This window comes from Oryx dammah, unplaced genomic scaffold (assembly GCF_014754425.2).
Source record: "Oryx dammah isolate SB20612 unplaced genomic scaffold, SCBI_Odam_1.1 HiC_scaffold_3, whole genome shotgun sequence".
Lineage (NCBI taxonomy): Eukaryota > Metazoa > Chordata > Mammalia > Artiodactyla > Bovidae > Oryx > Oryx dammah.
Genome location: NW_024070187.1, coordinates 85,964,526 through 86,036,614, shown reverse-complemented (window position 1 = coordinate 86,036,614; position 72,089 = coordinate 85,964,526). Strand labels below are relative to the sequence as shown.

General features: G+C 38.3%; 1 protein-coding gene across 1 annotated transcript; it reads left to right on the top strand.

Moving 5' to 3' along the window:
- Positions 1 to 19,730: 19,730 nt before the first annotated feature.
- Positions 19,731 to 64,612, top strand: GC (GC vitamin D binding protein). Its single transcript, XM_040237037.1, has 13 exons — positions 19,731 to 19,965; positions 38,433 to 38,502; positions 39,077 to 39,209; positions 41,225 to 41,436; positions 45,329 to 45,461; positions 45,760 to 45,854; positions 48,036 to 48,165; positions 49,557 to 49,759; positions 50,478 to 50,607; positions 52,870 to 52,967; positions 54,842 to 54,974; positions 59,470 to 59,521; positions 64,421 to 64,612. The coding sequence occupies exons 1-12, from the start codon at positions 19,908 to 19,910 to the stop codon at positions 59,500 to 59,502; spliced, it is 1,428 nt and encodes a 475-aa protein (XP_040092971.1). The 5' UTR covers positions 19,731 to 19,907; the 3' UTR covers positions 59,503 to 59,521; positions 64,421 to 64,612.
- Positions 64,613 to 72,089: the final 7,477 nt, after the last annotated feature.

The following is a 72,089-nucleotide window of genomic DNA, read 5'->3' as shown; positions in this document are numbered from 1 at the left end:
GTTAACTCAAAATGTACTAAAGACTCCCCCCTCAAAAGAAAAAAAAAAAAAAGGACAAAAGCCTCCCAATCCTTTTCTGACAAAGGTCTGTATAGTCAAAGCTAGGGTTTTTTCCAGTAGTCATGTACAGCTGTGACAGTTGGACCAGAAAGAAGGCTGAGTGCTGAAGAACTGATGCTTTCAAACTGTGGTCTTGGAGAAGACCCTTGAGAGTCCCTTGGACTGCAAGGAGATCAAACCTGTCAATCCTAAAGGAAATCAGTCCTGAATATTCACTGGAAGGACTGATGCTGAAGCTAAAGCTCTAATACTTTGGCTACCTGAGGAGAATAGCCAACTCACTGTAAAAGACCCTGATGATGGGAAAGATTGAGGGCAGGAGGAGAAGGGGATGTTGAAAGGTGAGACAGTTAGACAGCATCACCAACTCAATGGACATGAGTTTGAGCAAACTCTGGGAGATAGTGAAGGACAGGGAAATCTAGCATGCTGCAGTCTATGGGGTTGCAAAGTCAGACACAACTTAGCGATGGAAAAAAGACCCTTTTTACTAACCAAAATTTTGTCTACATATTTTACCCAAATACTATTCTTAATTTAGTTCTTTTAAATAAAATTGCATTTCAATAGCCTGAAGAGTATTGAATATAACTGAAAAAGAATAGCATGGAAAATGTATGTTCCTAGTGATAGCAGAGTGCTGGCTTAGGGGTAGCTCCGGGTCAAAATGCTTGATTTAAATTCAGATTCTAAGTTACCTTCTAGAAATCTCCAAGGCTCAGATTTCTCATCACCTCATCTATAAAGAGGTGATGATATGCATTTTATGTGTTATCATAAAGACTAAATGAGGAAATCCATGTAAAGCATTCAGCATGGTGCATAGCAAACGTTAAGCTCACTCAATGATAATGTTTTTTTAATAGAATACATAGGGACCTACTGACTATTTGTTATAACATTGATCCTCTCCCACCAAAAAGACTGGGAAAACCACTTGTATTAATTAATCTAGCCAGTCCAGGTTACAGAGCACATACAGGCCACAAGAGCTACAGGACAGAAAGAGAGATATTACTATTAAGTGTCCAGAGAGCACTGGGAAGTTTTTAGTAGTTCACTGAGAATTTTATTTAAATACCAATAGATTTTATTGAATTTGGAGGAATTCAATAAATTCTATAAATAGACCTTGGTGTAAATTTAAGAATGACCCAAAACATGAGTTGATAATGAAAAGGAAATTTTTCCTTGAAAAATAATCCTTACTGCATCTCCAATTATGCTATAAAATGTTAATCTTCTTAATTAGAATTTCAGGTTTCTTATTTATAAAATCTATAATATTCTGTATACCAATACATATGTAAGAACAACCACCACCCTTCTTTCAGATAACCTTGGAAAGCCTAATTTAAATCCTTAAGTGTTTATATATATGTTAAGTGATATATCATGAAGGTAACACAAGAGATGAGGAGAAAATATAATAAAAGAAAATGGGAAGCATTGGTTATTGCTTTTTTTACTTTTAGCAACACCCGTCAACAAAAAAAGAGTTGTTTCGTCTAATGCTTATGAATTGTAAAGCAGTACTGAAGTGCCTGTGATATTGCTCACATAGCACATATCTATATTCATTTCTGTTTTCAAAAAGACTTCTTAAGAGCTGTGATTTTACACCAAATTTTCTTTGTGAGAATTCAGTAGAATCACAGATATCTGAAGCAAGAGGACAAAAATTAAATAGAATAACAGAAATAGTCAGTGTTTAGACTGTACTGCACCCTATTACATTTAACTGGACTCATTTTTCAGAGTGAATCTTCATACAGAATTCACATAGCAGTATTTTAAAACAGGAAATAGAGAAATAGGTAAAATTTTCATTATACAGTAAGCTCCTGTTTAAAGTTTCCACATTTGAAGTTAGAGTGAACTTTCTAGTAGGTAGTCAGAGACTCCATTTTATAAAAAGACACTGGATTAGATACAGAATGAGAATAAATTTTTTTCTGTTACCAGAAAACAACTTTTCTTTGCTAGTACTTTTTATCTCCATCCCAGTTAGAGTTTGAGTATGCTATCAAACTGAGTTCATCAGACCCTTCTGTCCTAGTTACACATTTGAGTGTTTCAAATAGCACTTTGACTAAATCAAGCAGCAATTTGACTATTATCCAATTAATTCAACCAAAATGATGTCTGAATAGAACTAATTAAACTGAGATATCAAGAATAAGAAGGGCAATGTAAAAACAATTTGACAATTTTGTATGGTTTAATTTTTTTTAATTTCCTATTAACATCAGTTCAGTCTCTCAGTCATGTCTGACTCTGTGACCATCATGGACTGTAGCATGTCAGACTTCTCTGTCCATCACCATCTCCCTGAACTTGCTCAAACTCATGTCAATCAAGTTGGTGATTCCATCCAAACATCTCATCTTGTCATCCCCTTCTCCTCTAGCCTTCAGTCTTTCCCAGCATCAGGGTCTTTTCAAATGAGTCAGTTCTTCGCATCAGGTGGCCAAAGTATTGGAATTTCTGCTTCAGCAGAAATTCCTTCCAATGAATATTCAGGACTGATTTCCTTTAGGATGGACTGGTTGGATCTCCTTGCAGTCCAAGGGACTCTCAAGAGTCTTCTCCAACACAGTTCAAAAGCATCAATTCTTTGGCACTCAGCTTTATGGTCCAACTCTCACATCCATACATGACTACTGGAAAAACCATAGCTTTGAATAGACAAACCTTTGTTGGTAAAGTAATGTCTCTGCTTTTTTAATATGCTGTCTAGGTTGGTCATAGCTTTTCTTCCAGGGAGCAAGCATCTTTTAATTTCATGGCTGCAGTCACCATCTGCAGTGATTTTGGAGCCCAAGAAAATAGTCTCTCACTGTTTCTATTGTTTCCCCATCTATTTGCATGAAGTGATGGGACTGGACTAGATGCCCTGATCTTAGTCTTTTGAATGCTGAGTTTAAGATTCAACAAATACTAATCAATTTACATCATAAAAACTATAAATACTAATTAGCTTCTCCATCCTAAGGGTCTTGTTTTCTTGTGAAAGATCATCTTGACTTCACCTAATGACTTTGCATGTGAATACCCCTGGAAGGTAAATGTCAATCAAAAAAAAATATATATATATATATAATACATGTGTGCCTGTGTAGTGACTAAGTCATGTCTGAACCTTTGTGACCCCAAAACTGTAGCCTGCAAGGCTCCTCTATCCATGGAATTTTCCAGGCAAGAATATTGAAGTGAGTTGCCATTTCCTACTCCAGGGGATTTTTCCACCCAGAGATTGAACCCAGGTCTCCTACTTGGCAGGCAGATTCTTTACTATTGAGCCACCTGGAAAGCCATATTATTTATATATGTTTTATTATTTATACATATTTATATATATTATTTATATATGCATACACACATATATATATATATGTGTGTAAAAACATAATATTAAGCTTAAACTTCAAGTAAACACTGGAAAAATTAGACTATTAATGAAATGTTCATTGGAATAGTTAATAAAAAATATTTAAGATGGTGAATATATGAAGGTATTAGACTAAAGACTTATATCCAATACTTAGAGTCAAAACAGCTGTTCAAGCAAAGCAAAGAAAGACATTATTTAAGACTATACTAAAGTCAATTAGTTCACAAAGTTATTTTGTTCATTTCCACAATATTACAGAAAATTTAGGTTGGTTTTTTTCAAACATTTGATATTTCCAGAACTAAGACTAATTTCCATCTTAGAATTAAAATAGACTTTCAGAATAGATAAAAAGGAAAATTACATGAAGTTACAGGAAAGTTGAGAAGTTACAGAGAGTTTAAAAATTAAAGTCTAGTAATTTAAAATTCTTAGAATGTGCTAATAAAGTACTTAAGTAATTATTCATTATGATTAACATTTACATTTTATATTTTAGGTGAATATAATTGTATCTACTGGAGATCAGTGGAGAAATAACTCCAGAAAGAATGAAGGGTTGGAGCCAAAGCAAAAACAATACCCAGTTGTGGATGTGACTGGTGATAGAAGCAAGGTCCGATGCTGTAAAGAGCAGTATTGCATAGGAACCTGGAATGTCAGGTCCATGAATCAAGGCAAATTGGAAGTGGTCAAACAAGAGATGGCAAGGGTGAACATCGACATTCTAGGAATCAGCGAACTAAAATGGACTGGAATGGGTGAATTAACTCAGATGACCATTATATCTACTACTGCGGGCAGGAATCCCTCAGAAGACATGGAGTAGCCATCATGGTCAACAAAAGAGTCCGAAATGCAGTGCTTGGATGCAATCTCAAAAATGACAGAATGATCTCTGTTCGTTTCCAAGGCAAACCATTCAATATCACAGTTATCCAAGTCTATGCCCCAACCAGTAACATTGAAGAAGCTGAAGTTGAACGGTTCTATGAAGACCTACAAGACCTTTTACAACTAACACCCCAAAAAGATGTCCTTTTCATTATAGGGGACTGGAATGCAAAAGTAGGAAGTCAAGAAACACCTGGAGTAACAGGCAAATTTGGCCTTGGAATGCGGGATGAAGCAGGGCAAAGACTAATCGAGTTTTGCCAAGAAAATGCACTGGTCATAGCAAACACCCTCTTCCAACAACACAAGAGAAGACTCTACACATGGATATCATGACATGGTCAACACCGAAATCAGATTGATTATATTCTTTGCAGCCAAAGATGGAGAAACTCTATACAGTCAGCAAAAACAAGACCAGGAGCTGACTGTGGCTCAGATCATGAACTCCTTATTGCCAAATTCAGACTTAAATTGAAGAAAGTAGGGAAAACCACTAGATCATTCAGGTATGACATCAATCAAATCCCTTATGATTATACAGTGGAAGTGAGAAATAGATTTAAGGGCCTAGATCTGATAGATAGAGTGCCTGATGAACTATGGAATGAGGTTCATGACATTGTACAGGAGACAGGGATCAAGACCATCCCCATGGAAAAGAAATGCAAAAAAGCAAAATGGCTGTCTAGGAAGGCCTTACAAATAGCTGTGAAAAGAAGAGAAGCGAAAAGCAAAGGAGAAAAGGAAAGATATAAGCATCTGAATGCAGAGTTCCAGAGAATAGCAATAAGAGATAAGAAAGCGTTCTTCAGCAATCAATGCAAAGAAATAGAGGAAAACAACAGAATGGGAAAGACTAGAGATCTCTTCAAGAAAATTAGAGATCCCAAGGGAACATTTCATGCAAAGATGGGCTCGAGAAAGGACAGAAATGGTCTGGACCTAACAGAGGCAGAAGATATTAAGAAGAGGTGGCAAGAGTACACAGAAGAACTGTACAAAAAAGATCTTCATGACCCAGATAATCATGATGGTGTGATCACTCACCTAGAGCCAGACATCCTGGAATGTGAAGTCAAGTGGGCCTTAGAAAGCATCGCTACGAACAAAGCTAGTGGAGATGATGGAATTCCAGTTGAGCTGTTTCAAATCCTGAAAGATGATGCTGTGAAAGTGCTGCACTCAATATGCCAGCAAATTTGGAAAACTCAGCAGTGGCCACAGGACTGAAAAGGTCAGTTTTCATTCCAATCCCAAAGAAAGGCAATGTCAAACAATGCTCAAACTACCACACAATTGCACTCATCTCACATGCTAGTAAAGTAATGCTCAAAATTCTCCAAGCCAGGCTTCAGCAATACATGAACCGTGAACTCCCTGATGTTCAAGCTGGTTTTAGAAAAGGCAGAGGAACCAGAGATCAAATTGCCAACATCAGCTGGATCATGGAAAAAGCAAGAGAGTTCCAGAAAAACATCTATTTCTGCTTTATTGACTATGCCAAAGCCTTTGACTGTGTGGATCACAATCAGCTGTGGAAAATTCTGAAAGAGATGGGAATACCAGACCATCTAACCTGCCTCTTGAGAAATCTGTATGCAGACCAGGAAGCAGCAATTAGAACTGGACATGGAACAACAGACTGGTTCCAAATAGGGAAAGGAGTACGTCAAGGCTGTATATTGTCACCCTGCTTATGTAAGTTATATGCAGAGTACATCATGAGAAACGCTGGACTGGAAGAAACACAAGCTGGAATCAAGATTGCTGGGAGAAATATCAATAACCTCAGATATGCAGATGACACCACCCTTATGGCAGAAAGTGAAGAGGAGCTAAAAAGCCTCTTGATGAAAGTGAAAGAGGAGAGTGAAAAAGTTGGCCTAAAGCTCAACATTCAGAAAACGAAGATCATGGCATCTGGTCCCATCACTTCATGGGAAATAGATAGAGAAACAGTGGAAACAGCGTCAGACTTTATTTTGGGGGGCTCCAAAATCACTGCAGATGGTGAATGCAGTCATGAAATTAAAATTCTTACTCCTTGGAAGAAAAGTTTTGAGCAACCTAGACAGTATATTCAAAAGCAGAGACATTACTTTGCCAACAAAGGGCCGTCTAGTCAAGGCTATGGTTTTTCCTGTGGTCATGTATGGATGTGAGAGTTGGACTGTGAAGAAGGCTGAGCACCGAAGAATTCATGCTTTTGAGCTGTGGTGTTGGAGGACTCTTGAGAGTCCCTTGGACTGCAAGGAGATCCAACCAGTCCATTCTGAAGGAGGTCAGCCCTGGGATTTCTTTGGAAGGAATGATGCTAAAGCTGAAACTCCAGTACTTTGGCCACATCATGCGATGAGTTGACTCATTGGAAAAGACTCTAATGCTGGGAGGGATTGGGGGCAGGAGGAGAAGGGGACGACAGAGGATGAGATGGCTGGATGGTCACTGACTCAATGAATGCAAGTCTGAGTGAACTCCGGGAGTTGGTGATGGACACGGAGGCCTGGTGTGCTGCGATTCATGGGGTTGCAAAGAGTTGGACACGACTGAGCAACTGAACTGAACTGAATTGTATCTACATATTTAGAGTATTTTCTCTTATGGGTATAAATCAATAACAGGAAAGTCAAATACGACACTAGAGTTCATGCTCTCAGATAACATTATTGAAGTACCTGCTTTCAGATAATAGACAATAGGTTAGTTTGAGATCCCTTTAAGTAAGGAACCTTACAAAGTGAGCCCCAAGGTAACCTTGATCCTCTCTTTGAGGAAAATGTCCCGACTGCAGTGTACGAACTTGAAATCCAAAAGCAGAGCACGAGGACCTGGGGAGGCAGAGACTAGAATTTAGGGCAGCTTAAACAAGTGGCATTTTCAGGGTAGGATACCAGACGAGAAGAACCTGTGCAGGGGGAGAAAATATCCTCAGGGGACACAGGTTCCCCATAGGATCTACACCAAAGACTGGGCTATGCATTCACAGCGCAAAGATACGTGAGGTTTCCTAATAAGTTAAGCTTTTTTTTAAAGTAATATCTGCTTTATTGAAATAATCCACATATTATATAATTCATTCATTTAAAGTGTTACTATGTTCACAGATACACACAATCTTCACACAATTAATTTTTAATTTAATTAACAGTTAAATTTAAAACATTTTCATCACCTCATCGCCTCAAAAAGAAATACTATAGCCTTTAACTATCACCACACCAATCCCCTATTCCCCCAAACCTAGACAACCACTAATCTATTATGTTTCTATAGACTTGCCTATTCTGAATATTTAATATAAACAGAATCACATCACACATGATCTTTCATGACTTTCTTCTTTCACTTAGCATAATGGTTTTCAGGTTTGTCCATGTTAAGCATGTATCCACACTTAGTATTCTGTAAGGATACACCACATTTTGTTTACCCATTCATAGGCTGATGGACTGGAGTTTTTCCACTATTTGGCTATTATGAATGGTACTACTAACATTCATTTATATTTTCATGTGGACATATGGCTTTGTTTCTCTTGGGTAGAAATCTAGGAGAAGAATTGCTGGCTCATACAATAACTAAGCTTACCCATTTAAGGAACTTACAGATGATTTTTCAAAGTGGCTGCATCATTTCACACCCCCACAGGTAGTTTATGAAGGTGATTTCCCTACATCCTCAAGAACACATTATTATCCAACTGAGAATATAGTCATTCTTGCGGGTACGATGCGGTGCCTTATCGTTGTTTTGATATACATTTCCCTGATGACCAGTTAGGCTAAGCACCTTTCATGTGCTTATTAGCCGTGTGTATACCTTCCTTGGAGATCCTTTACTATTTGTAATTGGATTGTCATTGTTGTTGAGTTGTAATAGTTCTGTATGTATTTTGGATACAAAGACTTTTTGTTTTTTAGCCTTGCTGTGTGGCTTGTGGGATCTTAGTTTCCTGACCAGGGATTGAACCCAGATCCTCAGCAGTGAAAGCACTAAGTCCTAACCACTGGACCACCATGGAATTCCCTGGATACAAGACGCTCACCAAATATGACTTGTAAATATTTTCTCCTACTCTGTAGGTTGTCTGTTCACTTTCTTGATAAAAAAAGAAAAGAAAATCACACTTCAAAAGGATACTAATTTTGACAAAATCCATTTATCTATGTTTTCTTTTGTTGGTCATCCTTCTGGTGTCCTATATAAGAATCCACTGCCAAATTTAAGATCATGAAAATTATCCTCATACTTTTTTCTTGGAAATTAATAGCGAAATAGAAGTGTAGAGTGTCAGCTGAGTTGAGCACCCAGTGGAGGGTGTAGGCATCAATCCCAGCTCTTCCTTGGCTTGCCTCTCTTGTCTTAGATCTCCTGCCCATAAGCTGAAGCAAGAGCAGTCAGTAATGCCAGGTCCACAGTGGAATCTACATCCCACAAGTTGGGTATGAAAGGAAAAAGAGCATCTACTTTGGGGCTGCACTTGCCTGGAATTAAGCTCCAGTGTTGGTAAAGGTAGGAGGATAAATGCTGGCATCCTACCCCTCTCAAGAAGACAGACCTCTAACTGGAAGTTGGGGTGAGAGGGAGCCCTGAGTACTGAGTCATACTTGTCTTGCTGAGCTGGAGCTAGGAGTGAGTAGGTCTTAGCTCAGATACCACAGATTGTCCCTTTTCTTACTAACTTTAGTAGATTTTCTTGATTAAGTTTCATTTGCTCTGTGCCCTTAAAACCATTTCCAGAGACTTCTACCAGTCTCTCTGCGGAGTAAGTCCATAGAGCTCCTCATAGTATCATACCAAAAGGAAAACTATAGGGCTTCTCCTTGGGGTAATGAAAATGTTCTAAGATTAGACAGGGTGTTGGTTGTTTAAATATACCCAAAGTCACTCAATTTTATACTATAAACAGGTAAACATTATGGATCAAACACAATTTAGTAGACAAAGTCTACAAACAAAGCAGCTTTTATTAATATGGAGAAAGATTTAAAGGATAATGTGTTTAAAGAATTGAAAGCAAATATGGTCTTGAGTAAACAAACTCAGCAGCAAAATAGGAACAAGAAAACCAAAGAGAAATTCTAAAACTGAAAAATGCTAAATTTATTGAATGAGACTGGAGATACAAGAGTAATGAACTTGAGACTAATAAATAGTACTTTTCCAAACTGATTAGCAGAGATAACAAAGGTTAGAGAAGCAGAGTAGACGCTCAGGGATGGGAGATAATAGTCTAAAACACCACTGGAAGCACATATAATTATAGTGCTAAAGAGGAGGAGAATGAAGCAGAAATGTTCTTCAAAAATAATATGTGAACCTTTCACAAATTTGATGAAAAATACTAAATTACAGAAAGAAGAAGGTCTATAAATCCTTATCAAGATACATAGGGAAAAAACCACACCATGCACATCAGAGGATAAATATTGAAAATCAAAAGTGAAGTGCTAATCTTGAAAGCAACTGGAAGGGAAAAAAATACCAGAGACTTACATATAAGGCAAAAAGAATAGCTTTGGAAGAAAGGCTTATTAAACAAAAAAATACAAAGTATTACAATGTACAAAGGATGAGGTGGATAAATGGTTTTATACTGTGTAAGCTTCTAAAATGCGTGAAATGGGAATAAAAATACGAGGTGGAAAGTAGGAAATGAAAACTATCAGATGTAAAGTGATAAGGGTGAAATAGAAAGTGGAAAGTGTCAGATATAAAACCAGTAAACTTTGATTAAAGATGAGTATTGTTAGTCCTAGAGGAATTACTGAAAAATAAAAGCTAAGAAGTTGCCAAAAACTAAGAAGATTATTAATAATATTAATAAGATGATACAAAGGAGGCAAGAAAAGAACATGGGAACAAAATACAGAAAAGAAGAGTGGAAAACATTCAATCACATAAAACAAGATGATATATTCAATTATTTCAATAATAACATTAAACATAAGTGAACTAAATACTCCAATCAAAAGGAAAAGTCTTAGTTGGAAAAATGCACCTATATAGGCCTTTATCAAGAGATTTACTTTACAAAGACACAAATAGTTTCAAAATAAAAACATGGAAAAAGATATACTATGTAAAAAGTATAACAAAGCTGTCTTGGCTACATTAATATTAGACAAAAGAGACTTCAAGACAAAGTATTACATAAAGGGGAATAAAAGGGGAAGTGTATTAGAAAGATAAAACTCTATATGTATATAATACCATAGCTTAAAAGTTCAAAAAACTACAGTACAGGAATACAAGAAAAAAATAGAAAAATCCTCAAAATCTGAAAATCTTAACACCCCTGTTTTCTTGCACTTTCAACCTTCTAGAGGCTGCCTGCATCTCTTGGCGCCTTCCTATCTTCAAAGCCAGTAATCACATCATGTCCATCTCTGCTTTCCACATCATATCTTTCTCTGATTCCAATTTTCTGCCTTATTCTTTCACATTTAAGAGAGCCTTGTGATTACACTGGGCCTACCAGGATAATACACGAAAAGTTTCATATTTTATAGCAATCCAATTAGCAATTTAATTTCCCCTTGCTACAGAGCATAATGTTCACAAATTTCAGGGATTATGATATGGGCATTTGGAGGCTGGGGTACAGAGGGTTCAGAGAGGCCTGTGGGGAATTGTTCTGCCTATCACAATTAGGTTCACTAATTCTTGACTTTCTAGACTCACTTAAATATAAATTTATGAAAACCAAGATAGTATACGTTCCCCCAGGTAGATTCTATTAGATAATCTAATATTAACTAGTGTCATACTATATCCCTGAAAACTTCAAACCCATATTCAGTTCAGTTCAGTTCAGTTCAGTTCAGTTGCTCAGTCATGTCCGACTCTTTGTGACCCCATGAATCGCAGCACGCCAGGCCTCCCTGTCCATCACCATCTCCCGGAGTTCACTCAGACTCACATCCATCATCCATAGCCTTGACTAGACAGACCTTTGTTGGCAAAGTAATGTCTCTGTTTTTCAATATGCTATCAAGGTTGGTCATAACTTTCCTTCCAAGGAATAAGCGTCTTTTAATTTCATGGCTGCAATCACCATCTTTCTTCTTTAGAGTCCTGCTTATTAGAGAATACATAGGAAACAGCACTAGCATCATTCCCTCCAAAGAAATCCCAGGGCTGATCTCCTTCAGAATGGACTGGTTGGATCTCCTTGCAGTCTAAGGGACTCTCAAGAGTCTTCTCCAACACCACAGCTCAAAAGCATGAATTCTTCAGCACTCAGCCTTCTTCACAGTCCAACTCTCACATCCATGCATGACTACTATAATCTGATTTAAATATCACTTTTTTATTTAAATTGCCAGTCTTCCTTCTTTCAGTTCAGTTGCTCAGTCATGTCCGACTCTTTGCAACCCCATGAATTGCAGCACGCCAGGCCTCCCTGTCCATCACCAACTCCCAGAGTTCACTCAGACTCATGTCCATCTAGTCGGTGATGCCATCCAGCCATCTCATCCTCTGTCATCCCCTTCTCCTCCTGCCCCCAATCCCTCCCAGCATCAGAGTCTTTTCCAATGAGTCAAGTCTTCGCATAAGGTAGCCAAAGTACTGGAGTTTCAGCTTTAGCATCATTCCTTCCAAAGAACACCCAGGACTGATCTCCTTTAGAATGGACTGGTTGGATCTCCTTGCAGTCCAAGGGACTCTCAAGAGTCTTCTCCACCACCACAGTTCAAAAGCATCAATTCTTCGGTGCTCAGCTTTCTTCACAGTCCAACTCTCACATCCATACATGACCACTGGAAAAACCATAGCCTAGCCTTGACTAGACAGACCTTTGTTGGCAAAGTAATGTCTCTGCTTTTGAATATACTATCTAGGTTGGTCGTAACTTTCCTTCCAAGGAATAAGCGTCTTTTAATTTCATGGCTGCAATCACCATCTTTCTTCTTTAGAGTCCTACTTATTAGAGAATACATAGGAAACAGCATTATGAGAAACTCTTAATGAAGTTTCACATAGGCTATGAATATTAACACATTCTCTCTTTATGGTTTCTATTCTATTCTGAGAAAGTATTTTAAAATGTGGAAGAGAAATATGTGCATTTGGGGCACAACAATCTGTTACTACTCATAGCAGATATTTTACTATAAGTAGACTCATTGTCACTTTCTCATTTTCTTTCATAGTTTATTTTCCCCATTGTCTTATTTTGTCTTTATCAACCTCTGCCTTTTTCTCTATAAGTGATACAAAAAATATACCACCATTGGCAATCATCTAGAAAGTAACTGCAATTTTAATATCCAGTCCTGTTTTCGCAGATTACTTGGTTTCAGAGTCAAAAAATAGTTGAACAAGCAATTGCTATAAAGTAATTTCTCTTTAACTGAAACTAGACATTTTTTTCCCCAACAGTACTGAGAATACTTAGCTGACAGTTTATTAGTTATAACAAGGGTGATTATGGAGCGTTTCATTCCATCAAACAACAGAGACAGAAAGATGGAGTTGTTTGTCTAAGGTTATTGATGAAAGCTTAGATATACCTTGTTCTCGAATTCCTTTATTTTCTTTTTTGTTTTTTCTGTGTCTTTCTAAGCTGAGTATAAAATAATTTTCTTCTAGTCTGAACAAGCATTTCTCTTAAATATCTATGGCTCTTTTTAGTGATGTGTATTTCTTCATGAAAACATTCTTGGGAAACTGATGATTTGCCAGTTTATCATATAAGACCTCTTAAACTACTGCTGTCTTGGTAGATGGAGCCATAGTAAAGCACAATTTTCTCTAATGTCAGCTCAAATTTTCCTCTTAAAATAAATGAAGCCATCTTGCTTAATAAACCATTTATGTTTGAGACACTTTCTAACTTCTGCACTATGTTGAAAATATTTATGTAACAGCCTCTTTGTTTTAAGTATAAAAAGCATTCACAGATTTGCATAAAACCAAAGTAAAATTATAAATGAATTAGCTTTTTCATCAAAACAGTGATTTGTTCAAATTTTACCTGGATTTCAACGAGCAAATATGCATATATATAGAGAGAGACTTCTATCACAGTCTTAAATTTTTAAAACAGGATTGACAAACTCACTAGATATTTAAATTCCTTCATTAAACTGATTATTACTCAGGATTTATCATGTTGAGTTTTTGTGCTATTGTTGGGAATACCTAGATGAACAAGTTTTAGCTAGAATAAGAGTTCAGCTCAGGGGTTTCTCAGGTGGTAAAGAATCAGCCTGCCAATGCAGGGGTTAAAGCTTCAATTCCTGGTTCAGGAAGATTCCCACATGCTGTAGAGCAACTAAATCCGTGAGCCATAACTACTGAGCCTATGCTCTGAAGCCCAAGAGATGCAACTACTGAAGCCCCACGCTCTAGAGGCTGTACTCTGCAACAAGGGAAGTCACCGCAATGAGACACTCACACATCACAATTAGAGAAGAGCCCACATAGCAACAAAAACACAGCACAGCCAAAAATAAAATATAAGTAAAGTTATTTTTAAAACTCAAGAAAACATAAAATACTTTGAAAAAAAAAAAAAAACACGATTCAGAAAAGGAAGCCTCAGTGTAGCCTGAAAATTCAGGTCTCTTCTGCACTCAAGGGTAGTAGTCATCTCTCAATATCCTGAGGGCATTGGTTCCACATTCCCCACAGAAACTAAAATCCAAGGATGCTCAAGTCCCTTATATAAGATGCTACAGTACTTGCATATGAAATACACACATCCTCTGGTATACTTCAAATCTTTTAATGAAGTGTAAATGCTATTTAAATAGCCGTAAACACTGTGTAATGCTATGTCAAGAGTTGTAAATACAGCATAAATGCTATGTAAATAGTTGCCACACACAGCAAATTCAAGTTTTGTTTCTTGGAATTTTTTCTAATCTTTCCAACTCAAGGTTGGTTGAATCTGAGGATATGGAAGCTGCAGGAATAGAGAACCAATTGTAATATTCATATATCTAATTAAAATTCTCCCTAACACACCTTCCCCCAAACTAAGTGTCTCCTCCAGTGTGTTCTATCCCAGAAAATGGCATGATTACTTACCCGCCTGCTTAAGCCAGAAACCTGGGAAATCACCTCTGACTCCTCCCTCCCAACTTCTAGCTGCTGCTGCTGCTGCTAAGTTGCTTCAGTCGTGTCTGACTCTGCGACTCCATAGACGGCAGCCCACCAGGCTCCCCCGTCCCTGGGATTCTCCAGGCAAGAACACTGGAGTGGGTTGCCATTTCCTTCTCCAATGCATGAAAGTGAAAAGTGAAAGGAAAGTCGATCAGTCGTGTCCGACTCTTGGTTAGCGACCCCATGGACTGCAGCCCACCAGGCTCCTCCGTCCATGGGATTTTCCAGGCAAGAGTACTGGAGTGGGGTGCTATCGCCTTCTCAACTTCTAGCTATCACCTCCTAATTCTGTCTTCTAGGTAGAGTCTCTTCATCCATTGCCAGTACCCTAGGCTGAGTCACTGTCATTCCTCGACTGAACTTCAAAGCAGCCTTCAAACTGGTCTCTGCAGTCCCTTTCCATCCTTCACACACTCTCCATTTGTTATTTTTATCATCTGCCTTCCGCTGGGTTAGAAGGTTCATGAGGACCAGGTAGGTATGTATGCCACTGTAACACCAACTATTTGCATGACAGCTGGTGCAGAGTGGTGTCAATTAAATATATGTTAAATGAATAAGTGAAAACCTTCTTCTATTAAAAGCAAACATACAAATGCCATAGGGGAGTCGTCCACGGAAAAGGCTGTGAACAAGACCTTTGGGAGCCCAGCAGCACAATGTGTTCCATAAACCACAAGCAGGTCAGCTGTATTAAATTTTAATATGCAAAAAGTACCCTACAGAGGTAAGTAGGATGAAGTCACAAACTTTAAACACAGGCATTTAGCTGAAGGGTTTTAAGTAGGGAAGCAATAGCATGGATCGTTTTGCATTTCAGATAATGACAGCAACAGAGGAAAGACTGGTCTAAAAGTATGTTAGTTAAGATGCTTTTAACTGCAAATAAATGCTGCTTGAGTAAGCTTAAGTAAAGAAGGGACTTATCAGGATATTGGAATTTCTCATGGGAGTTGAGAAAAGCAAGGTGGTTGGGTTTTAAAGAGTACCCTACAACCAAGACTGCACTCTGTGCCAACTCTGCACATTAGCTTTAAGGACATCACTTGACCAACATCCATTTCATCAGGTCATTTATCAGGGAAAGACAGTGTCAATGCACTTCAACAGTATTAAGAGAATCCACATGAAAACTTTCTTGCAAATGAAATAAATTTGAAGAAGTTCATTTCTACTGGAATACTATAATGGGAGAGTTTTAAGCAACCTGTCACAGCATAAAATGTTAAAAATTCTCTTTAGTTAAGTGCATAAGATCTAAGAGTTCACTAAAAAAAGAAAAATGTGATAGCGAAAGAACTAAAGATGGGCTTTAACTCGCAATTTTGCCTAGAACTAGCTCTGTTTAGGGAAAAACTTACATTTCTTCTTAAGCCAGTGTTAAGATAAAGAGGCAGGAGATTTCTTCAAATAGGCTTTTTAACTGGTTATAATATTATATCAATGTCATGCATACAACAATTTATTTCAACTCTTGTATATTCTATTCTATTCTTTATGGGCAAAAAAATTCCTCTGAATAAGTAATTCTTTAAAAATAACTTTTTATTATGATTTTGAGTTGCTGCAACAGTGGCAGAAGATTTCACTTGGTCTTTTTTATCCTCCCCCAACTGAGCGACTGAACTGAACTGAACTGAACTGAACCCTCAATTAATAGAGTAGTCATGGCAACTTGAAATGTCTCATTGAAGCCAATTATTTCTTCCCAGTAGAATCACTATAAGCCAACACCATTTAAAAGAATTAAGGAGTGTTATATAAATAAGACTGAGAAAAGTTTCATGTATTTTTCTATTAGCACATGAGTGCCAATTTTCAGTTGGAAAAATAAACTTAGACAAGAGAATGCACTTGGCAGCTTGCATAGAGATTTCTCAAGAGGACACCTAAATGAGGTTTTGCAACTCTTGCTCCATGTAGTTTATCATTAGACAAAAGTGGTAGATGTTATTGCAAAAGCAGAGATAAAGTTATAAATTTTTTTAAATGAAAGAAGAGGCTGATCTTATATTGTAACAAAATAAATGGTAAACAACCTAATGTACCTTTGAGTAAACTGATCAGAAGATGAAATACTGTTAAATAAAAAACTCTAGAAAAGTAGATATGTGTATTATCTTTTTAAAAATAATTTATCTACTGGCTATGCTGGATCTTCATTGCTGCTCAGTCTTTTCTCTAGTTGCAGAGAGCATGGGGTACTCCTAGTGGTGCATGGGTTTCTCATTGCACTGGCTTCTTTTGTTGCAGAGTACTGGTTCAATAAATGTGGTGCATGGGCTTAATTGCTTAGCTCCACGTGGGATCTTCCCAATCCAGGGATCAAATCCGTGTCTCCTGCATTGACAGGCAGATTCTTTATCACTGAGCCAATGACGCTTGACATGGATATTATTCTAAAAATGTAAACTATAATATGTTAATAGTCATTCTGAGTTCTAGGATTTCTTAGTAATTAAAAAAATATATATATATTTATTTACTTTGGCTGGACCAGTTCTTGGCATGTGGGACATAGTTCCTTGACCAGGGATTAAACCCAGACTTCCTGCAGTGGGAGCACAGCGTCCCAGCCACTGGACTAGAAAGGAAGTCCCTCTTAATTACTTTTAAGTGCTTCGGTACTTGTTTATTTTCTGTTTCCAAATAACCGATAGTAAGACAAAAACACACTTGTAAATTAACTTGCAAAATAAACTAAGAGTTTGTTGCTGTTTAGTCACTAGTTGTATCTGACTCTTTGCAATCCCATAGACTACAACAGGCCGGATTTCCCTGTCTCCCGGATTTTGCTCAAATTCAAGTCCACTGAGTCAATGATGCTATCCAACCATCTCATCCTCTGTCAACCCCTTCTCCTCCTGCCCTCAATCTTCCCCAGGATCAGGATTTTATCCAGTGAGCCAGCTCTTTGCATCAGGTGGTCAAAGTATTGGAACTTCAGCTTCAGTATCAGTCCTTCCAATGAATATTCAGGACCGATTTCCTTTAGGATAGACTGGTTTGATCTCCTTGCGGTCCAAAGGACTCTCAAGAGTTTTCTCCATCACCACAATTCTAAAGCATCAGTTCTTCAGTGCTCAGCCTTTTTTACGGTTCAACTGTCACATCCATACATAACTATGGTCATATCCATACATAACTAGTCAAACCATAGCTTTGACTATATGGACTTTTGTTGGCAAATGGATATCTCTGCTTTTTAATATGTTGTCTACGTTTGTAATAGTTTTCCTTCCAAGGAGCCAGTGTCTTTTAATTTCACAGCTGCAATTACCATCTGCAATGATTTTGAAGCCCAAGAAAATAAAATCTGTCACTGTTTTCACTATTTTCCCTTCTATTTGCCATAAAGTTATGGGACTGGATGCCATGAAATGAAGAGTTTAGCCAAGGGAAAAGTTTAGAAGACTTGTGGTAGGCAGGCAGTTGATCTTTGAAAAGCATATAATTGGTCATTGACCAGTAAGACAATCTTCACATCTGGCCTCTAGAAATATTTAATGAGTATCTTCTGAACTTAACACTCCACAATTTTCAACATAGATGGAGAAGCTGACTAAAAATGTAACTAGTTATGCAGTTTGAAAATTTCGTGAAATATATCCATGCAGTTCATCCTCAGTTACTAAGTTGGTATCAATATTCTCTACCACTCATCTGTGATGGTCCTAAGTCCAGGATATAGGCTGGCTTTAAGATTTTCTACTGAGTTCCAGACCACATTAATTTCATCAACCTTCTCAGTTATTATAAATTTAGAGAGCCAGTGAAGAGAATAGCTAGAATAATAGCAGTGGTTAACATTAATGCTAAGTGGTTAACGGACTTCCCTGGTGACTCAGACGGTAAAAGCATCTGCCTACAATAAGGGAGACCCGGGTTCGATCCCTGGGTGGGGAAGATCCCCTGGAGAAGGCAACGGCACCCCACTCCAGTATTCTTGCCTGGAAAATCCCATGGACAGAGGAGCCTGGAAGGCTGCAGTCCATGAGGTGCAAAGAGTCAGACATGACTGAGCGCCTTCACTTCACTTCAGCATTAATGCATGCTACCTTGTGTTTGTTGTTATGGTTAATCCTGCACATCATTTTATTTCACTACAACACTTGTAAAAAAAAAGTGCTAAGAGTTATCACTGCTTACATAGGTGAGAGGTAAGGCTTAGAGGAATAAAATGATTTCCCAAGGTTATACAGCCAAATGAGAGCTGAGTAGGGATTTTATTCCAGAGCTGGTGTGCCCAAACCTTGAAGTGAAGTGAAGTGAAGTCACTCAGTTGTGTCCCACTCTTTGCGACTCCGTGGACTGCAGCCTGCCAGGCTCCTCTGTCCATGGGATTTTCCAGGCAAGAATACTGGAGTGGATTGCCATTGCCTTCTCCAGGGGATCTTCCCAACCCAGGGATCGAACCCGGGTCTCCCGCATTATAGGCAGATGCTTTTACCGTCTGAGCCACCAGGGAAGTCCACCCAAACCTTATCTGACCCCATTTCCCGAAAAGAGGACAACTTCAAGAACCAAATGCTAACCTGATTCCAATGATGGAATGAACAGTAACTGCCTGTGCCTCTCTGGGCAAGTCACAGAACTGGAGGTTTAGTTCTGTTATCTGCAAAATGAAGATAGTGGATTCTGCATTCTACAAGGCCAATCATGAACTCTCAAGTTACGTTATCCTAAAATATACTAGTTATATAGTATTAGTAACAAGAACTTTAAATTAGCTCTAAGGAATCCAAGCTTTGCCACTGAGATTTGGGGCAAACTATTTAACCTCCTCAGTTATTATCTACCTCACTTCAAGGGTTATTTCAATAAGTATCTCAGTGCTTTCAAAATATATGTGTAATGTAGCACATAAAGTACCATCCTATCATCCTCAATAAAATTTATAGCATTAAGATTATGGATTTGAGCAATTGTGATAAATTGGGTTCTCACTTTTCCCCCTTATTACTTAAACATCTAGTCAGCACTATTTTAAGATACTGTTTACTTGAAGTAGGTTTAAACAAAGAGAGACCTCAAGTTTCCATTTGTACACATGAGAAGAGGAGAAATTTTCAAAGACAACACATAAAGAGGAAGGGATAACATGCCCATAAATGCACTAGATAAGCTTCAGTGAAAAGCAGCAATGGTGGGGGTGGGGGTATCTATATATATCCTGATTCTTTTGCAGTTTGACAAAGTTAATGATTGAAATCTCCTAGATTTTCCACTACATTTTCTCCAGCTTGTCTATTTGCTTTGAATGATGATACTTTATCTCTTGTGGCCCAAGGATGACTACCCTTGCTTCTGTGTAGAGATTAATAATTGATTAGTGCATAGCCCGGAATCTTAGTAAAAGGGAATTGGTTACTTTGGGCTGCCATTTTTTTAAACTGGGTAACCTACAGGAGAAGGAGGTGATACAGGACGTGGTGGCAGAAAAATGAAGAGGATCCTGGTTTTCCTCCTTGCTGTAGCCTTTGTGCATGCTCTAGAGAGAGGTAAGATTTCCAGTGCTGTGACCATTTGCAAGAACTTTCACTAGTTTAATTTTGTTACCATTTAAAAGAGGGAGAGAGGGAAGAATAAAAGTAGGTTAACCTTAAATTCAGATGTGACTTATAGTTTTCTAATAGAATAGCCAAGAAGAATCTCATGAAAGAAAGAAAAGCTATATGATTTGTCATTTATCTTTCCCTACTTTCTTAATAACCAAGATCTAAGAAAATGGTTCAAAATTAGAATGTTTTTATTTGTTAAAAGAGAATGCAGAGGGAGGCTGTGATCCATCACTAAGCTTCGTTTTTCACTGCATTGAGAGCACAATGTACCATATCAATAATGCATGAAGTCAACTGATATTTTTTTTTAACTTCTTCAAGGAATCCTCTATATGTAATATTTGAAACCACATTATGGTTTCTAAAATATCTCACATAAAAGAACTTAACAGCTGTGAAATATGACTATTAAGATCTTTGAGCTATATTTCTCATTAAGTTCATTTATCAACTAGTGTCTTCATCTTTGAGCAATATACAACTTTGTGGCAAGTTCCCAAGCTGCAAAATTCATAATCTGTCTTAATTTACTTTCTGGGTGATTCTTTAATGCTTATAAAAGGAATCTGCATTCATCCTGCTTTGAAAAGTTAAAATTTTCGTGTAGTGCTGCCAGTTAACAGCTTTACCCAAGTCATATGTTAGAATGCATATGAACAACATTTAACCAGTGGAATAAAATGTGTGTACCCCAGGAATCAGTTATTAACTGTGACAAGAATAATCTTACTCCTGCCTTTCTTATTCTTTTACATTCACTTTTTAAGAAAATAATCTTCTTTTCTCATTCAAATTATTTTAAAATTTTGTCTTATTCATGTCTGTTACAAGACCTCTGAATAGCCCAGGTACCAAGGAACCCTGAAAGCCTATTCCTTTTCCCAGGGTTTCCCTGGGGCAGATCTGAGCCTGGAAAGTCCTCCTGAACTAGTTTCAGATCTGGATCTTCACAACACAGACAGTCCAGTAATGGTTAAGTTCTGGGACTACATGTGAATGCCAGAATGCGCCACTTTGTTCTACTGACTCAGTAAGTGTACACTGGATTAACTTCAAACAGTTATAGTGCTTTGGAGAATACCAGTATTCTGCAACCTCTTTTTTGACATCCTTTAGTATTCTCTCAGCCCATGATGTAACAGATGCTAAAAACTTCAAGCCAGCTCCCTTGAACTGAACTTCACAATGAACTTGGTTAACTATGTGCCATAGTTCAGATGATGACGCCTGAGACATAAAATACAATTACCTAATAAATGTCCAATATTTGGTGACTGTAGTCCTGAGCCATCAGTCCTCGGTTCACCTAAGCATGACCCAAATACCAAGTTGATGATTTACCTGAAAGCTAGGTGTGTTCACTCCTGGCAGGAAGTGTATGTATTAAAGTAATTGAAAGGAATTTTGGATGCTGGAGGATTGGTTAGGGTTACAATTCTCTCTGTCTAGTTCTTGAGAGTTGATCGATCACCCACCCAAAAAAGAACCCCTTTTCCAAAGTGTATGTCCCTCAACACTCATTTTATAAAGAAGTTTCTATATCCAAATATATTTAAGAAGTAAGCCATACATTAGTCCTTCTTGGCTGGTTTATGATCAATGTTTTTGATTTCTCAGAATTCATAAGACAACAAAACAAGAAGATTTAAGCCAGAGTTTCCCAGACATATGGGCTCTTTCCTAAAATGCCTATATCCTGTAGAAATAGTCTCTGGAAAACATCAGTTCTAAAATGTATACAGTATGAACATTAGCTCCAGTCAGGCCCATACTCGAATATCAAATGGCACTGGGGATTCAGTTCATAAGCCCTTGTATACATCTTGTGAGAGAAGGGCTTACCAAATATGCTAAATCTAAATGATATAATATCCACTGTAGCAGTGAGTGACAAGAAAATTATGTCCACCAATTGCCTCCACTTGGCTTCTGTATTCAAAACTGGATAAAGCACTAATCCAAATTGTATCTTTCCCTCTTCTAAGAAACAAGCAAGAAGGCTACTATACACAGCTTCACAATCACCACAGAAATAATGCTACAAGAAATAAACCACTGCTGTTTATAAGAGCTGTTGTTGGCAAGAACATTTTCCTTTTGCTTTAAGCATTTCATTCTCAGCATAGTTTTATTAAAGTGAAAGTAAAGTTGCTCAGTCATGTCTGACTCTTTGCGACCCCATAGACTGTAGCCTACCAGGCTCCTCTGTCCTTGGGATTTTCCAGGCAATAATAACGGAGTGGGTTGCCATTTCCTTCTCCAAGGGATCTTCCCAACCCAGGGCTCGAACCCGGGTCTCTTACCTTGTAGACAGACACTTTACCATCTGAACCACCAGGGAAATCCAAAGAATAATGAAGTGGATTGCCATTCTCTTCTCTTAGGAGAGCTTCCTGACCCAGGAATTGAACCCAGGTCTCCCACACTGTAGGCAGACGCTTTACCGTCTGAGCCACCAGGGAAGTCAATTTTATTAAACATGATATCAAACAAACAGCAAGAAGAAAGTAAATTTCCCTCAGGTTGCTGGGTAAGCTGTATTTTTCTCCCAGTTACCTGTCAAAACAATCCTAAGACAATATGGTTTAACCCAGTCTTCTTATCCACCACTGAATTATTCTGTTTCTCTTTTCTACAAGTTGACCACCACTTCTTCAGTAGCCATGTGAAAAACAAAGTTGTCCTAAGTTTTATTAAGGAACATAGCTATACAGAATGCTAAAGAGAAGAAATTTAAAGCAAGTAGATATTCTAATTTCCCAGATATGTCTATATATTCTCTCTGCAAAGCAAACATAATGGTGACTGAGGAGGTGACACAGGATTTGAGATCTACATGATGAAAAGAAGACAGCTATGTAAATATCCAGAAGTATGTTTCAAGCAGAAGGAAGCCAGGTGCAAATGTCCTAGGCTAGGAACAAATAGGACCTGAGCTAAGTTCACAAAGCAGCCCAAGTAAAAGCTTAAAGAGGCTTAGATGATAAGGGAAAGGAAGAAGAACTGAAGTCAGAGAAGAATCTAAACTCGATCATCGAAAGCAATGCTGACCTCCTTGGAAATCAATAGCAAAGTTAGGCTTCATTGCTGTCAAGTGCAATGTCAGGCATGCCCTCACCATCCCAGCTGGGCTGGGGGGCTGTGTACACACACTTTAAAAGGCCACAAGCTTGATCTCCATAGGAAGAAGTTGAAATCATTAAAAAGGAACTGCTTGGCCACCCTCTAGTATCTATGGTCACTTCACATGGCTCCCCCCCTCTGTCTGCTCCAAGTTCACATATAGAGAAGGCCTCCCTGACCAACCTACCTACCAGTAGCACCTACTACATTTTTCTCTATTCCCTTACCCCATCTTAGTCTCATTTTGTCTTTAGCACTCATCATCTTATCACCCGCTGTTCATTTGTTTTTTTTGTAATGAAAGTAAGATGTAAAATGTAAATTCCATGAAATCAAGGACATTTTTTGTTCCCAGCTGGAATTCTCAGTTTTAAACACTACTTGCCACATAATACATTTAGTAGACTTTTTTTCTGTGTAAAATTGCAAAATTAAGGTTATTAGAGTACCTACCTCAGAAAATAGTTTTGAGTATTTAAGAGAAATTAAGGGGCTTTCCTGGTGGCTCAGTGGTAAAGAATCCACCTGCCAATGCAGGAGATGTAGGCTTAATTCCTGGGCCAGGAAGATCCCCTGGAGAAGGAAATGACAACCCAACCCAGTATTCTTGCCTGGAGAACTCCATGGACAAAGAAGCCTGTGGGCTGCAGTCCGGGATAGTAAAAGAGTCAGACATGATTTAGAGACTAAACAGCAACAACAAGAAATGTCAACTAAGACACATCACAGATATCATAGAAGGAGTAAATTTTAAGTCTTTTGTTATTTTCATTATAAAGTACTAACACTAGATTTTATGCACTGAATAAAATAGCTAATAATTTACAATGTGCCAGATTAAATCTTTTAGATACATTCTTTTAAAATTACTAGAGCTAATCAATGAATATAGTAAAGTTGCAGGATATAAAATCAACACACAGAAATCCCTTGCATTCCTATACACTAATAATGAGAAAATAGAAAGAGAAATTAAGGAAACAATTCCATTCTCTATTGCAATGAAAAGAATAAAATACTTACGAATATATCTACCTAAAGAAACTAAAGACCTATATATAAAAAACTATAACACTGGTGAAAGAAATCAAAGAGGACACTAATAGATGGAGAAATATACCATGTTCATGGATTGGAAGAATCAATACAGTGAAAATGAGTATACTACCCAAAGCAATCTATAGATTCAAGGCAATCCCTATCAAGCTACCAACAGTATATTTCACACAGCTAAAACAAATAATTTCACATTTGTATGGAAATACAAAAAACCTTGAATAGCCAAAGCAATCTTGGGAAAGAAGAATGGAACTGGAGGAATCAACCTGCCTGACTTCAGGCTCTACTACAAAGCCACAGTCATCAAGACAGTATGGTACTGGCACAAAGACAGAAATATAGATCAATGGAACAAAATAGAAAGCCCAGAGATAAATCCACCCACCTATGATTATACAGTGGAAGTGAGAAATAGATTTAAGGGCCTAGATCTGATAGATAGAGTGCCTGATGAACTATGGAATGAGGTTCGTGACATTGTACAGGAGACAGGGATCAAGACCATCCCCATGGAAAAGAAATGCAAAAAAGCAAAATGGCTGTCTGGGGAGGCCTTACAAATAGCTGAGAAAAGAAGAGAAGCAAAAAGCAAAGGAGAAAAGGAAAAATATAAGCATCTGAATGCAGAGTTCCAAAGAATAGCAAGAAGAAATAAGAAAGCCTTCTTCAGCGATCAATGCAAAGAAGTAGAGGAAAAGAACAGAATGGGAAAGACTAGAGGTCTCTTCAAGAAAATTAGAGATACCAAGGGAACATTTCACGCAAAGATGGGCTCGATAAAGGACAAAAATGGTATAGACCTAACAGAAGCAGAAGATATTAAGAAGAGGTGGCAAGAATACACAGAAGAACTGTACAAAAAAGATATTCATGACCCAGATAATCACGATGGTGTGATCACTCATCTAGAGCCAGACATCTTGGAATGTGAAGTCAAGTGGGTCTTAGAAAGCATCACTATGAACGAAGCTAGTGGAGGTGATGGAATTCCAGTGGAGCTATTTCAAAGCCTGAAAGATGATGCTGTCAAAATGCTGCACTCAATATGCCAGCAAATGTGGAAAACTCAGCAGTAGCCACAGGACTGGAAAAGGTCAGTTTTCATTCTAATCTCAAAGAAAGGCAATGCCAAAGAATGCTCAAACTACTGCACAATTGCACTCATCTCACATGCTAGTAAAGTAATGCTCAAAATTCTCCAAGCTTCAGCAATACGTGAACCATGAACTTCCTGATGTTCAAGCTGATTTTTGAAAAGGCAGAGGAACCAGAGATCAAATTGCCAACATCCGCTGGATCATGGAAAAAGCAAGAGAGTTCCTGAAAAACATCTATTTCTTCTTTATTGACTATGCCAAAGCCTTTGACTGTGTGGATCACACTAAACTGTGGAAGATTCTGAGAGACATGGGAATACCAGACCACCTGACCTGCCTCTTGAGAAATCTGTATGCAGGTCAGGAAGCAACAGTTAGAACTGGATGTGGAACAACAGACTGGTTCCAAATAGGAAAAGGAGTACGTCAAGGCTGTATATCATCACCCTGCTTATGTAACTTATATGCAGAGTACATCATGAGAAATGCTGGACTGGAAGAAACAAGCTGGAATCAAGATTGCTGGGAGAAATATCAATAACCTCAGATATGCAGATGACACCATCCTTATGGCAGAAAGTGAAGATGAGCTAAAAAGCCTCTTGATGAAAGTGAAAGAGGAGAGTGAAAAAGTTGGCTTAAAGCTCAACATTCAGAAAATGAAGATCATGGCATCTGGTCCCATCACTTCATGGCAAATAGATGGGGAAACAGTGGAAACAGTGTCAGACTTTATTTTGGGGGGCTCCAAAATCACTGCAAATGGTGACTGCAGCCATGAAATTAAAAGATGCTTACTCCTTGGAAGAAAAGTTATTACCAACCTAGATAGTATATCCAAAAGCAGAGACATTACTTTGCTAACTAAGGTCCGTCTAGTCAAGGCTATGGTTTTTCCTGTAGTCAGGTATGGATGTGAGAGTTGGACTGTGAAGAAGGCTGAACGCCGAAGAACTCATGCTTTTGAACTGTGGTGTTGAAGAAGACTCTTGAGAGTCCCTTGGACTGCAAGGAGATCCAACCAGTCCATTATAAAGGAGATCAGCCCTGGGATTTCTTTGGAAGGAATGATGCTAAAGCTGAAATTCCAGTACTTTGGCCACCTCATGCGAAGAGTTGACTCACTGGAAAAGACTCTGATGCTGGGAGGGATTGGGGGCAGGAGAAGAAGGGGACGACAGAGGATGAGATGGCTGGATGGCATCACGGACTCAATGGACATGAATCTGAGTGAACTCCAGGAGTTGGTGATGGACAGGAAGGCCTGGTGTGCTGCGATTCATGGGGTCGCAAAGAGTCGGATACGACTGAGTGACTGAACTGAATTGATGGACACCTTATCTTTGTCAAAGGAGGCAAGAATATACAATGGAGAAAAGACAATCTCTTTAACAAGTAGTGCTGGGAAAACTCGTCAACCACCTGTAAAAGAATGAAACTAGAACACTTTCTAACACCATACACAAAAATAAACTCAAAATGGATTAAAGATCTAAATGTAAGATCAGAAACTATAAAACTCGTAGAGGAGAACATAGGCAAAACACTCTCCGACATAAATTATAGCAGGATCCTCTCTGACCCACCTCCCAGTATATTGGAAATAAAGGCAAAAATAAACAGATGGGACCTAATTAAAATTAAAAGCTTCTGCACAACAAAGGAAACTATAAGCAAGGTGAAAAGACAGCCTTCAGAATGGGAGAAAATAATAGCAAATGAAGGAACTGACAAAGAACTAATCTCAAAAATATACAAGCAACTCCTGCAGCTCAATTCCAGAAAAATAAATGACCCAGTCAGAAAATGGGCCAAAGAACTTAACAGACATTTCTCCAAAGAAGACATACAGATGGCTAACAAACACATGAAAAGATGCTCAACATCACTCATTATCAGAGAAATGCAAATCAAAACCACAATGATGTAGCATCTCACGCCAGTCAGAATGGCTGCGATCCAAAAGTCTACAAGCAATAAATGCTGGAGAGGGTGTGGAGAAAAGAGAACCCTCTTACACTGTTGGTGGGAATGAAAACTAGTACAGCCACTGCGGAGAACAGTGTGGAGATTCCTTTAAAAACTGGAAATAGAACTGCCTTATGACCCAGCAATCCCACTGCTGGGCATACACACTGAGGAAACCAGAAGTGAAAGAGACACATGTGCCCCAATGTTCATTGCAGCACTGTTTATAATAGCCAGGAAATGGAAGCAACCTAGATGTCCATCAGCAGACGAATGGATAAGAAAGCTGTGGTACATATATACCATGGAGTATTACTCAGCCATTAAAAAGAATACATTTGAATCAGTTTTAATGAGGTGGATGAAACGAGCCAATTATACAGAGTGAAGTAAGCCAGAAAGAAAAACACCAATACAGTATACTAATGCATATATATGGAATTTAGAAAGATGGTAATGATAACCCTGTGTGCGAGACACCAAAAGAGACACAGATGTATAGAACAGTCTTTTGCACTCTGTGGGAGAGTGAGAGGGTGGGATGACTTGGGAGAATGGCACTGAAACATGTATAATATCATATAAGAAACGAATCACCAGTCCAGGTTCAATGCAGGATACAGGATGCTTGGGACTGGTGCACTGGGATGACCCAGAGGGATGGTATGGGGAGGGAGTTGGGAGGGGGGTTCAGGATGGGGAACACGTGTACACCTGTGGTGGATTTATGCTGACATATGGCAAAACCAATACAATATTGTAAAGTAATTAGCCTCCAATTAAAATAACTAAATTTAAATTAAAAATAAAATAAAATCTTTTAGACACATTCGCTTCATCCTTTCAACACCATGATGAGCTCACTACTGTTATACCCATTTTATAAATGGGAAAATTGAGGAAAATAGGGGTTAAGTAACTTATCCAAAATAACTGAGCTAGTAACTGGCAGAATCAGAATTTTACATTAGTTCATTGGGTTTACAAAAGCAATGCTCACAATCATTGCTTTGCTGCCTCTCATGAGACACGTAGCTGAAACAGTCTTTAACTAATCTTAGGACAAGTATACGAGAGAACCAGTCATTAACACTGATTTAGGGGAAAGTGAGTGAAATTCATTCTGTCCACCAAGGTCATCCACATTTGATCCAAACCTCAGTTCATCCCTATTCCATGAAACCGGCTCTGTCTTCTAAACTTCCCTATCTTTAGGGCACTGTCACCTCTAAGCCAACTATGTTCAGTCTTGTAGAGCATTGTTGGATTTTATTCTATCCATTTGTTAATCCATACTCAATCACTTCTATATTCTAAATATTTTAGCCCTGAAATATATCAGCCTTACACAGAGCCTTTTCAGTGGTCCCTTTTGTCTGTCGCCCTTGCCCTCTGCATATCTCTAGTTCTTAACACCTGGAAACACTCTTACCTGCATGCTAAGTTGCTTCCCAGTCATGTCCAACTCTTTGTGACTCTGTGGACTGTAGCTCATCAGGTTCCTCTATCCATGGGATTTTCCAGGCAAGAATACTGGAGTGGGTTGCCATGCCCTCCTCCAGGGGATCTTCCCAACCCAGGGATCAAACCCAGATCTCTTACATCTCCTGTATAGGCAGACAGCTTCTTTACCAGTACAGTTCCATTTCCTTACACTCTCCTTGTGCAGGTTCTTGCTCCCCTTCATCTAGCTATTGTAATGGCTTCCCTAATCAAAACCCTACCTCCCATCACTTCCCCAAACAATTCAAACTAAAAAACAATGCAAAATTTGGCATAATGTGGTAAGTAGAAATCAAAACTGAATTATTTCCAAAGTAAAATCACTACTGAGGGGCTAATGAAATGATACTGATGGAATAGACATAAATTTGAGCAAACTCCAGGAGATAGTTGAGGACAGAGGAGCCTGAAGTGCTATAGTCCATGGGGGTCACAAAGAGTTGGACACAACTTACCAACTGAAAAACAACAATGAAACAATAGGGGTGAACATGCATAGCCAGCTAGTGGGATTCTAGGAATCAGACTGTCTTAAACAAATCCACAAACAATTCTGGTATCTGTTTGGAGTCACCTAATGGTGAGTACAATCTCAGGCTTAAATAGGCTGAGAAAGAGCATCCTCCAAAAATGTCAACGTCAAAATGCCTGGAACCTGCAAAAACCCTAGCTTACATCACAAAGGGAATTAAGGTTGCAGGGAAAAAGGTTGCCTATCAGCTGTTCTTAAAACAGAAAAATACAGAAAGTATTATCTGAGTAGGGCCAATGCAATCACAAGAGAGAAACAGAAGAGAATCAGTCAGAGGAAGACGTGCTAAAGAGAAAAGGCACAGAGAGGTACAAAGTCACCAGTTTTGAAAATGGAGGAAGGGGCTCTTGAGCCCAGAAGCATAGGTGTCTAGAGGCTGGAGCAGGCAAGGAAATGAATTCTCTCCTAGAGCTTCCAAAGCAAAAAGAATTCTTAAAGAGGTGGGAATACCAGACCAACTGACCTGCCTCCTGAGAAATCTGTAGGAAGGTCAAGAAGTGACAGAACTGGACACGGAACAACAGACTGGTTCCAAATAGGGAAAGGAGTACGTCAAGACTGTATATTGTCACCCTGCTTATTTAACTTATATGCAGAGTACATCGTATGAAATGCCACAATAGATGAAGCACAAGCTGGAATCAATATCAATAACTTCAGATATGCAGATGACACCACCCTTATAGCAGAAAGCGAAGAACTAAAGAACCTCTTGATGAAAGTGAAAGAGGAGAGTGAGAAAGATGGCTTAAAGCTCAACATTCAGAAAACTAAGATTATGAAATCCTGTCCCATCACTTCATGGCAGATAGAGGAAACAGTGGAAACAGTGAGAGACTTTATTTGGGGGGGGGGGTGGAGGGGACTCAAAAATCATTTGTAGATGGTGACTGCAGCCATGAAATTAAAAGATGCTTGCTACTTGGAAGAAAAGCTATGACCAACCTAGATTACATATTAAACAGCAGAGACATTACTTTCCTAACAAAGGTTCATCTAGTCAAAGCTATGGTTTTTCTAGTAGTCATGTATGGATGTGAGAGTTGGACCATAAAGAAAGCTGACCACCAAAGAATTGATGCTTTTGAAGTGTAGTGTTGGAGAAGACTCTTGAGAGTCCCTTGGACTGCAAGGAGATGCAACCAGTCCATCCTAAAGGAAATCAACCTTAAACATTCATTGGAAGGACTGATGCTGAAGCTGAAACTACAATACTTTGGCCACTTGATGTGAAGAACTGACTCATTTGAAAAGACGCTGATACTGGGAAAGGCTGAACACAGGAGGAGAAGGGGACGACAGAGGGTGAGATGGTTGGATGACATCACTGACTCGAAGGACATGAGTTTGACCAAGCTCTAGTAGTCGGTGATGGACAGGGAAGCCTGGAATGCTGCAGTCCATGGTGTCGCAAAGAGTCAGACACAGCTGAGCAACTGAACTGAACTAGAGCCTTCAGAAGAACAGAGCCCTGCTGACACCTTGATTTTTGCCCAGTGAGATCTGTGTCAGACTACCCAACCAAAATATTAGGTAGTAAGTGTAAGCCATTAAATGTGTGGTAATTTATTACTGTAGCAATAGAAATACAGCACTGTAGGTTTCCAGGCCCTGTGACTTCCCAAAGGAAAGAGTCAATGAGTGAAAGCATCTCACTTTTGATAGATTACAGTTTCATTGACCAAATCCGGGGGGAGTTGTCCAGGAGGTAACTGGGATACATGTTAACTCTATTCCCTGATTCCTAGGAGTTAGGTTTTTACCTTCTCTACCATTTTCCTCTGGCCAGAAAGTAATTTAGCCTACCATCTGAGAGAAGGATTGCAGCAAGTTATATGGGATCCTGATCACAAGGCATATAAATTGTATTTCATACTATGAACTGGCTGTAGATTTTTACCATGAGAAGAACTGCTAACATTCATTGAGTTTTAACCATGTTTTGTTGTGGTTCAGTTGCTCAGTTATGTCAGACTCTTCACAACCCCATGGACTGCAGCATGCCAAGCCTCCCTTGCCCTTCACTATCTCCCAGAGTTTGCTCAAACTCATGTCCATTGAGTGAGTGATGCCATCCTACTATCTCATTCTCTGTTGCCCCCTTCTCTTCCTGCCTTCGATCTTTCCCAGCATCAGGATCTTTTCCAATGATTTGGCTCTTCGCATTAGGTGGACAAAGTATTGTAGCTTCAGCTTCAGCATCAGCATCAGTCCTTCCAATGAATATTCAGGGTTGATTTCCTTTAGGATTGACTGGCTTGATGCCCTTGCAGTCCATATTAGGCAGGAGATATGCTATATATTTTTACCTAAATTAACATATTTCATAGAACAGCCTTAATAGCAAGGTACTATTTCACTTAGATCCTAAGATTACTCTCCCTTGAATACAACTCCAAGTTGTTCATACCTGCACATGAATGTATTTCAGTAAATACCTCATTACCTTAAAAAAATAAGTAAAACTTTGGTGATCACCTTTTCTAGTATTTAAGTCCCTCACTTCAGTTTTATTGGATTATTCGTTCTCCAGATATGCTTGATTTTCTAAACTTCAGATTTTTTTTTCATGTTGTTCTCTCCACTTAAAATTCCTCTCCCAATTCATTTATCCCTGTTAACATCCTGCCCATCATTCATGGTCCATTTCAAGTGATAGTTCCTTCCACAAGTCTTTCTAAAGGCTCTCTTCCATTCCAGGAGTTCATATGCTTTGTTTCAATATCTTCTATGGCAACGATCACCATTGCTGCTACTGGTATTGTGGTCTTCTTCTTATCTATCAGACCTCAGTTCCTTAAGTATTGGTGGCTTTCAAATTTCTTATATGGTGCTTTATCATGTTATTTATTCTTATGCTGTTTTAAAAACCAAGACCTGTAATGCATTCTAAGTTTCCAAGTCAGGATACCAAAGACAACACTGTCACTCATGCCAAAGGTGGGAAAGGAAACTTGCTCCTTTATCTTCACCTCTGCAAAAGCCTTTGTAGATGACAAGGTGCTCAATTTGTGACGCGAAGGAGGGGTGAAATGAGATGCATGGAGAAAGAATGCCTCCGCTGGGACTTTGGTGAATGTAGCATCTATATGGGCTACCACCCATGTTGAACCCAAAGATATCACATTTGAGTGAGTCTATGAGGCCATCCTCTACTGCAATTGTAGTATCTGGGCAGCTGACCCATTGCTATGCTATCTTCTACTATTTGTGAATTTTCAACATCTGAAATGTTCCATTGATGGCAGCCTAAGAGGTACAGTTAATTTCTTCTAGATTAGTCAGTAGAAGTTATGTAGACCTCTAGGTTCAATGTTAAAAAGAATTTAATTTCTGCCCATTGACTTAAACTCAAAACCACATACCTGCCAGCAAATATCAGTATGAAACCAGATCAGTGGGTTAAATAATAATGATTTAAAATGTCAATGGAAATGAGCCCCCCCAAAGAAAACTGGGGGAAAAATGAAATAAAAGTACTAATTTGATTACCACTTCTTCATTGACAGTGTTTTTAGTGACATCTCAGTTTTTTGTGATTTTTTTCCTTTAATTTCGATAAACAGAGCAACTTCCTAAATTACTCAACAATGTTTAATTTCTCAACTAAAACCACTACCGTGAATATCTAGCCCAACTAGTCCAAACGAATAGTACAAACCTTATCCTTTAAGTCTAAAAAAATAAAATAAAAGCATGAGTATACTGACCTTTTCTGACATAGATGAGTCTGTCAGTGCAGAATGGAAATAAAAATGTCAAAGGAATAAAACTGCAAAAATGTAAATGCCCAACAGCTCTGGAAGCCCATGATTCTCTAGAACATATCAGGAAAATAGCAACTTAAGACAGTTCTTAGCATCCTGCTTATTTTTTTTTTAATTCAGTTCAGTATTATTTAGGCTCTAACCATAGCTACTGCTATACAGCTTTCCTAGAGGATCAATATGGTTTTAGAGAAAGATTATAACAATAGTTGAAACATTCAAAATACCCTAAAGTTTGTATCACCATAATGAGTATCATGTCATCTATCCCCACTAGAGTAAAAGTTCCACAAGGGCAAGATCATGTCTATTTTGCTCTTTACTGTATATTTAGTACTGAACCCAATGCCTGGCACAGAGTAAGTCCTCAAAACACGTCTGTCCCATGTATGAGCAAGTATTGTCAGCTGTGTTGAGATAGGCAAGAGATGCATGAAGCAGTAAAGATTTCTCAAAAGTAAACCAAATGTTTTCAGAATCCCAGAATGAGGCACAAGTTACCAGAATGTTTTGCAATACAGATAGAAAAGGGGCGTGCTACTGCAAAAAGCAATTCTGTTAAGGACATTTGTAAACATTGAGTGCTGAGGAATCAGGATGTGAAAATGATTTTCCAGTGTCACCAGGATTATGCTAATATTTACCAGAGCTGCCTCAAAGTCCAGACTGTCCTCTTCCTAGCCACATGACACATGAAAGAACAGAGTATGTCATTTGAAATTCATTCGATATAGGGTTTAATCATATGAATCAAAGTGAGCTCAACTGCTGTGAAAACATTATGCAGTATTCCATGGAATAAGGAATCGATTTATAATAAACTGCATTTCAAATTAACTTCACTATTTGTTACTTTTTAGAAGATGAAAAAGTGATTAGCATACTCACTTAGCCGATTAAGCTCCAGATCTTCTCTTTGAATAAATGAATTTTTTTTTTGTCAGAAATATTTAAATTAATCCACCTGAAAGATACACGGTGTAACAGCTTCCTCTACGGGTTACTTTTGTAAGAGCAGTTTTATCTTATATTTTAAATTCCTTCAGTGCCTCTTTTGGGCTTTTTCCCTTGCTTCTGTCTTGCCCAAGGCTGAATATTCCAAGCAAACATGGTTCCAAAACCATTTTAAGTCTTGTGTAGTTGATCTAGCTTCTCAGCTTTCTGTCATTCTAACTAATAATAGTTATCATTCTAACGAAAAATACACATGGATTCCAATGTGCTTCTGTACAGACACAGTTGACTTAATTAAAGCTGTTTAAACTACTGTTTAAACAGTAGTGTCAGCTTGCACTACATCCACATGCGCTCACCTTCTCAACACACTGAGTGAAACTCTGCTCCCTTAGTGAAGTGAGAAACCTGGAAAGCTAGAAACAAAATAGTTCCTTAAACGTTCAGAGGCGTCCCCACTTAATGCAGGCTCTCATTTTGCATTTTATTGACTGGTCACAATAAAACAAAAGTGACCTCTGATGTTTTATAGGGAGAGTTTATTAAACAAAGTTAGCCCGTTTGCATTGAGAATAAATGAGTTCTTATTCCAGCTATGTTTTTGTGTAGCTTGAAATGATAAGCTTTGGAAAAAAGATTCTATATAATTTCTTACTCTTACTGTTTCAAGAAGGGGTGACTTTGTAACTTTTAGAAGTGACCTGGAAGATCATGAGGATATAATTGTGTACTAAATCCAGGAATCTATAATGTATGTATGCACCCATACTTAGTCACTTGGTTGTGTCCAACTCTTTGTGACCCCATGAACTGTAGCCCACCTGGCTCCTCTGTCCATGGGATTTTTCAGGCAAGAATACTAGAGTGGGTTGCCATTTCCTCCTCCAGGGGATATTCCCAACTCAGGGATTGAACCTGAGTCTCCTGTGTTTCCTGCATTGCAGAAGGATTATTTACCCACAAAATTATCAGGGAAGCCCCCAATATACTGTTATTTAAACTCCATTTCAATATTTCTAGGACAAAACAAACTCGCTTCAAAGAGCTGTTCATCATTTCAGTTATTAATTAGACACAGCTATAAAATTCTCTCACACTGAACTAAAATCTACTGTCAGCCATTTCTCTCAGCTCTACCCAGAAATAACAAATGTTGTTGACATCCTCATACTACCTCTTCTGTCCTTATAGGAGGACAGCTGTATCCTAAAATCTTTCCCTCTGTGCCCTAATCTTCAGCCCCACCATATACCAGTAATGATTAACAGAAAATTCCTGCTTCATTTTGACCTTTTGAAACTGACAATACCCAACCTTGTAAATGAGTTACTAAATTACAGGAAATGTACTAGATATGAAGGTTTTCAGATAGTCAATAGAGTATAAAAAGCTACTGTCAATCCTAGTGTTTTATCCTACTTTCCAAGATAATGTGATATTTGATTATGCAGGGTTTTATATACTTTGTGATTTTGATGGTATTTGAATTAATCCCTTATTACAAAATGACACTTAAGAAAGTTTTTGTCCCTCAATTCTGACTTCTCACCTTGGATATATACTTTAAACAGTTCACCTGAAAGACTTAGGGTGCCACAGCTTCCTCTATGAGCAGTTTTCACTGAAATCAGGCATTTTCCCCAGTAATTCAAACAAATCCTAAAGAAAGTCTTTTTAAAAGGGAAAAAAACAATCTTCCCTGGTCAGTATCCAACCATTACCACCTCCACTACAAATCATAAAACAAGAATTTCTACATATAAACAATATATGATATAAAATAGATAACTAATAAGAACTTACTGTATAGCACAGAGAACTCAATACTCTGTAATGGCCCATATGGGAAAATGATCTAAAAATAGAGTAAATATATGTATAACTGATTTACTTTGCTGTACACCTGAAACTAACACATCATTGTAAATCAACTATATTCCAATTTAAAAATAAGAATTTCTACCCTGTGTTATATGTATTTATTCTTCTGTAGAGTTGAGGCAAGGACATCTAGGCAGTAAAAGGCACACCGGTAGTTGCCATCATATCACCCAAGATGGATTTCCCAATATTTAAATCCAGGAGGATGAGTTATTAAACATCAGAACAATTTAGAATAGGAACTGGGCCATTTATATACTTATTTTTTAAAATATAGCATCAAAATATTGGGAAAATTCCTAGACTTACTTGAATGAATGGTGAATCAGGGACAAATATTGACTGCCTTCCCTGTGTTCTCCTACTGTATATATAATAGGTATGTTGAAAACATGGGTCTCACCATCAACAAAGTACTCATTCTCTGTGGGAACTATCTCTTCCCAACCACTTGGAGGGACTTGAAAGTAGGGCTTTTATTTTTCTGATCACACAAATTAGGTCTTATGGTCCTTTTGAACCTCAAAATAACCACCTTATAACAGTCATGGAAATTTCTGGTTAGTTTAATCATCGAAAATTTGTAAATTGAAACGTGTTCCTTTTTATGGATGAGTAGTATTCCACCATATATATGTACCACAGCTTTATTCATTCATCTGTCAAGGAGTAGGAAAGGGTGAAAGATAGGAGGAAGGTTCAAGAGGGAGAGGACATATGTATACCTATGGCTAATTCATGTTGTCAAATGCCAGAAACCAAACCAATATTGTAAAGCACTTATCATTCAATTAAAAATAAATTTTTAAAAAATTGTAAATTCATTTAAAGTGCAAAGTTTGATTCCCCCAGGTGATTTGTATTTCAGTCTTGTTGCCTTTAGTGGCAAAGGGGATGATATACACTCCTCTGCCTGTTCTCTTCTCCTTCATCCTACTCTCTAGGCTGCATTTAGTTCCTCCAGGGTTAACACAAGAGGAAAAGAAGCCAGCAGGAAAGGTAAGCAGCAGCAAATCTCATTCAGTGGAACTGGTGAGGTAGCGTTCCTTTCTCTGGTTACGGATGTTCAGAGTTAACACATTCTTTTTGTGGGTTCTTTGGAGATCTCTTTCCCCATCATCCCTGGTGATCACTCACATCATCTGGCAACTTAAGATTGGCCCTTTGATTTTCAAATTGTCTGCATCTGCACAAAGGCATCCTACTGTTGGTAGCCTACTGCCTTCTAAATAAATGTCTCCCCACTTCAAAAAAAAAAAAACAAAAACGAAGTAGGATGATTCCAGGCCAGTTTTGCTCTCCTGCCCAATCAGCATCAGGTACACAGGCCACCGCAGAGTCTCCCACCACAGCCCAACCTCTGTTGCCCCAGGCCACTTACCCAGCCCTTCTAAATGTACAGATTTCTCAAGGCTGAATCAGATAGCTGACCATGCCACTGCATCTTCCAAGGATCACCTATCAAGGTCTGAATGTGTTCTTTGAAGCCCCTCTTACGATTCTTGAAGTGAAGAGAAGCACTCTCTTACCACTCTTCCAAACCCATCACATGGACTGACAACTTTCCCCCAAAATTATTTTGCCTAATTTCCAATTTTTCCCTCAGCTTACCCAGGCTTCTGTTAGAGAGTCTGGAGGTGTGAATGAAGCAAGAGTGGCAACACCAGGTCTCACACCCCTCCTTGAAAGGCCTGTATGACTGTGCCTAGTACTTCACTTTGGAATGTAGACATGCTCTCCATTTATTTTCTTCTTGGTTCATTTGAGCCCTTGGATGAATCTGAAGCAAAGAAGAGGGAGGGATAAAAAGCTTTCTTTTAACATTATCATAAAGAAGGCTGGATGCCGAAGAATTGATGCTTTTGAACTGCGGTGTTAGAGAAGACTCTTGAGAGTCCCTTGGACTGCAAGAAGATCCAACCAGTCCATCCTAAAAGAAATCAACCCTGAATATTCATTGGAAGGACTGATGTTGAAGCTGAAGCTCCAATACTTTGGCCACCTGATGTGAAGAGCTGACTCATTAGAAAATATCCTGATGCTGGAAAAGATTGAAGGCGGGAGGAGAAGGGGATGACAGATTATGAGATGGTTGAATGGCATCATCGACCCAATGGACATGGGTTTGAGCAAGCTCTGGTAGTTGGTGATGGACAGGGAGGCCTGGCGTGCTGCAGTCCAGGGGGTCACAAAGAGTCAGAGATGACTGAGCAACCTAACAACAAAAAGAACACTTCCAATTTACTAGTTTGCATATATATTTTGATTCACCTACTTTCAGTATTATTTCATTCTTTTTCTTAACTTAATTTTCATTAAAGTTTATAGAATGCCATCAAATAGTATGTTATCAAATTCTGATCCACTGTGAGAAACAGAAAAGCATGCCCAAAATGAAGCTGCACAAAGATATTAAGAAAATGTTAGTTTCATATCAATGAATCATGTCCCTTTGTATATGCACATTTAATGGAACATTCATTTAAAGAGGAAAGATTCAATTTTTCTATTTCTGATTGTTAGGTAGAGATTATGAGAAAGATAAAGTCTGCAAGGAACTTGCCAGCCTGGGAAAAGATGACTTCACATCTTTGTAAGTATGATGTATTCATTCACTTCCTGGTTACCTGACCTTGAGTGAAGCTCAGTGTGAGGTAACTTCAATTCAGCTTCAGTGGCTAAGCTGAGCTCCACTGAGATTAAGAGGATAGAGTCCCAGGGTCAACGTGGGCAGAGACATTAGGCATATGGAGGCCATCCAAAGATGCAAGCTGAACTACCACTACCATGGTCTGAGAATTTGTTTTAAGTTTACTAATGAGTTGAGAGCAAGCATAGTTTTCTAAGGCGAATTAAAAGGCAGCAGTACATGCTAGGACTATGGCAAACAGCATAACAAGGGCAAGAACAGGTTCATTCAGAGAAGCTTGAGAGAGGAAAGAACATGAGGCTGGTTTGATGGAACCCCTCAACTCCATCTTCTACTGCTTTACAAGATGAGGTTTTGTTCTAAGTGAACCTATTTTTAAAGTTAATGTCCTATTTTTATTGGTCACAAACGTGTGTGCAAAATTCCACTAAAAAAAAACAATGGAAGAGAATTCATATTAAAATATGCACAAATATGAAGACTTAAAAATTCTGCATATGTTCATTTTTCTCCTCAGGTCAATGGTCCTATACAGCAGAAAATTTCCCAGTGGCACCTTTGAACAGATCAGCCATCTTGTGAACGAAGTTGTCTCCTTAACAATAACCTGCTGTGCTGAAGGGGCTGATCCTGACTGCTATGACAACAGGGTAGGGATATGTGGTTGGCCTCATCTGTTGTGGCCCATAGAACAGAGTCGAGATAGACCTTTACATCATATCTTGGGGAAATCTCAGACACCAACCCACCTACTCCAAGTTTAGGGGAAATATGAAACCTATTATCTCAGAACTAAAATTTATTCTAGTATAGTGAATCAGTTTTGCCCATTGTACCTACAAGTTTCAAATGAGAAAACTGGGGTGTAGTTCATGAACCTCCTGAAATAATTCTAATATTCTGTATCTCTTAGAAGCCTACCAACACACATACCTGTTTCATGCCAAGACTGGTACCAACTGCCCTGGAAAAACTTAGCATTGGTTTCAAACTATTGTGGGGTTCAAAAACTGCCCTATATAAACACACACACTAAGTTCTGCATTTTCTCCATTAGAGTATATCTGCAGAAATTTAAAATGCTGAAATGACAGTTTTCAGAATATAGACAATAGCTAAAAAAGGTGGGACTACATGTGTTTCTAGCAATTTACTGATACTGTCATCAAGCCAAATAAAAATGGCATCTAACTACATCTTGATAAATGCTTCTATAGGCAAATATCTCCCTGTTCAAAGCTGCAGCAGTTAGCCAACAGAAACAATGTTCCAAAGATCTGATTAGAATATATTCTACACAGTGACTCTTACCCATTAATTGCTTTATCTGGCCCTTATTTACTTTCTAAGAATTTTAACATTTTCTCCCATAAACCACAAAAGCACAGTATTTCAACCCTACTTTCTGCACTATGTTAAAATAAACAAGCAAGCTACCAATTGTAATCGAAACAGAGCACATTTTTATTTCCATTTTATTTTATATATTTGCTAACCCATCCATTGACCAAAGATGGGCTCCAAGATTGTTAGAGACAGATCATAAGAACAGAAATGGCATTGATGTTTTTTGGATTACATCTTCCTTCTCCTGTTGTTCAAAGCAATTTTCTTCTATAAATATGTTACTTTCTTTGTAAACTTTTCTTATTTGGAAGAAAGTAATAAAGGAAAAATAAGGAAGTTGCCAGGCAAAGAAATGGTGAAAGTTTCACTGTTCTGGTTTACAAAACTAGTATCACATTGGTTTCCTTCACTGACAGGAAAGATCTTTAGAAGTTTTGTCCTAAAGAGATAACTTATAAAGTAAGCATAAAGATGTCAAAGTCTTTTTCCCATGTAAATCCTCAAATAATTTTTTCCATGATGACTATTTCTATTCCATGCATCAAATTATTCCAGATGTCAAATTCTTCCCAGAAAGAACAGTTTGTTGCTACAATTGTTTGGTGGTATTACCATGGGCTTAATCTGCCCACATGAATCAGTCTACCATTGTTGAGGCAGTAAATTAAGCTGTAGCACTGCTTCAACTATGATACACAGGAAAATAAACTTTGGGGCTTTGGGAAAAAACAGAAATTCAGGCCTCATCTTTGACCTACTGAATCAGAATTTCTGTGTTATGCAGCTCAGGCTGTTCCAATTTTTATACAGTCTGTGATATGATGCAAAAGTAAGTTCAAGAACCACTGTGTTCAAGAACACAGATCAATGTTGAAGACCAAGGAAGTCAAGGATTAAGAGTCTGTTCAAGTAACAAAGGGAAGGGAGGGGGGCAAAGAGAGATCACCATTCTCAGCATAGTATTTAGAACAGAATGCAGATGGCAGATCATATCAGAATCAATGGAGCTTTTTAAAAGGACCTTCCTCATCTTCAGAGATGTCAATATCCCCATGGAGAAACACTAAACTAGAGAATCCAACCTCTAAAGGCTGTAGTCACACATCATCCACTCATTAATGAAGGTTTTCTTTAGGTCCTACTCTGAGTCTTAACATAAGACTCTGTACTTGCCTGTAACTAGAATTATGCAACTTGTCATAGACAACTTTGTTTCCAATGAGAGTTTTCAAATTTAGAGCTAAGATGCTATACCAGGTGGAGAACTACAAGCCCAGAAATTGTATGTATGTGAGCTGTTTTTCCTTTCTCATCCTAGACTTCAGCATTGTCTGACAAGTCCTGCGAAAGCAACTCTCCATTCCCAGTGCACCCTGGAACTCCTGAGTGCTGCACCCACGAGGGCCTTGAAAGGAAGCTCTGCATGGCTGCCCTGAAGCATCAGCCACAAGAATTTCCAACTTACGTAGAGCCAACAAATGATGAGATCTGTGAGGCATTCAGGAACGATCCCAAGGGATTTGCTGATCAGTAAGTAGCTTTCATCACATGTAAAACTTCAGGATAAAAAATAACAAACATGTTTAAACTAACCCCCTACTCTGTACAGACACCTTTTACACCATACCACAACCCAGACAATTTCCAATAACAGAAAATTGGCTGTTACCCAAGACAGCCCATCTTCGTCAGTGCTGATTATTATAAATGCCTTTTCTCAGATGAAGATGAAAGCAACTTTCCCAAACCCCACCTTCTGTCATCCTAGTTCTAGTATCTGAAGCAGAGTCACCTGGAACGCCTCCATCCTTGTGACATTTTCAAATATTTAACAGCAGCTATTGTAATTACTCTTATGTTAGGGATCTTTGCATACTCCATCCGATAGGATTTTATTGCTGTGCACAAGTATTTAACTACAGGTAGAACATAAGACTTCCCTGGTGGCTCAAAGGGTAAAGCATCTGCCTGCAATACAGGAGACTCTGGGTTCAATCCCTAGGTTCGGAAGATCCCCTGGAGAAGGAAATGGCAACCCACTCCAGTACTCTTGACTGGAGAATCCCATGGCTGGAGGAGCCTGGTGGGCTACACAGTTCACGGGGTCACAAAGAGTCAGACACGGCTGAGCGACTTCACTTTCACTTTCACTTTCATTTTCAGAGCATAAGAAATAAATAGTTTTTTCTCATTCCTACAGTACATCCCCAGAAACAGCTGTGAACAAGACACATATTGCAACCCATAAGCAAACATATTGCATTTCTCTTCTCATTGTTTAATATTCTTGAGGAGATTATATGTTGATTCTTTAGACTTAGAAGACCATAAAAATGAAAAATTGAAAATATTTACTTGTGCTAATAGAATACACACACACACACAGAAGTCAAAAGAAATGTCATTAAAACCGGCTTTAGAAATAAGTCAAGGTAATAATTTTATAAAAATTGGTTGGTTTGCCCATGCCTGTAAATTTTCATAGAGGATTTTGCCCACGATTTCAGAGTCTCCTTAGACCCTTGGGGGCTTATATTCCTAAAAATGAATTTCAACAAATAAACAAGCCAACACATAACAATTGTCTAAACTAAACAGATAATGAAAAGTAATTGCATTACATTCATTTTAGTTTGTTTCATTAACGTTAATAAGCAGCCACCCCAGGCCATGCATATGGTAGAAGCTAAATGAATAAAGGGACAAATGACCTCTCTCAAGTAATCTACATGGGAATTTAGGAAAGATTTTTTAAATGAAAACATTGATTAAAAGTGACTAGTATATAGTGCCGCAGGCACCTCCTTCTAGCTCTAGTTCTGCTGGAGACATAGCCCAGAGACTACAATGCCTTATAGCGAGCTTCTGAGCGGATTGTCCGGCCCTGTCTTACTGCAGTGGCGCCGCCCGCGCGTTCCAAAGCAGAGCGCTGCAGCCACCGTCCCAGCCTTGGTGTTTAGTGAACACAATCCCCAGCGTGCCTGGAGTGTGCAGCTCTCCCCAAGCCAGCGAGTCCCGGGCGTGAACCTCACTGACGGAGGGAGAGTGGCAGCCTCTGGGGTGGAGAAGAGCAGCAAGAAGACCAAGAAGAAACTTGCTGCTGGAGAGGAAGCCAAATTGTTGGCAGGTTTCATGGGTGTCATGAATAATAGGCGGAAACAGAAAATACTGTGCGATGTGATCCTTCAGTTCAGTTCAGTTCAGTCGCTCAGTCGTGTCCGACTCTTTGCGACCCCATGAATCGCAGCACACCAGGCCTCCCTGTTCATCACCATCTCCCGGAGTTCACTCAGACTCACGTCCATCGAGTCCTTGATGCCATCCAGCCATCTCATCCTCTGCCGTCCCCTTCTCCTCCTGACCCCAATCCCTCCCAGCATCAGAGTCTTTTCCAATGAGTCAACTCTTCGCATGAGGTGGCCAAAGTACTGGAGTTTCAGCTTTACCATCATTCCTTCCAAAGAAATCCCAGGGCTGATCTCCTTCAGAATGGACTGGTTGGATCTCCTTGCAGTCCAAGGGATTCTCAAGAGTCTTCTCCAACACCACAGTTCAAAAGCATCAATTCTTCCACGTTCAGCCTTCTTCACAGTCCAACTCTCACATCCATACATGACCACAGGAAAAACCATAGCCTTGACTAGACAGACCTTAGTCGGCAAAGTAATGTCTCTGCTTTCGAATATACCATCTAGGTTGATCAGAACTTTCCTTCCAAGGAGTAAGCATCTTTTAATTTCATGGCTGCAATCACCATCTGCAGTGATTTTAGAGCCTCCCAAAATAGTCTGACACTGTTTCCACTGTTTCCCCATCTATTTCCCATGAAGTGATGGGACCGGATGCCATGATCTTCGTTTTCTGAATGTTGAGCTTTAAACCAACTTTTTCACTCTCCTCTTTCACTTTCATCAAGAGGCTTTTTAGTTCCTCTTCCCTTTCTGCCATAAGGGTGGTGTCATCTGCATATCTGAGGTTACTGATATTTCTCCCGGCAATCTTGATTCCAGCTTGTGTTTCTTCCAGTCCAGCGTTTCTCATGATGTACTCTGCATAGAAGTTAAATAAGCAGGGTGACAATATACAGCCTTGTCGTACTCCTTTTCCTATTTGGAACCAGTCTGTTGTTCCATGTCCAGTTCTAAATGTGATCCTTAGGGTCCAGGAAAGAAGATACCTGCTCATCCTGTTGTCTTGCTGCATGCAGCCAGTCATTTTTTTAACCTAAAGTTCACAACTAACTTGCTTGAATCAAAGTCCTTTGAAGTGGAACTCAAAGATGCTAAACCTGACATTATTGAACAACTTGTGGAATTCGCTTATACCGCTAGAATTTCTATGAATAGCAACAATGTTCAGTCCTTGTTAGATGCAGCAAACCAGCACCAGATTGAACCTGTGAAGAAAATGTGTGTTGATTTTCTGAAAGAACAAATTGATGCTTCAGACTGTCTTGGCATAAGTATATTATAAGCAGAGTGTCTAGACTGTCTTGAATTGAAAGCAGCTGCAGATCACTTTATTCATCAGCATTTTACTGATGTTTCTAAAACTGATGAATTTCTACAACTTGATGTCAAGCAAGTTACACATCTCCTCAACCAGGACCCTCTGTCAGAGCAGATGATCAGGTTTATACATTGCAGTCAGGTGGTTGAAATATGATGAACCTAACTGCCAACCTTTTATGGCTGACATCCTTGTTAAAGTCAGGTTTCCTCTTATATCAAAGAATTTAAGTTTAACAGTACAAGCTGAACCACTTATTCAAGACAATCCCGAATGTCTTAAGATGGTGATGAGTAAATTGCCTTAATATCCATTTATAACCTAATCATGTAGCCAGTTTCTCATGGACTTAAAACCCTTCAGAATGGATCAGAATGGGCAGCCAGGGAGAAATACTTGAGACTTGGCCTTTCTGGTTAGCTAATCTGTTGGTGTTCTCAACTGTCTATCCGGAAGGAATTTAGCTTCACCCCTTATTTTATAGGAACATGTGTGATAGAAGGTAAAAAATTAGACTTTGTCTCATTTCATGTACAGTAACTTTCAGTTTATGCGTTTTGTTTCCTTTTTAAAATTCAAGTAGTGTACTGTGACCACATTTTCTTTCTTGAAGAAAAAAAGTTGGTTTGTTGTACCTGGAGCACATTTTTTGCCACATTCTTTTTTCATTTACTTAATTTTTCTTGACTTGCTGACTTGAATTCCAACCAGTCTGTAAAATATCACTTAATAAAATCATACAATTGAAAAAAAAAGTGACTAGTATTATAACCTCTGCTCTATATCCCAGGTGCTTTTTAGATATTAAAACTATAAAGTAACATGCATCCTTTTTTTCCCATCAAAATACTTCCAAAAAAGTGAGTTGTTTCCCACAAATAGTTTCATTAATCCTACTATTTTTCCCCTACAGCTTTATGTATGAATATTCCATTAATTATGGACAAGCTCCTCTGACACTTTTAGTCGGTTACACCAAGAGTTATCTCTCTATGGTAGGGTCCTGCTGTACTTCGCCAAACCCAACAGTATGCTTTTTGAAAGAGGTAGGTGTCATTTTATCACATAGCTAATGTACTTTTTTCTTCTATTAATGCCATTCCTTTTAAATAATGTTAGAAAGATTCAGATTCTGGAATCTGAAAATATTTTTTAAATGCCTCTTTTTTATTTTGTTAATTGGAAAAACACACATAAGCAACTCTGGGGGAAATGTTCCTTTGATCAGAATTCAGTTTTCTAGTCATTAAAGGGAGTCAGAATGTCCCTTTTTTCTGCTATTTCTGCACACTACTTTCAATGTATCCTGACTGTCTAATGAAATATTTCTCATTTATTTTCTAGAGACTTCAGCTTAAACATTTATCACTTCTCACCACTATGTCAAACAGAATCTGCTCACAATACGCTGCTTATGGGAAGGAGAGGTCAAGGCTCAGGTAAAAGTTAAGCACAATCAGTATGTGTAGCTATTTTTGTACTATCAATCCATATTAGGATTCTCTAAGAAAATGTTTGCAATAGAAAATACAAACCATAGTGTTATCTTCCTACAATCCTCGAAAATAATGCTCAGCTACTTTTTATTTTCTCTACACAGAACATGAACCAAAGGAACAAGACTATTATAAAACCTAATTTGCTTTTAATCAACCTTTTCCATATACTCATAAGACTGGTAGACCACTAGAAATTATTTCCTCAATATTCATAATGCTGTATATTGCAAACACACAAGCAAAAACAATCATTTTCTTATTCACCACCCATTACTTGCTTTGCCCATTTTTTCCTTGGGAAGAAAACTTCCTGAATTCTTTTTATATATCTCTTAAGCTCCATGAATTTATTTTAATTATTTACTTTGTTCTAACCTTCACTTTGGTTTTTGTATGGCTTTGTTAATGTCACACTTTAATTTTGACAGTTTCTATGTTTACAATTCTCTCATAGCTCATCAGACATCTGTATTTGTCAGCTTTATATCTTTAGTATTTACAGTCTCTTTAATTCTTCTTACTCTGATTCACAAATTCTTCCTCTAATGATAATGAAATAATTCATGCTGGCACCAGATTTTAAGGTTCCTCCAAAGGGCATAGAAGCTACTTTCATGAGTCCTTTAAAGATAATCTTCCATTAGAACTACTGAAAAACTAAATCGTATTTTCTCCTGAAATTCCCTTTAGTTTTTCTTTTGCATTTAGAGTATTAGGCATGTAGAGCACAGTAATTCATAGTATGAAATATTCTATAAAGATGTACATATATAAATGGCTTTATATATCTTAAATATATAACATAAATAATATACAAGATATAATTTATATATCATAAACTTATACTTGCATTAGTGTGCAGAAATTTAAAGAGCTGAGTGTGAACAAAAGTTTAGCTAAAAATATTACTGTCACATTTTTTTAAATAGGAAAAACTTTCCTAATATGCCTAGAATAGAGCATGTTTAAATCAATTACAATGTATCCGTATGAGAGAATGCCATACAGTTAGAATTATATTTCAAAAGAATATTTAATGAAAACAAAGCATCACTAAAAGAAATCAAAGCTACAATAGAAAAAAATCCATTCTTATGGATTAGAAGAATTAACTGTAAAAATAGCCACAGTATCCAAAGCAATCTACAGATTCAATGCAATTTCTGTCAATACCCATTGGCTTTTTTTTTTTTTTTTTTTTTGCTGAAATAAAAACACACCCTAAAATTCTTATGGAATATCAAAGGACTTCAAAGATATTACAAAGTAACAGTAATAAAAAATACTATGGTACTGTTACATAAAAGCAAATATACTTAACATTACTGAATTATACAGTTAAAAATGGCCAAGATAGCCAATTTAATTTTTTTGGTTTTTTGCCATAATTTTAAAAGAAAGATATAGAACCTATTCCTGATATAGAAAGTGAATAAGGCAAATAGGTAAACAGTATAGCAGAGTAAAATCCCTCATACTATACCTTGTGAACCTTGTAATATACTTCAGGGTACTCACCAAAACATCAACATTAACTTGTGGTCTAGGGCTACAAGTCTTCATTATTTCATTTATCTGTAGTTTCTAAATAAATTTATGAACAATTCTAAAGACTAGGAGGGGCCACAAAACACAACATTGGCCTTATGAATAGATGTTAGAGATTTCTTATTACCATTTTAGGTCTAACATTTTAATTTTTAAAATGTATGTGTTTGGCTGTGCCAGCTCTTAGTTGTAGTGTGCAGCATCTTTTCATTGTGGCATGAAGCTCCCTGATCACAGAGTGAACCCAGAACCACTGGAAGCACAGAGTCTTAGCCACTGGACCACTAGGGATGTCCCTAGATCCAACATTTTAAAGGCTTGCTTCAGCTACACAAATCTGGCCAGAAGAGAAGCTCTTTATCAGTACTGAAAACATGAAGAGATTCATTGGGAATGACTGAATCTTCAACAGTGACATTTGCACAAAGGATCTGCAACATGACAGATATGCTCTACACAAATGTTGAGGACAAAGAAGTAAAACTTGGGTATTACTCCTCCAGACTATGTTCGTAATGAAATCAAGAAAACTGAGAATATAGGTAAACTAATCATTCATTTTTAACTGTTCAGCCATCTCATCAAATTTGCCCAGAAAGTGCCTACTGCACATCTGGAAGATGTTTTGCCACTTGCTGAAGATATTACAACAATCCTCTCCAAGTGCTGTGAGTCTGCCTCTGAGGACTGCATGCCCAAGGAGGTAAGAAAATCTTCATCATCGTGGACCACTCACTGAATGGCAGGCACTCTCCTAAGCTGCTTTCTAGATGCATCATCTCAGTGAATCCTCCTATGTATCCTATGAAATTTAAATACACTGTTAACTCGATTTTACAGATGAGGAAACAGAAGATTATCAAGGATTAATAAACTGAAGTCCTACAACTAGTAAGTGGCAAAGTCCACACAAAAGTCAAGATTCTGATTCTGAAGACCTTACTCTGTCTACAGAGCCCAGAGCATATCCACTAGCCATAGATGGTTACATTTAAATTAAACTTCAGTTTTTTTAAAACACTGGCCTCATTTCAAGTGCTCAGTATTGGACAATACAGATAGAGAATATTTCATCATCACCTGTTATTTCATTCATCATCTGTTCTATTAGACAACACTGAACTCATTATTAAAAGCTTCTAATGTTTTGTTATACTTGTTAAAATTTGATAGTCATCCAACTTTTTCACCATTTTTCATTTATATCATCCATTCAAGTATATACAAATTTGTACTGTTACTTTAGATAGAAGTCACTCCATGTCTGTGGACCACTTTAGAAACAGATACTTTGACATCTGGTCTTTCTTTAAGGATACATCTCAGTGATAGGTGTTTCTCTATAACCTGACTTATAATGGCTAAGTGGGACTTTACTGTATATATCTACTGCATATACAACATTTAGCTACCTGGTGGTGGTGGTTTAGTCGCTAAGTCATGTTCGACTCTTGAGCCCCCCATGGACTGTAGCCCTCCAGGCTTCCTCTGTCCATGGGATTTTCCAGGCAAGAATACTGAAGTGGGTTGCCATTTCCTTCTTCAGAGACATTTACCTACCTAGATATACCACATTTTAAACCAGTTCCCTTTTACTGGATTTAGGTTGTTTCAGTTTAACATGGTAAGCAGTGCTGCCCTTAATCGTTCTTAGCTAAATCTTCCCTTCATTCATAATTATGTTCTGAGAGTAAATTCTTGGAAATGATACTGTTATACTTCAAGGCTTTTAGTACATACTGACAATAGCTTCCCTCCTGGCTCAGTGGTAAAGAATCTGCCTGCCAGTGCAGGAGGTGTGGGTTCAATCTCTGGTTGGGAAGATCCCCTGGAGGAGAAAATGGCAACCTACTCCAGTCTTCCTCACTGAAAAATCCCATGGACAGAAGAACCTAGCAGGCTACAGTCCATAGGGTCACAAAAGAGTCAGACACAGCTATTGAACAACAATAACATATTGACAAATTGCACTCCACGAATAGTCTACCACTGTACCTTGTAAGAGCATTCATGCTGACTTTTTTAAACTTTCCTTATTTTTAATGAGACTAACTAGGAAACTAAAAATACACAAACTCACAATTTCTCTTGTAGCTTCCTGAATACACAGTAAAACTCTGTGACAACTTATCCACTAAAAATTCGAAATTTAAGGACTGTTGTCAAGAAAAAACACCCATGGACATATTTGTGTGCGCTTACTTCATGCCAGCTTCCCCAAACCCTAAATTGCCAGATGTCAAGTTGCCCACGAACAAAGATGTGTGTGATAAAGGAAACACCAACGTCCTGGATCAGTAAGTAGGGTTGATTTAATTTGACAGTATTGACATTCACTAGCATTAAGTGACAAAAGAAATTAAAATTGAAAGAGATGGTAAGCCTTTATCTGTTTTCCTCCATCTAAGAACTGAGATACACCATGGGCTACATACACTGATTTGCATATACTTCAAGTATGTGCATACTTAAGCCCTCAAAATATCTCAGTTTGAATTAACAGGTCCAAAAAATCAATTACTGGTATTAGAGATTAGAATTTAGACTGAACTTGGACTGAAACTCTAATCTACATTTGTCTAAATACTCATCGTTTTTATGAATGCATAAATATTGGGATGAGACAATGGAAGTGTTTACACAAATTACTTTCACAGAAAAGCTACTTAAGGTACCCACTTGATGCATTATATTGGATTTATTGTATTATGTTTGCACAAATGCAGTTCCATATATATCTGAAGTATTGATAGATCTGTTAGTACATAAATTTATAAACAAATGTATATTTGGTACATGTAGAATTTTAATTTAACTAGTCACAATAGCTTCAAAGCAACTATCAATAACTTGTATTTCAATGAGAATTTTAACTTAAAACATGCTGGAGTCATTTTTAGTTCAATCTTTTATTTTTAACTAAGCCAGGTAATAGATGTTAAATTTCAGAACATGACGTGCATTCACAAATCTACCCATGTTAAAGAGTGTTATCTCCTTTCTCTCTTCTGCCAGGTATATATTTGAACTAAGCAGGAAGACTCAGATTCCAGAAGTATTCCTCAGTAAAATACTTGAGCCAACCCTGAAAAGCCTTGATGAATGCTGTCACTCTGAATCTTCTACTGCCTGTTTAAATGCGAAGGTACAGTTTTCTATATTTATGTTGGTATAGCTCAAGAGTTAACAAACCAAGTCTGGCCTGGTGCCTGTGATCTAAGAATGGTCTTACATTTTTAAATGGTTTAAAAATAGTATTTCATTATACATGAAAATTACATAAAACTCCAACTTCAGTGTTCATAAGGTTTCATTGTAACACAGCCCAGCTTATTGTTTACAGTTGCTTTTGTGCCATGTTGGCAGTTGATTAGTTATAGCAGAGACTGTATGATACTTACACAGCTTGAAATGTTTACAATCTGGCCGTGTGTAGAAAATGTTATCCAATATCCAATGTAGATAATGCTGCTGCTGCTAAGTCGCTGCAGTCGTGTCCAACTCTGTGTGACCCCATAGACGGCAGCCCACCAGGCTCCGCCGTCCTTGGGATTCTCCAGGCAAGAACACTGGAGTGGGTTGCCATCTCCTTCTCCAATGCATGAAAGTGAAAAGTGAAAGTAAAGTCGCTCAGTCGTGTCCGACTTTTAGCCACTCCATGGACCACAGCCTACCAGGCTCGTCCGTCCATGGGATTTTCCAAGCAAGAGTACTGGAGTGGGGTGCCATTGCCTTCTCCAAATGTAGATAATAGACACTCATAGATTTTTTAATTTATTTATTTTAACTGGAGGCTAATTACTTTACAATATTGTAGTGGTTTTTGCCATACATCAACATGAATCAGTCATGGGCGCACATGTGTTCCCCATCCAGAACCCCCCTCCCACCTCCCTCCCCATCCCATCCTTCAGGGTCATCCCAGTGCACCAGCCCTGAGCACCCTGTCTCATGCATAGAACCTGGACTGGCGATCCACTGCACATATGATAATATACACGTTTCAACACTACCCTCACAAATCATCCCACCCTCGCCTTCTCCCACAGAGTCCAAAAGACTGTTCTTTATATCTGTGTCTCTTGCTGTCTCGCATATAGGGTCATCGTTACCATCTTTCTAAATTCCATATATATGTGTCAATATACTATAGTGGTGTTTTTCTTTCAGACTTACTTCACTCTGTATAATAGGCTCCAGTTTCATCTACCTCATTAGAACTGATTCAAATGCATTCTTTTTAATGGCTGAGTAATATTCCATTGTGTGTATATATGTACCACAGCTTTTTTATCCATTCGTCTGCCAATGGACATCTAGGTTACTTCCATGTCTTGGCTATTGTAGACAGTGCTGTGATGAACACTGGGGTACACGTGTCTCTTTCACTTCTGGTTTCCTCAGTGTGTATGCCCAGCAGTGGGATTGCTGGGTCATATGGCAGTTCTATTTCCAATTCTTTAAAGAATCTCCACACTGTTCTCCATAGTGGCTGTACTAGTTTGCATTCCCACCAACAGTGTAAGAGGGTTCCTTTCTCTCCACACCCTCTCCAGCATTTATTGTTTGTAGACTTTTTGATAGCAGCCATTCTGACTGGCGTGAGATGCTACATCATTGTGGTTTTGATTTGGATTTCTCTGATAATGAGTGATGTTGAGCATCTTTTCATGTGTTTGTTAGCCATCTGTATGTCTTCTTTGGAGAAATGTCTGTTAAGTTCTTTGGCCCATTTTCTGACTGGGTCATTTGTTTTCTGGAATTGAGCTGCAGGGGCTGCTTGTATATTTTTGAGATTAATTCTTTGTCAGTTCCTTCATTTGCTATTATTTTCTCCCATTCTGAAGGCTGTCTTTTCACCTTGCTAATAGTTTCCTTCATTATGCAAAAGCTTTTAGATAGGAATTTTATTTTTTTAATATAAATTTATTTAATTGGAGGTTAATTACTTCACAATACTGTATTGGTTCTGCCATACATCAACATGAATTTCATTAGGTCCCATTTGTTTATTTTTGCCTGTATTTCTATTACTCTGGGAGGTGGGTCATAGAGGATCCTGCTGTGATTTATGTCAGAGAGTGTTTTGCCCATGTTTTCCTCTAGGAGTTTTATAGTTTCTGGTCTTAAACATTTAGATCTTTAATCCATTTTGAGTTTATTTTTGTGTATGGTGTTAGGAAGTGTTCTAGTTTCATTCTTTTACAAGTGGTTGACCAGTTTTCCCAGCACCACTTGTTAAAGAGATTGTCTCTTCTCCATTCTATATTCTTGCCTCCTTTGTCAAAGATAAGGTGTCCATAGGTTAGACACTCATATTGATACATTGCCTGGAATTCTGATTTAACATCTCTCTGAAGAGTGTTTCAAGACAAGTAATTGTTATATAATCATTATTTTCTTACAGGGCCCTCAATTGACAAGGGAATTATCATCTTTCATTCAAAAAGGACAAGAACTATGTGCTGATTATTCAGAAAACACATTTACTGAGTACAAGAAAAAGTAAGGGTCTTGTTCTGGCTGATTCCTTCAAATTTATCAATAATAATAACCTGGTATTGTGATTTGAAGCAGGGCTGAAGACTTAAGATGTGTTAAGTGAGCAGTAAAAAGAAATGCAATTTAAGAGTTGTAAAGAATAGTCAATCTAATACCTATATAACAAAAAACAGTTCTTTTCTGGAGGGATGTCATGTATATCAGATGAGAGGTCAGTTAGAACACAGTCACAGAAACATAAATACCAAGATCCATAGGGACATGATTTAAAGAATATATAATTAATTCATATCAACACTCTTACCATAAAGTTATCTGTAGTTGTTGCTATACATAACTGAGAAACTAAAACTGCAGAAAAATATTATCTAACTTCATGGCATATTGTCTGATAAGACAACCCAAACTTTCAGTCAAGTACAGTGTCATCCATTACCAGTATATATTCTCTATAAACTGGAAATAGAAATGTTAGTCAATAAGGTACAATAGCCATTTTTCTCAAGTCAAAGAAGGAAGCATGTCTTTATAAATACATGTTAATACTAAAATAACAGGTCATAACAAAAGTTTTACTGGCTTCCTAGAAAATATCTCTGTGAGATCATGTCATTCTCAATTTCATTAAGCAAATTTCTTAGATCCATTTCAAACCATCAACAACACAACCCTCAAATAAGCACAAATACAGCCTCACAAAAAAACCTTTTAAAGAATCCCAAAAGGAGGAAACCTTCAGTGACCCCTGTGAAGACCTTAACAAAGCCTAAAAGAAAAATAAATGTGAAAGCTTTAAGTTCAAAAGGGTTATTTCTCATTTATCAGGAGATTATATAATTAATAAATCACGGAGGTGGTATAGAATATTATGGATAATACAAAACTGAGTTCCCTGCCAACAGTTTTGTTTTGAACTCTACATGGGACAATTCTGTGATAATTTATATAATCTCAGTATATTAAAAGTATAATGCAATAGAATTGATATTTGGGATTTTGAAGTAGAAAAGATTGAAACTATTGAGTCTAGGTATTTAAAATCCCACACACCCTCTTTTTCTCCCTATCCTCTGAGTTGCATCTAGTCTGACTTCCTTGGGACCTACTATTTTCAATAACTCTTTAATAAGCAAGCTAATCCCCCTCACCCTTCTGCCCTTTCCCAGCATCCATTATGCTAATCCCAACTCTAGATAAATCTGGGTCTCCATTATGTCCCAATGCTCACTACTGGGCTGGCAAGTATCAATATTTCTTGGAAAAGTCATAAACCAGGCTGAGTTATCCATTATGAGGAGAGAGAGTTAATTTAAACTGGGAGGGACCATTCAAAATGGGAGGGAATCAAGAAAGTCAGATCCTAGCACCATCTTAAGTAGAGATGGAGAGTTCATAAAAAGCAGGGCTTAAAAAACACAAAGACCTTGTTGTGCCTTCCAGCATAGCTAGTTGAGTAGTAGGCAAACAGAAGAGATTACATATGAGAGAAAGTACATTATGGTGACAAAGCCCTATACGAGAAGTACTCTGAGGAGTTTGAAATCTAGAACTGGAGAGAAGACGAAAGATTAGGGAGAAGAGAGGAGGAAGGCATCCATGTGATTGATGTAACTGAGTGAATGAAAGGGAAATAATCGGAATTCAAATTCAGCAGCAGGTTGTATGTTTACTTTTATGATCTAAAAAGACATAGATTTCACTTCCTAATCTTCAACTGAGACATCAAAAATCATTCCACAGAGACTAAGTTTTCTTAAGGGTCACTATTTTCCTTTTTTGTTGTTGCTGTTGCAAAAGATCTGAAGCGGCTACCATTTTGCACTGGACATGTTTACAGAATACATCTATTAGAACTTTACATAAAATTGGCCTTTCAGATTGGCAGAGCGACTAAGAGGAAAATTTCCTGATGCCACGGAGACGGATCTCCAAGAGCTGGTTGCCAAGCTCTCAGACTTTGCCTCCAAGTGCTGTTCTGTAAACTCACCTCCTCTCTACTGCAGTTCAGAGGTAAGAAAATTTAATATTCTACTTATCCCTGCATAGTAGGAAGAACTTGTATGGTCAGAATTGCTCATTTGTTATTGATTGCCTGTCCTACTCATGGGAAATGTCTTGTTGGTCTTTTCAGGTGCAGGTATCCTATCTGTTCATATCCTCCATTTGACTTTATTTTCCAGCAGTCATTTCAGAATGCTATATTACAAGTCAAAAAAGATAAGGAGGTCATTTCATTTCACTTTATGGCTAATTCAGAAGTAGTAATGACAATTCCAAGGATTTTGATGTTTCACCTGTTACATTTCTGGAATATAGAGGCAGGGTTAAGAACAGCTCTATGCCATGCTAAAGCAGATTCTTCCTTGGCTCACCTTTCTAAAGTTCATGTATTCCTTTTGATTGGATTATACTATTGTTTATTTTGTAGTCTATTGGGAAGGAAATACTTATGGTCCATTTTGGACCCATAATTTCTGTATCTATACATAAAAATAATTTTACTATAGTGTTAAAGTTAATACTACTTATGCCAGAGATTTCAGGTCAATGAGAAGTCCTTTTCTATAAATTAAAGGATTTTTTAAGAATTTATATGAGGTTTTATGCAATTAAACCATGAAAACAACAAGCCTGATTTAATTCTATGGATCAAGAAGATCCCCTGGAGAAGGGAATGGCTACTCACTCCAGTATTCTTGCCTGGAGAATTCCATGGACAGAGGAACCTGGCAAGTTACAGTCCATGGGGTGGCAGAGTCAGATACAACTGACACTTTCACTTCATTTTTCTATTATTATTCTAGTAGAGCACATCTGAAGATACCTAAGAACTTAATAAGAAATAAAATGTTTATATGAAGAAAACTATAAAGGTCGTTTAGTGTAATTTTTCACTCAGTTCATCCCTGCCAGAGGTCATTCGGCCTCCATTTAAATATCTGAAATTTGTTTTCTCCTAGAGGCAGCCTATTTCACTGCCCAGTAGCTTGATTTATGATAACATTTTTTTTTTCTGAAACATGATATTCCCCTCATAATTTCTGCTGAGTCTGGTCTGGCTTTCTCTACCAACTAGAAAATGTATTTTCTCGGTTCTCTGGTAGAGGTTCTTTTATATTTCAACTGGTTTTCTGAAAGTTAGGGATGTCAAAAGTTTTGTTTGTATTTAAGTCTTGGTTACACATTCTAATTCTTTTACATATTTTGGTGGTTTTATTTTTTATTATTCCGTGTGTGTGCGTGTGGTGTGTGTGTTAGTTGCTCAGCTGTGTCCAACTCTGTGCGACATCATGGACTGTAGCCCACTAGGCTCCTCTGTCCATGGAATCTTCCAGACAAGAACACTAGAGTGAGTTGACATTTCCTCCTCCAGGGGATCTTTCCCACCTAGGGATCTAACTGGGTCTCCTGCATTGCAGGCAGATTTTTCACCATCTGAGCCTTTTTACCTTATCAATTTAACAAGCTGAGCTACATCACAGTACTCATTTTTGTGCTCTATACCCTTGGAAATTATAATTTCTCCTCCAGTTTCAATGCATACCCTTCAAATCCCAAACCTATCTGTCAATCTTCCTAGTAATAATTTGTAAAGCCAGAATTCTGGAATAAAAAAGGGTACAATAAAATAAAAAGAAGCCTATTCTTAAAATTCTGCTGAGAAACACATCATGTTCATCTTTCATTAAAGTTCAAAACAAGGTTCTAAAAAATGTGGATTATTAAGAAATTTTTATGATTACTGGCATTAAAACATCTATCATAAAGCAACTAAATCCAACAGTTTTTCTTCCTTTACTAACAACTGGCTTTGGGCAATATGACAACTGAATTTAGGTTGCCTTTACCAGAAATTTTTAAATTTTTAAATTTTACCTAGAAGCTATTTTCTGCCAGGAGAATTTGCTATGAGGGTCTCATTCAGTCATTAAGAAAAAAAAAAGAAAAAAGCCTAACTCCTTTTTTTTTTTTTTACATTCTATCAAAAATACCACTTTGCTAACCAGTCCCCAGTCCCTTTACTTGTTCATCCATACCCACTTTCCTTTTTGACCTTGTACAAGCAAATAGAGCTGTATGCATGAAGCACATACTTCCTTCAAGCCTGTTCCTTTTCATTTCTTTAACTTGCTTTTCAGTATATTTCATTATAATACATTGCCATTTTAAGACTTTATTTTCATATTTTCAACAACCATGGTGAGAACAGAGTTTTGTGATGTTCTATTTTCTTGCTTTATAACCAGTAAATTTATAGCAGTGCTGCTGCTGAGTAGCCAAACTTTCAGAAATTGCTAAAGGACAGTGAGATGAATGGAGTTGAGCTATTCACGGATAAATGATTATTTAGAGCCCTGAGACTCCTGTTAGCCTTTTGATGGTCTCTACATTAATGTTAATATCATAGCTAGGTAAGTGAGCTTACCTCTGACTTCAAGTTAAGGCAAAATCTGTTAGAACAGACTTTAATTCTCAATGCTTAATGTAAGTATTTGTCCCACTCATCCTATAATTTGAATTATAGTTTATCATCAAATCTCCTTGTCCTATTTGATTGTTAAAATAGTAAAATTGATACCAGGTTAGTAGTATCACTCTGAATTCCATTCATCCCAGTTCCTTGGACTCTTTTTTCATTTTACTCTGTTTCAACAATACCCTTTGAATGATTCTAATTTAAAGTTTTTTATCTCCTGATCTTAAATAAGGTAATTCAGACACTACTCCCTAGCTACTTTTCTTTCTCCTCCCCTTAAAGCCAAGATTCTTGAAAGAATAGTATATACTCTCATTCATCACACCTCCTATGAATTCCTCTACCCTTTGCAGTAAGGCATCTGATGCTACTATACCACTAACGACAAAGTCACACTGAAAATTTCTTGTAAGTCTAACAGTTTTTCAGTCCTTATCAGCCTTCTCTATAAAACACTTGATACCCACAATGATTTCTTTCTTCTTGCAACAATTGTCATCTTATCATATTCTACCTTTTTCTCCTATGGTCCTTCCCTTCTCATTCTCTTTAGTATTGTGTTGTTCTTCTACCTACTATTTAAACTTCTTTTCTTCCAGAGTTTTTTCCTTGATCTTCAATTTTCATGACATTACATTTTCCCTGAGCGTTCTTGTCCATGGACACGTGTTTAATCTTCAGACCTCCACATCCAGGCAGAATCTCTCCCCTCAGGACTAAGATTTTCATCCAACTGCCCACGGGGGCTCTTATCCCGCAAGAAATTCAAACTCAACATGCCCAAAATCTTCCCCTAAAAAGCTCTTATTTCCCTACATTTATAAATACCATCACCATTCACCCATTGTCTAAAATAGAAATAGTAATCTTTGACTTCTACATACATTCAACTCAGTTCCAAATCCTATGAATTCTAACTCTTCAATATCTCTCAGTAAATACCTTCTTCTATATTATCGGCACGTAGTGAGGACAATGAAAGATGGCATTTCTTGCACCATGCAAAAAGAATTATGATACAACTCTGCTGTAGTGTCTCGGAAAAGAAAAACAGACAAGGGGGAAACACACTTGCCTAATTACAAAGTAGAAGATGACTGGATAAAAACTCATACTCAGTGGCTTCCCTGATGGTTCAGAGGGTAAAGAATCTGCCTGCAATGCGGAAGACCTAGGTTTGATCCCTGGGTTGGGAAGATCCCCTGGAGGAGGGCATGCCAACCCACTCCAGGATTCTTGCTGGGAGAATCCCAATGGATAGTGGAGCCTAGTGGGCTATAATCCATAGGGTCGCAAAGAGTCAGACACAACTGAGCAACTAAGCACAGCACAATTTAGGCAACATTTTACCTGGATTACAAGCTGCCCATTGGTCTCTCATCTCTAGTCTTCCTCCAGTGCCTCACACCCAATCCCATCTCTATAGTGAGGTCACAATAACCTTGGTGATGCACAAAGTGGTAAATACATTTTAATTGCTCTCCATCACTTCTAAATTACATCCAATTTTTTTTTCTAATCAAAAGAATTTGGACAATTGGTTTCTTCTCTAAACTGGTCATGACCTTATTCTTATCGCTTTGGCTCTCCTAAACTACTTGCAGTTTCCTAAGTACATTAAGCTTGCTCTTACCTCAAAGCTTTTGCACCTACTAACTCAACCCAGATTGCCCTATTCACACACTATAACAGGCTCAATCCTTCCACAAGCTTCAGGATTCAAATTAAACATCAGCTCTCCTGGAATCCTTCCCGGCACCCAAGCTCATCTGCTATGACTTAATATTCTGTGCACAGCCAATAATTAGCACCTATTAACTCATGTCATTGTTTCTTGTCTTTTTTCCTGGAACACTGTAATATAAAACTAAATAAATATGAAGGATGGTCAATTAAAAATGCAATATAAAACTGTATTTTGACAAGAATCATTTCATATAAGCAAGGTTCAAAAAATTTTTATTCCTTCTGAATGATGTTATCTTACAACAAAATACCCCATGATTTAAATAATATTTTTCATTTCAGATTGATGCTGAAATTAATACCCTACAGTCCTGATGCATGTATACTGTCTTAAGTAAGTATAGTTTTTAAAGGCAGCAAAGAATCTAGCTTTGTACTATGTATTTTTTAAAATCATAATAGGAAGAAGATTATTTGTTCAAATTATTTATTCTAATAATTATCTAGTCAAACTCATTTTATAGATGAGAATATTAAGCATATGGAGAAGTTAAGGAACTTAAGAATATACAACCAATGTCTGACATATTTAGGACTAGAGTCCTAGTCCCCAGCCCAGTACTTTATCCATTATAACCCCACAGCTAAGATAATGACCTCATAGAGATCAGGGGTCTTGATGCATTCAGCAGAAAAAACTGAGTTTGAAGACAGAATCCATCAAGTCTTCAAGTTAACATGGCAGTATTCTCAGGAGGAAAATGACATTCCTCAAGCTAAAACAACACTGTTGAAATATTGCCACTTGCTTTTTTCAGATAGTACACTCTCATCCATTAAAAAAATGTCTGATGAAGATATTGAGTATAAAATAATTTAGATAGAACACAATACCTTAAACTGAGGTGACCTTAACTCTGCATTTTTACATAAGACATTTTCTCTTCAAATTTAATTGTATTCATGTTAAAGATATTGCTTCTGAGACTTTTTAAAAATGACTAAAAACAATGGTTTATCTCAGATCTTAATTAAACTGAGGCTTTTCAATTATATAAAATTTTAATTTTTCTGATTTCCTGACAATGTTTCCTAAAATTCTTTTGGAAGGAAAAACCATCAACTAATGAAATCCAAGCTTCCAACTCTCAACAATTTAAAAAAGCAAAAAGAAAGTTGACATTCTGAGAGGCAGTGCAATGGGATTAATCAAGGGAACTCATTTTTGAACTCATCCAATCTGGTTTAGAATTCTCTGTCTTTGTAAACTTTGTAAACACAATCCCTAAAGCTAAGTTCCATTTTCCATAAGAAGAAAAGTGTAATTTCTACCTTTCAGCATTGTTGTAATGATTAACTGAAATGATGATGTATTATGTAAAAGTCCTAGCAAATAGTAGCAGAAATACTAGCAAAAGTTTTTACTGCTGTGGCTTCTACTGCTGATGAAACTGTTGACTAAAGAAAAACACACAACCTGACAAAGTTGTGAGTTATGTTTTATTTGGGGCCTTTACTAAGGACTATATTCCAGGAAGATAGCCTCGCAGATAGCTAAAAGGAATTTCTCTGAAGAGGTAAGGGAGGAACCAGAATATACAGGCAGAGGCTTTTTTTTTTTTTTTTTTTTGCTGAAAAAGCAAACATATAGTAGAACATCAAAGATGACTGCTATTTACAAAGAATAGACATCTCAAGTTCATGATTTTAGTTCTCTCTATTGTATGAGAAGATGCAACAATCTGGGATCATTGAAGTTTTCCCTTTAGATAAACATCTTAACTCTCTATGACCAATGGCCAGAATCCAGAACACTGAAAGTTTTCAGTTATTCTCCATTCTAAATCTTTTTCAGGGCACATTGTTAGCACAGCTAAAGTGTCTGATGGTGGGCAACATTTATTGTTTCCTGCAATAGCAGGCAACATTCTTTGTCTAAAATATGAATCGAAACTAAAACAAGTTCCCCTCTGTATATATTCTTTGTGCTCTAGCATATGAATATTATGTCCCAAAGGGAAAGTAAGTTCACTGAATAATTTCTGGAGGAAAAGGCTAAAAGCACACCTGAAACTAATGTGTTATGTCACTTACATTGTTCAGTCGCTCAGTCATGTCCAACTCTTTGCAGTCCAAGGACTGCAGCATACCATTCTTCACTATCCCTCACTATCTCCTGGAGTTTGCTCAAATTCATGTCCATTGACTCAATCAACTCAATTTCACTTATACCTCAATGGAAAAAATGAAAAATCCAGGTTACTTGAGTGTAAATAGTCTAGAGTTAAAAATAGTATTTGGTTTCTATTGCTGCTAAACTAATCCTTTTCCCTCATTTAAATTAATCCTGTATCCCTTTATTTCAACCCACATATAGTCTCAATAGAGTTAAAAATTTCAGTACACAACAGCCACTTCACCTCCCACCCTTCAAAGTACCTCTAGCTATTGTATATGAAAGCTTTGCCTTTGAGTTTGTTTTAACTGAATTATTTTTCTCTAGGAACACAGTGCATTTTCTTGGTGTCTCATGTATATTCACATTCTTTCAGTCTCCGAGAGCACAAACTGAAAAAGAGGGTATTCTAAGAAAAAGAGAGGAACACTAATTTGAAGAATTAAGAGTTTGGGTTTTTTTTTTATAACCTGACAACTTTCCAAAATACTCTTAATGCTAGCTAAATAAGTTTTTTTCAGTGACAGATTGATGAAGGTTCTAGTATACTGATTACTCTGGGTCTAGTCATTAACTCGATCTTCTATAGAAAATTTTTCAATCCTTTCTCTCATATTAGTATATTTTCTATTATTGCCTTTAATTAGTCCTACAATTTCTGTATCACCCAACTGGCCACCCAGCTACCATTTGATCATCTAGAAGGAAGCCCTAAAAAAAAAAAAAAATCACTCACATGTTCCTTCATATGCTTCCACAATGTGTATTGATTCTTTGGGGCTCTATTTACTTAATGCCTATTTTTTATAATCACAATCTGCAATTATAAAGGGTTATATTAGGAGCAGTTATGTGGCCTTGAAAGAGCAAATTATAACTTGCTCATAAGGTTGTGAGACTAGGGCACTTGATGTCTAGAAATAATGATGCCACACTCTAAAAGTTCTATTAGGTTTCCAGAACACAGCCAGCAGATTGTGGTTCTTGGGTTTCAGGGAGAATTCTGTAAGTCTGTAGGATAACAATTGTTGTTAGTTGCTAAATCCAACTCTTTGCAAGCCCACAAGCTATAGCCTGCCAGGCTCCTCTGTCCTTGGGATTTCCAGGGTAAGGATACTGGATCAGGTTGCCATTTCCTTCTCCAGGGGATCTTCCCCACCCAGGAATCAAGCCCGTGTCTCTTGCAGTGCAGGAAGATTGTTTACCACTGAGCCACTGGGAAACATTCAATTATCAGCAGCATTGCCCCAAAACAACAGTTCCCATTGTGAGCTGCTCTGAATCCAGCACTTGACTTTGATTCCAAACTAAGTAGTGAGCACTTGTCAGACCTCTCTCCCTCCCCATAGATCAGCCTTTTCTTCATGTTTTAAACCTGACTTGTCATCTTGACAGTTATTGGTCCCCTTAGCCAATTTCTTCTAGAACACATCCATTTCCCTGTGGTTTTTCTTACCAAAACAAGTATGCTCTAGGTGACAGCTGCTGCTGCTAAGTCACTTCAGTCATGTCTGACTTTGTGCAACCCGATAGACGGCAGCCCACCAGGCTCCTCTGTCCCTGGGATTCTCCAGGCAAGAATACTGGAGTGGGTTGCCATTTCCTTCTCCAATGAATGAAAGTGAAAAGGGAAAGTGAAGTCGCTCAGTCGTGTCTGACTCTTAGCGACCCCATGGACTGCAGCCTACCAGGCTCCTCCATCCATGGGATTTTCCAGGCAAGAGTACTGGAGCGGGGTGCTGTTGCAACAGTGGCATATTATTTAGTGCAAAGCAGTTCCTAAAACTGTTTAACTTTGGCTGGCTATGTATTTTTCAGTAAGAACCTACCCATCTCTAGAGACCAGAAAAACATGTAGAAGCTGAAGCTTTTGTCTCAAGGTGTTCCTCTCCTTAGGTACATGTACAATTCATGTCTTCCACTCAATAGTTTGATGCTATTTTATCTTAACTAAAGTCTTTATAAACCTGACTCATCATCCTGACAGTTATTGGTCCCCTTAGTCAGTTTCTTCAAGCCTCCAAATGGATTGTGATCACATTTGCATGCCCCATTGGAGAGGGATTTGCTGTCTTTTTCAGTTCAGTTCAGTTCAGTCGCTCAGTCGTGTCCGACTCTTTGAGACCCCATGAATTGCTGTCTTTTAATAAGTCCCAAAAAGCCAGTTATCTTTTTCCTCCAGTTTTGGGAACAATTAGTGTGCCTTGGGTTGCCAACTGATAAAGGAGTCGGCTCACGCTGCAAAATCGGGTGGGAGGGAAATGACTTCTAGAATGACACTCAACAACATCCAGTGCTGACACAATGAGAGAAACGTGAGGAAGAGGCATAGAGGGGTCTCCCTTCTCATCCTCCTTCCAAGGCACACACTCATTGAGGACAGTGAAAGATGGTATTTCTTGCACCATGCAAAGAGAATTTTGATACAACTCTGCTGTAGTGTCTCAGAAAAGAAACAGACAAGGGGGAAACACTCTTGCCTAATTACAACGTAGAAGGTGATTGGATAAAAACTCATACTCAGTGGTGATTCAGTAGTAAAGAATTCACCTGAAATGCAGGAGATGCAGGGTCAGTCCCTGGGTGGGGAAGATCCCCTGGAGAAGGAAATGGCAACCCACTCCAGTATTCTTGCCTGGGAAATCCCATGGACAGAGGAGTCTAGCAGGCTATAGTTCATGGGGTCACAGAGTTGGACACAATTTATTAACTAAACATCACACTCAGTGCATCATTAAAATAACTACTGAACTTCTATCTCAGCCCCATGACTGGGGGGCCTCATGTGCCATTGGCTGCCGCTACTTTTCCCTCTGACAGTGATTATTCATACTCATACATCAGAAAGTTACATACACAAATTAGTTCAAATTAAAAAAAAAAAAAAAACACTGTATGATGTACTTAGCCAAACAGTCATGGCTTTATATTGAGGTCTTAGGAATTTCTTACATTTACTCAAGACCCATCAAGTGGGCCATAGAGGATATACAGGTCACACTAGACAGGTTTACATATATACATAATAACCCGACTTTATGTGCATCTGTTGAACTGCAGGATGATTGGTGTCCATTAGCTCTGTTTTCCTAACATGTATTTCCATGGTTCTCACAGACCTCAAGCTGGAAGCACTCTGGGAATGACAACTGCTGGCCTAAACTCAGCAACACCAGAGCTCCTGGGAAGACAGCTAGGATACTCCCTGCTTGTTTTCAGCTACAATATCCTGGCCTGATGTTAAGCGTGATGATTTGTTACCAAAATAAATTGAAATATAATGCAAACCATAAATGCTACTTCACCTGATTACACAGTGTCAGTCTCCAGCACCGTTTCTATGACCTCCACAAAGACACTATAGAAGGCAACTCCAGGCCACCAGCCCTTGCTTTCTTCTAGATCTACAGTGCCCTTCTAAAAGATTCACAGCAGAAGCATCCACTTTACAGTTTCCCAGCACACTGAGCTCCATGGCTTGATTGCAACTCAGGCTTAATATGCACCATTAAGAAAAAGTTAATAGCCTTCTACCGTAAAGAGCCTAGAATAGCTCACTTCTTAAAGAAAAAAAAAAGTGTTTTTAATTAAAGAAAATATAACCTCCTGTGGATGCTTTCTTGCTTCTAGCCACAAGTTATATGGCTTTAGTTAGGTAGCATCCGCCTTGCAAAAAAAAAAAAACTTTGTGACCTAAACAAGTTTATTGTTGCTAAAGAAAGCTCCTTGGAGCAATTGATTAAGTCAAAGTTCTAAAAATAATGATTTCTGCTTAATTCCATTCACCATATACACCCTATATGATATTCTTTCTACATGCTTACTTTGCCCAGGGAAACTGAAAGTGTTCTAACAGATTTTGCTTTGAAAAAAAGATCATATTTTCAGAATAAAGACTCCTTGGAAATCAACACAAGCCAAGGAAAGTCTTCCATATTTATAGTTAACTGCTTCAAGGAATTGGGATTCATCTCATGGTAGATGTAGAGTTTTATGGTACAGATGAAGCATATTTTATAGCAAATATAACTGGAGTCATAGTAACAGAATCATCTCTGGTCCCCTCTCCAGATGCCAAGTCCCAGCAGGCTGCGCTGCATTAACTAGAGGAAGATCAGGTGCCTAAAAACTGAGACAGCAAACGCCTGCCCCTTGTGGCTTCTAGGTAGAATGTGCAGTTCTACCTCACACAGATTCCAAAAAGAGAAATTAACCTCAAACAAGGAAGTTGTTTAGATGATGCCATGAAATTTAAAAAAAAAAAAAAACCTACCCACTACATACATAGGCAGTATTTTTTACTTTTTAAAGTTCTTTTTTCACATCTAAAATTAGCTTGTAGCTTCAAAACAAACTCTGAGAAGAAAATAGCATTGATATAAAGTATGAGAAGAGTGAGACTCCATAAATGAGCTCAACAACAAACAAAATGAGAGAAATGAGACTCCATAAAGGTGGGTGAGGGGCCCAAGGTAGCAGAGTTAGTATAAAAAAAGAATAAAACTTAAATTCCATTTCCAACATGCCATGCAAAATTCATGGGTCTACCTGAAGAATACACTCCCTGATCCAATTAGTTTTGGAATTACAATACCATATTTGTCCCATGAAGAACCACAACTTACAGTATAAAATTTATTACTGTCTACATTCAACCACTGACCTCTTTTCCTTCAAATATGACCCAGACTTATTCAAAAATTCAAAAATCTGAAAATAATTTTGAAAAATACTGCTCTGCTCTTATTTGAGAGGTTGCATTTACAAATTATTCATGAACTGCTTACAAACTGATCCCTTTTGGTGAAGTATTTTTAGGCCTGACCAGGTAGAAATGGGCGTCTTTTTACCACTAAGTATTCAAGTAAATATTACATGATTGGTTGAAGTAGTATTTTTATGGTTCCCCTGGATATATTTTCTAGCAAACTCTCAACACCTTTCCCCATTTTTTAATATTAAGAATTACGGACCCAGATAGTCCATCATTTTGTATAAGAGTTTCAAAGTTTAGACTTTATGGGTATAATTATGCCTGTATTTGTTCCATTTGGTAGGAAAAACAGGCCTTTGAGAAGCCATTGCCATCATTTATGCTTACAGCCCAAGTGCTTTCCAATATTAGATACCCTTCTGAATTTCTACCTACTATTAGCCATGGCTGATTTTACTGGTTAATGTCTATAATATAAGTAGTCCTCAACTTTTTATACCTTCGAAATCACCTTCCTTCAAAAACACTGATTGTCATGAGAGAAACAAACCAAACACTGCTTTGTTTCTGAGAATGAAGTTCACAAACTGTATCAGCTGGGCATTCTCCAAGGAAATAAAACTAATAGGAGATAGATTGATTTATGATTAAAAGTGACTCACACAGTCGTGGAGCTGGCAAGTCCAAAGTCCGTGAGGCAAGCCAACAGTCTGGAAACTCACGTGTGTTGCCCTCTTAAGGTGGAATTCTCCCCTGAGTAATCTGTCTTTGCCTTTAAGACCTTCGGTTGATTGATAGTCCATGGGGTTGCAAAGAGTCGGACACGACTGAGTGACTTTCACTAAAGCACTTTTGTTTCTCAAGAATTTCCAGGTGAGGTATTCACACCTTCTTGACCTGAGATGTATTAACACCACAAGCATTAGTTTCTACAAAAATCACCCTCCACCCCAGTCAATAATGTGTTAACACAGGAATCCTGTGCAGACCATTAGAGGTAATGGTTCTCAGGTAAGGGTTTAAGAATTGCCTGTGGGATACCTTAAGCAGGAAAATACAGAATATTAATCCTGCAGTTTGAAAGACTTTAAACTTTGTAAAGAGCAACAGTAATAACAAAAGGCTTGTGTGATGGTTAAATTTTAGGTGTCAACTTCTCTAGGCTATGGTGCCTATTTGTTTAGTCACACATTAGTCTAGATGTTTCTATAGGTATTTTGTAGATGTGATGAACTCTCCCACCAGCTGACTTTAAGTAAAAAAGATGACCCTTGATAACGTGTGTGGGCCTCATGCAATCAGTGAGTGAGTGAGAGTCTCTTAGTCGTGTCCTACTCTTTTCGACCACAGGCCACAATACTGGAGTGGGTAGCCTTTCACCTTCTCCAGGGGACTTTCCCAACCCAGGGATCAAACCCAGATCTCCAGCATTGCAGGCAGATTCTTTATCAGCTGAGCCACAAGGGAAGTCCAAGAGCACTGGTGAGTTTAGCCTGTCCCTTTTCCAGGGATCTTCCCAGCACAGGAATTAAACGAGGGTCTCCTGCATTGCAGGCAGATTCTTTACCAGCTGAGCTATCAGAGAAGCCCAAGGTGCCTTATGTGGAGATTAGAATATAAAAACATAACAAGGAAAAAGCTATCCAATTATGTCACTTAATTCGTTGTATCTAATGAAACAAGAATTAAATCAACTTAACTGTTTATTTCCATTTGGTGATAAATAGCTAACAATAAAGACTTCCCAAGTAGCTCAAGTGATAAAGAATTTGCTGGCAAATGCAGTAGACTCAGGTTCAATCCCTGGGTCGGGAAGATTCCCCTGGAGGAATAAATGGCAACCCACTGCTACTCGCCTGGGAAATCCCATGGACAGAGGAGCCTGGTGGGCTAGAGTCCATGGGGTTGTAAAGAGTTGGGCACGACTGAGCGTGCACCAACAGGCAGCTAACAACAAACAAGAAAGCTTAGAAGGTTGTTCTTTCAGGCCTCTCAGTTCAGTTCAATCAGTCAGTCATGTCTGACTCTTTGTGACCCCATGGACTGCAGCACGTCAGGCTTCCCTGTCCATCACCAACTCCCAGAGCTTGCTCAAACTCATGTCCATGGAGTCGATGATGCCATCCAACCATCTCATCCTCTGTCATCCCCTCCTCCTCTCACCTTCAATCTTTCCCAGCATCAGGGTCTTTTCCAATGAGTCAGTTCTTCGCATCAGGTGGCCAAAGTATTGTAGTTTCAGCAAAGTATTGGAGTTTCAGTTTTAGGTCTCTGAGTTCTCTTTTATGTACCTCTCCCCACCAGATAGTGAAGGACAGGGAAGCCTGGCATGCTGTAGTCCATGGAGTGGCAAAGAGCTGGACATGCCTGAGTGACTTCACAACAATCCCACCACAGAAGTCTCACCCCCACCCATCCTATAGACCAAGTGATTCTCAAACATAGCTACACATTAGAATCATCTGAAGCATTTCAAAGGGGAAAAATAATGAAACAGAACAGTGCCCAGGGCCCCCTCTCAGAGATTCAGATTTAATCAGTCTTGACAGAAGCCATGGTGCTACCAAGCTTGCAAGTCCTGTTCCAGCAGCATGGCACTTTCCCCAGTTAGAAAAAGGAAAGCCTCAGAAATCAACCTGTTAGGCCTCTCTTGGCTAAGTGATTGCACTGGAGAAGGGAAAATTTCCAATGCTGCTTTATCTCAATCTGCCACTGCATTTCAAAAATTCTGTTGAGTATGGAATGACATTGTAGAAAATCCAGTCATAGATAGTCAAGGTAAAAGATGACCTTTCAGGACTTCGCTGAAAGGTAGTACGGTGGATAGGAACCTGCCTGCCAATGCAGGGGACACGGGATTGATCCCTGGTCTGGGAAGATTCCACATACCGTAAAGCACCTAAGCCCGTGTGCTGCAACTGCTAAGGGTCTCACACCTAGAGCCTGTGCTCTGCAACAAGAGAAGCCACCACAATGAGAAACCCATTCCCTATAAGTAGAAAAAGCCTGAGAGTGGAAAAGAAGACCCAGAACAACCAAAAAAAAAATAATAATAAATAAAGATGACCTCTCCCAGAGGCGATTTCTATCTTGTCCATTTTTTCCAGGACCTAAAATACTCTTTTTCTCATTAGCCAAAAGAATACCTAATTGTTCTTTCCATGACACCCATCATCACAAAGCTCTTAGTTTCACGACTTTAGCTTTTTTTGGCAAGTTCTGGTTTACAGTTAGGGATAGGACCTACTTACTCATCCATAGGTCAGGGGGTTGGGATTCCTTTATTGCTTCTACCCCAGTAAGAAAGTTTCTAGCAGTCAATCATGTTTCTGTGTCCTCACTTTCCAGGCAAGAATACTGGAGTGGGTTGCCATTTCCTCCTCCAGGGGAGTCTTCCCGATCCAGGGATCGAAACTGTGTCTCTTTCATCTCCTGCATCGGCAGGTGGATTCTTTACCACTGCACTACCTGGGAAGCCCCTTTTAATATCAAAAGCATGGATCTGCATATCCCTTGTATATTGCACCCTGAAAAGCCTCAGGAGGGCTTGTCCATTTCAAATCAAAATATTTACTGCCACCGTGTGGACGACAAATATAAATTCAGATGACTGTGCTGAAATCTATCCTAAAATCAGATACTAATAAAATTGATATTAACAGTACATAAAATCAACCCTAAATATTCATCGGAAGGACTGATGCTGAAGTTGAAGCTGCAATACTTTGGCCACCTAATGCAAAGAACTGACTCATTGGAAAAGACTCTGAGGCTGGGAAAGATTGAAGGCAAAAAGAGAAGAGGGCGGTTGAGGATGAGATAGTTAGATAGCATCACTGACTCAATGGACATGAATTTGAGCCAACTCCTAGAAACAGTGGAGGACGGAGAGACCTGGTGTGCTGAAGTCCGTGGGGTCACAGAGAGTCAGTGGGACTTAGCAACTGAACAACAATCACCTGGAATAAGCTTACTTTGTGCTCCAGCTCTTTATAGACCAACATGAAAACCAGGAGGCAAGTTAAAGACATGCAGAACTTTCAACTTTTAGTCTCAGAGATTTTAACTGTGTCAATTTGGCCACTTTGTGCACACACACCAAATGATTCATCTACATTTTTCATTTTGTTCCTTCGAATTTTTTAAATTTCAGGGAAAAAATTGACCCATTTTGTCTCTTACAAGATCGCATTAGTGATAAAATATATCTTCTCAATATTAAACTCCCACCAAGATTGGTTAAAAGATGTTAAAAAAACAGTTTTAAAAAAAACACTTCACTTTTTACATACTTTTCAAAGGACTTTCCTACATTATCTCACCCAATCTGCATCACAGTCACATGAAGCAGATAATCCAGGTCCTAATACATCCTATTTACAGATAATGAACGCACTAATATCAAGCTAACCATGGTGATCGAACACTGATCACGAACACTGATCTAACAGTACCAAAGTTTACTTAGCATATTCCTTAAACCTGTTAGGGCATAGACTGCTTTGTAATTGTGCCACTTTTCTATCGCTTAGTAACATGCCACCCTGAAAAAGCCGCTTAAAACAATAGCAATCATTATATATGCTTACACATCTGGGGTTTGACTGGACCCAGAGTTTCTCAGACAGTGACTCAGGCAGTGGTGGGGGCTGGGGCCATCTTGCAAGTTTTTCATTCATATAAACTATCCTGGGCTGAAAGGAATCCAACAGCTGGAGTCTGAATAGTGGAACTCCTAGGGCCTCTCTCTCTGGGTGGTCTATTCAGGTATTCTCCACACGGTGGCGCTAATGGTAAAGAATCTGCCTGCCAATGCAGGCGACACAGGAGATGCGGGCTTGATCCCTGAGTGGGGAAGCTCCCCTGGAGGAGGAAATGGCAACCCACTCCAGCATTCTTGTCTGGAAAACCTCATGAACAAAGGAGCCTGGCGGACTACGGTCCATAGGGTTGCAAAGAGTCGGACATAACTGAGCGGCTGAGCACAGCACCACCTGGCAGCCTCAGGGGAGCCAGACTTTGGACCAGGGGGCTGAAAGTTCTCAGAGTGAATTTCCCAAGATATGATGGCACATGTAATCGATCCTCAGGAATCAGGCAGCATCCTTCCTACCACATTGTATTCTACAGTCAATGAAGAGACTCATTCAGTTACCAGGGAAGGTGAAATAGAATTTTTTTTTTTAATGAATGGAGCATCACATAATTTGTAGATATTTAAAACCACTGTTAGTATCATTGACTTCCATGAGCTAGGAACCACTATAATCCACATTTCACAGATGGAGAAATTGAGGCACAGAGTGGTTAAATAACCGCTCCCAAGGTCGGCAACTAGTTTACAGTGTTAGGATTTGAATCCGCATAGTTTGACTCCAGACTCTATACTCTTAACCTATATACATATCTTATTGACACTGAAAGTGGTAGTTAGATATACACTGACAATTCCAAAGGGTATTTCACTCTCAACCATAATTATCAAATTAAAAAGTGGAAAAGGCTGTATTTATACTTCTCTTTATCCCATTTCCACAAGGAAATCAGATCTACCCAGGCTACATTTTGCAGAATATATTACCTTTTAAATAAACATTTATTGAGCATCTGGCCAGCATTTACAAAGGACATTCCCCACTGTCAGAGGAATTTCCACTCTAGAGGAAAGACCAGCATCTATACCCATAAACTAGGGAGTAAATGACATCCCCAAAAGAAAGGAAATCGCAAAGGTAAGAGTTGGTCAGTGGCAAGTCTCCACATCTGACTATCAGCACAGGTTATTGAAGGCTTCCCTGGTGGCTCAGACAGTAAAGAATCTGCCTGTGATGCAGGAGACCTGGGTTCGACCCCTGAGTCAGGAAGATCCCCTGAAGAAAGAAATGGCAACCCACTCCAGTGTTCTTGCCTGGAGAATCCCATGGACAGAGGAGCCTGGCGGTTTATAGTCCATGGGGTCGCAAAGACTTGACATGACTGAGCAACTAACACTTTCTCTTTCTTTTCAGTTTCTTGAAGGTGATGCTGCTCTCTACAATTAAGTCAGCTCAGGGGCAGGTTACCTTGTAATGC

Excerpts from the sequence above, each read along its gene's own strand:
- GC (XM_040237037.1), top strand. The coding sequence starts at position 19,908 with ATGAAGAGGATCCTGGTTTTCCTCCTTGCTGTAGCCTTTGTGCATGCT. Across the intron at positions 48,166-49,556 it reads AGGACTGCATGCCCAAGGAG|CTTCCTGAATACACAGTAAA; the intron begins GTAAGAAAATCT and ends TTTCTCTTGTAG. Across the intron at positions 54,975-59,469 it reads CTCTCTACTGCAGTTCAGAG|ATTGATGCTGAAATTAATAC; the intron begins GTAAGAAAATTT and ends TTTTCATTTCAG.